At 45.8% G+C, this 72,089-nt stretch overlaps 2 protein-coding genes across 2 annotated transcripts; both read right to left on the bottom strand.

Annotated features, from left to right (window-relative positions):
• Window positions 1-23,333: 23,333 nt before the first annotated feature.
• Window positions 23,334-24,305, bottom strand: LOC142476648 (paraneoplastic antigen Ma2 homolog). Its single transcript, XM_075581861.1, has one exon. The coding sequence runs from the start codon at window positions 24,303-24,305 to the stop codon at window positions 23,334-23,336; it is 972 nt and encodes a 323-aa protein (XP_075437976.1).
• A 15,687-nt stretch (window positions 24,306-39,992) lies between these two features.
• METTL18 (methyltransferase 18, RPL3 N3(tau)-histidine) lies at window positions 39,993-41,234 on the bottom strand. The gene has a single exon (XM_075581860.1). It carries the CDS (start codon window positions 41,132-41,134, stop codon window positions 40,019-40,021), a length of 1,116 nt encoding a protein of 371 aa, XP_075437975.1. The 5' UTR covers window positions 41,135-41,234; the 3' UTR covers window positions 39,993-40,018.
• Window positions 41,235-72,089: the final 30,855 nt, after the last annotated feature.

The following is a 72,089-nucleotide window of genomic DNA, read 5'->3' on the forward strand; positions in this document are numbered from 1 at the left end:
TAAACACCTCTCACCCTTGCTCTGCATTTTGTTTGTCCCAATACACCAAAAACCCAGACAGTGGTAGCTGAATGAGAAATATTTATTAAGAGAGGTAAGGTGCAGTAAAGTGCAAGGAATCACCTGCTCCTCACATATTCAGTTTGGTCATATTAAAGTTTTCACAGCTTGTTTTAAGAATAATTTTGTTCTGTGTTTTTCATGCAGGCTGGCGATGGTCATGCCAGAACTTTATTATTGAGTATAATGCAGATTATTATTACATACCGTAGTTACATAGGCGATGAGGTTGAAAAAAGCCATACAGATATTCATTTTCGTTGTTTTTTTTGGCACTGCAATCTCTGGCGACTGTGGCGATTGTGACTCAGAGGATTAATGCTGTGGGGTTCCATTGAAAGGAATGGAACCCAACAGCGCTGTCACAGTTGTAAACTCCCCCAGGGCCATGTTTTTTTTTTTGAGCTTCGGTCGTGACAACAAAAACAGTTAGGCTAATTACATCTATATATCCATCTTGCTCAACTTATGTTAAATATAGATGACAGATACTTATTCTATATTTGTATTTACAGTATTTTGATCCAGAGGAATACAAACAAAAAAATCCAGTGAAACATCATTCAATGATGTCCTAGTAATAGTAATCAGATTTCTCCCTGAATCAATATCCTTCCCATGTTTACTTATTTGGTATATCCCTTTATACCTATCTTTACTAAAAAGATGTCCAACTTTCCTTTGAAGATAGCTATTGTATCTGCCATCACAGATAAAGAACCCTTACTGTAAAGAATAATTTCCTTTGTTGCTGGTGAAATCTTCTTTCCTCCAACATTAAGGAATGACCCAGTGTTGTTTGCATGAGAATTGTGGAAGAAATTCCCCAACACGAGTTGGTGGACATTGAAATGAAAGCAGTATACCATGGTCATCAGAACAGAATGTTTGGGGTTCATTTTGGCTATTGTCCCTGGTAACAGTTGTATTGTTGAGTCTTTTACTGAGGTTTGTGTCTTTCCATGTGAAATACTGTTAGTGAAGTGCTCTGTGTGGTGAATGTTCTATAGTTTTATCAACATCTGATCTCTAAAATACACTCTTGTCTGTAATTTTAATGAACTAGGCCGAATACAAGTATGTCTGAAAGACCTCTCCTTGATCTGAATTTGTGGGATTTTGTGGATTTATAGAATAGGTTGAGAAACTTAGTTCTATATTATGTGCTACGAATACACCTCTGTAGCATATGCTTGCTGTGTACTGTATATGATTATCAATATGACTTGATTCAATAGTGACAGCCTTGTAATTCCTTTTAAAGGCAAAGTGTGCAGTTAAAAAGGTTTCTTATCAATTAACAGTGCAAAAAAAATCTGACTACTTCTTGTCTATGGCTCTAAATGAAGATGTCCTTTGACGCGCTACTGTACTGCTTTTCTAACACCAGATTTACTTTTACTTAGACTTGTAGAGAACTCTGCCTGCAGGTTTCAGGAAGAGTGGACAACAGCATCTTATTGTATTTAAATGAAAACTTGTTAAAGTAAAAAAGAAAGAAAAAAACCAGACCTTTGTTAAAATGTGTAAACAAGTGTAGTGCCTAAAAATTAAATAAATAGGAACTTGTGGAAAGAGATGTTTTTTTTTCTAAATAAACCAGTATATTTAAAAAAGACCACTTAAATGTATCCCGGTCCTCCCTTTAGCTCTCCTCAACTCCGCTGCAGACGGTAGCTGGTAAGGTCGCCGCCATTTTGTTTGTGCGCTCGCATGCGCAGAAAAGGTTTGCACATGCAAAGATTCCAGCAGCCCCAGGGCTGTGGTCCAGGACACAGATCGCTCTACATTAATAAAGACATTGTGTACGGTGGAACAATCCATGAGGGACCCACCCAACGTAGAGGCAGAGGATTCGCAGTATCAGCATTGGATCCATGGATCCTAGTATTGTGGAATCATTGCACCCGGGTGTGGCCTCACCCGGTAGGTACCCAACGCATCAGTGCACCAATTCAAACACTATAGTGGGGCAGCGCTGTCACACACCATGGGTGGGGGAGCGGAGCATTAGAGGGTATGGCCATCCGTGGCCTGGTTGGTGGTGTATATATATATACTAGGTTATTTATGTTCAGTAAAACTGTTATCTTTCATAAGTGTGTGTTTTATTGTATGCGGGTCCTGTAGCAGGGTTATTCTACATCATAGAATCCTTTATCGGAGGCGCTACCGACCGAACATCGACTAAGGTATACCTCAATTTCCCAGTAGCGGAGACTCAGATCGCCTGCGCACCACAGGTATTGCCCCATATACACACACCGTAGCCACACATCTCTCATGAGGTGGGGAAAGTGTGCTACAATTGGAGGCGCTGCTGAGATATCAGACCTGGGGTGCCCTACTCGGTAGTCTAAATTTGTGAAACCCTTCAGACCGCCAGGTTCACACCCACCGGGCAACAGGTCCATGACTGGGCCCCAGAGTACTGTGTGTCCCGCTCCACGTGGTCGCGGTGGGAGGAGTATCCATAATTACCTCAATAACTGCTGTCCGTGACCACGCACACAACTTTCCGGGTCTGGCCAATGCCAGGATCTTAGGCCGCAAACTTGACGCAGGTTTCCGTTCTAGTGCCATACTATTGCCCACGGAACATGAGATATGCTTGGACACGGCCCCTCAGGCCCTAAACCCATCCGAGGTCCTGCACACTGGGCACCCACTGATATACCCTGAATTACCAACCTTCACTCCGAGACTCACCTCCAAGGTTCCCCATCAGGCTAGACTGCCTTCCTCACACTGAGGCGTCCAGCTCCCCCTACTGTCCTGGCGGATGGATGGCCGCAAGAACTCCAGTTCGAGCAGACCTACCTGTACCAGGGTCACTTTCACCTCAAGTGTGATAGCCAAGACACCTACCGTCAGCCGGAATCAGCGTAACCCTGCCCCACCTCCTAATCAGAGCCCAGTTTATAGCCACCTGTCTCCATGAACTTCCAACTTATTTATTTAATTTATTTATAAAATATTTTACCAGGAAGTTATACATTGAGAGTTACCTTTCATTATCAAGTATGTCCTGGGCACAGAGTTAAGACAAATAATACATGTTTACAAATACAGTTACATAATGAGCAGGGTATACATGATATACAAGACATTGCATGCACAGTTAAAGATAATTTGTATTATGGGCGTATGAAACAGTTACAGACCACATTAAAATGTGTGACAGCCTCAGATTTGAAAGAACTTAGACTGGTGGTGGATGTAAGAGTCTCTGGTAGGTTGTTCCAATTTTGGGGTGCACGGTAAGAGAAGGAGGAGCAGCCGGATACTTTGTTGAGCCTTGGGACCATGAACAGTCTTTTGGAGTCTGATCTCAGGTGATAGGTGCTGCATGTGGTAGGGGCGAGGAGCTTGTTCCGGTAGCTGGGTAGCTTGCCCATAAAGATTTTGAAGGCAAGACAGGAAAGGTGAACTTTGCGCCTAGACTCGAGTGATGACCAATCTAGTTCTTTGAGCATTTCGCAGTGATGTGTGTTATAGTTGCATTGGAGAACAAAACGACAAATTGAATTGTAGAGGGTGTCAAGTTTGCTAAGGTGGGTTTGAGGTGCCGAGCCATATACTATGTCTCCATAGTCAATAATTGGCATTAGCATCTGCTGTGCGATACGTTTTCTGACCAGGAGACTTAGGGAGGATTTGTTCCTGTAAAGTACCCCTAGTTTGGCATAGGTCTTGGTTGTCAGGGTATCAATGTGCATCCCGAATGTTAAGTGGGAATCATACCATATGCCCAGGTATTTAAAACTAGTAACAGGAGTTAGGGTGGTGTTAGTGTTGGTTCTAATCTGGAGCTCAGTCGCTGGAAGCTTTAAAAATTTAGTCTTGGTCCCAAATACCATTGTTACAGTCTTGTCAGTGTTTAAAAACAGTTTGTTTTGGGAAATCCAGTTTTCGAGTCTGAAAAAGTCAGACTGAAGTATGTGTTGAAGGTCAGAGAGGCTATGGCTGTGTGCATATAGGATTGTGTCATCTACATACATGTGTATTGAGGCTTCCTGACAAGCTGTGGGAAGATCATTGATGAACACTGAGAAGAGTAGGGGGCCTAGAACAGAGCCTTGTGGGACACCACAGGTGTTAGCCAGGGGGTTAGAGTTAGAGCCAGAGATGGACACATGTTGGGATCTACCTGATAGGTAGGACTGAAACCAGTTTAAAGCATGCTTCCCTATTCCAGAGCTCTGGAGTTTGTTGAGCAGGATAGCATGATCAACAGTATCAAAAGCCTTTGCAAAATCTAGGAATACTGCACCAGTGAGTCGACCCCGTTCCATTCCACACTGGATTTCATTGCAAACTTTTAGCAGGGTAGTTACGGTAGAGTGTTTGGGGCGAAAGCCAGATTAGAATTGGCTAGGGAAATTTGTCTTGTTATAGTAATCGCTTAATTGGGAGTGGACACATTTTTCCATGACTTTGGATAGGATTGGGAGAAGGGAGATTGGTCTGTATTTTGAGACAGTGTTTTTGTCCCCACTTTTAAAGATTGGGACAACTCTGGCAGCTTTCCAGGTCTTAGGGATATGGCCAGCAGACAGGATAGAGTTGAGTATGGAAGCAATTGGTTTGGCAATTGCTAGGACTCAAAGTCTTAGGAACCTAGATTGTAGGAAGTCAGGTCCACATTGGCTGCTTAGTTTTAATTTGAGAAGCGCTTGTGTAATCTCCTCTTCGGATACTGGGCCAAATTTAATAATTGTGGGCAATGTTGGGAGGGGGTGGGGCTATAGGGGTACTCCCAGGATGAGATTCAGGTGTGTGGTTTGGGTTGCGTTTTGCTAATAAGTTAGTAGCACACCTCACAAAGTAATCATTGAATGCATTTGCAATGTCGGTGGGGTTTGTCAGAGTAATATCGCCCTTACTGATATTACTTGGCTGTTGATGGTTAGAAGGCTGGAATATGTTGTTGATAACCTTCCAGAAGTTAGCTGGGTTTGATGTGTTCTCGAGGAGATTGTCAGAGTAATATTGTGCTTTTGCATGCCTTGTTTGCCTTGTGCACATGTTCCGCAGGCATATGTAGTGATTGAGATCCTTGGTAGTGCCAGTTATTTTGTGGCTTTTCCACAAGGCATCCCTGAACTGGTAGAGTGCTATAAGGTCAGGTGTAACCCATGGAAGGTGGGCACCCCGTACCCTTATTCTGCGTAGTGAAGCATGGGTATCACAGAGTTTTAAGAACTCGGATTGTAAATAGTCGAGCGCAGAATCAGAGTCAGGAATTAAATCGATTCTGTGCCAACGGCAGTTGGTAAGGGCAGTTGGTAAGGTCAGCCAGAAACTGTTGTGGGTTAAAATTTCTAAATGTTCTAGTGAGGAGAACTTTAGGGCTTGATTGGGCCGGTTTAATTTTCCTTACACAGTACACTATTGCATGGTCACTGAAAATGTCAGGAAGGATGCCAGAGGATTGGATTCTGCTGGGATTTGAGGAGAGAATCCAGTCAAGCAAGGAATGGTTGTGCGATTTCAGGTGTGTTCGTGTGAGTTGCGATAGGTTAAGCGACTTGATTTGTGTGTGGATTTTGTGGTTTTTAGGGTCAAGCCAATTGAAGTTGAAATCCCCAAGAACTAGCAGCTCACTCTTCTCATTCAGAGAGGAAATGGAGCCAAGAAACTGGGTGATATCAGTCAGAGATTGTAGAGGGGCTTTAGGGGGGCGGTAGATGCCAGCAATCAGGATGGGCTTAGAATAGGGGAGACAGATTCTGCCAACTAGGATTTCAAAAGAGGTTGGTCTTGGGGGGCAATTTAACAGTGTAAATTGTAAGGTGTCTGCAATATAAAATAACACCCCTCCTCCTCTCTTTGACCTATCTCTCCTAAAAATGGAGTATCCCTGAATGGCAATATGTGCATCAGGGGTTTTAGTGGTTAGCCATGTTTCTGTAAGAATAATGGCTTTTGTTTTATGCATAAGGCACCATGCTCTTAGTTCATCCAGTTTGGGCAGCAGACTCCGGATATTTATATGGGCGAGAGATAGCCCTTTTTGGAATTTGAAGGGGGTATTCTCAGGGTTATGGGACAGAGTTGAAGTGGGAGGACCTGGGTTAGGTTCAATATCACCTGCTAAAGAGAGTAATAGTATGAGTAGAAATTTGAGTAGTTGTTTGCAATTTGTTACTTTATGATGTTTGCCATTTGAGTGTGCAGTGGTTGGTGTGCTGGTTTTCAGGGTTCTCCACCAGCATTCAGTAGATAGTGCAAGGCTTTTGATTAATCCGGGGTGTATGGTGATGTTGGGGGTGGGCCAGGAGGGGGGAGTGTGTAGTGGATAGAGAGAATAACATTTCAATGAGGCCATGAGAGAACAAAGTGGAGGTGAAAAGCAGGTTCATTATGCCAGAGGTAGGTAATGCTGCATGGAGCTGTTGTGAGCCAAGTGTGTGCGTAGACTAAACAGCAGGGATCATAGTGTTGTCAGAATAACTCACCATTTGTTGCCATGTGTAGAAGAGTTTGCAGTAGGTCCTGTCCCCAGTCACCTCTAGGCAAACTATAGTCTAACTATATTTCTCCAAGAAACAACAAAGGGGTAGGGAGTGATCACAGGACCATACTAATTGAATAAAGTAATTGAATACGTGAATAAGCTAATCAAATGGTGGGTGCAAACTGTGAACTGAAAAGTGAATCAGAAAAAGGGGAAGGGGAAACACAAAATGGATGTGCCCCCTAAAAGAATTCACTCAAATGCACACCAACAAAGTGTAAAAGTTAACTTTTAATAAATTTACTTAAAACATATATTACCAAAGAATTGTGCACTGTGAGTTTAAAAATATATTAAATCAACGCTATCAAGCATCCGTGTCATCAATTGTAGGATTATGCTATCCCAGTTGACCACTTAATGTTGGTGGGTTATAGAGGACAGAGGATGCTGTGAGTCAGGGTATTAACCCCTCTGGAGCAACTGTGAGACCAGATGGTAAGTGTGTATATATATGTACAAGTCAGCGACCGGTAGATTAAATATCCAGCTATCCTTCTATGTTTGATATCACTACGCACTTCAATGAAAAATTAACAGTGTGTTAGAATGCGAGTGCTTAAGTGATAGAGCTGGCACGTGCAGTGATAATGATAGTAAATTCACAGCATAACGAAACTGGCAACCACAGCAATATTAGGGTGAGTTCACAGTGGAGTACTGTGAAAACACCTCACATGGAGTGCAGGAAATGCAGGCACACTGACTGTGAAGATAAATAAATAACTGACTACTGGGGTCTACACAGATAGAACCAGGAGACTGCAGACACTACATTAAAACAAAGGTAGAAAGAGGGGGGGGGGGGTGATAGACAGCACTCTGACACAATGACTCAGCAAGGTTGCAGGGACCCTAATTCCCATCAGAAGTACTAACAAACCAAAAAATAGTACCAGCACTCTCTGTCTCACAGCTACAGATATAAGCGAATACCAGTGTAGGGAATATGAATAATTTAATGACACTAATAATAAACTGAAAATATAGCAACAATAGCCAATACGCCAATGCAAGAATAAATATCACCATAGAGGAAATCAAAAATAAAGGGGGTAGAGGGGAAAGAAAGAGAAGGGGAAAAAAACACCCCCTTTATTTTTGATTTCCTCTATGGTGATATTTATTCTTGCATTGGCGTATTGGCTATTGTTGCTATATTTTCAGTTTATTATTAGTGTCGTTAAATTATTCATATTCCCTACACTGGTATTCGCTTATATCTGTAGCTGTGAGACAGAGAGTGCTGGTACTATTTTTTGGTTTGTTACTACATTAAAACAGCTCCAAGTAGGAGGCTGACAACATTGCGCGCCCAATGCACTCGCATTCTAACACACTGTTAATTTTTCATTGAAGTGCGTAGTGATATCAAACATAGCAGGATAGCTGGATATTTAATCTACCGGTCGCTGACTTGTACATATATATACACACTTACCATCTGGTCTCACCGTTGCTCCAGAGGGGTTAATACCCTGACTCACAGCATCCTCTGTCCTCTATATCCCACCAACATTAAGTGGTCAACTGGGATAGCATAATCCTACAATTGATGACACGGATGCTTGATAGCATTGATTTAATATATTTTTAAACTCACAGTACACAATTCTTTGGTAATATATGTTTTAAGTAAATTTATTAAAAGTTAACTTTTACACTTTGTTGGTGTGCATTTGAGTGAATTCTTTTAGGGGGCACATCCATTTTGTGTTTCCCCTTCCCCTTTTTCTGATTAACTATATTTCTCACTTAAAAGCTCACTTTAAATGCCTCACTATTTAATGCCAATGCAGTGCCTGCAAATGCAGGAGGGGTATTGGTTTTATACAGCTAAAGCAGTCACATGACCCTCCCCAATAAATCAGCTTGTTCCAGTTGGTCAATTAACAGCACAGAGTTAAGAGGAAAAAAAAAAAGAAAACACCTTTTGATATTCAAACATACCAAACTTATCAATGCTTAAGGCCGCTGAGTAAATCTTTTAAACAGGACTTGCACATTAGGAACATACCAAACTTATCAATGCTTAAGGCCACTGAGTAAATCTTTTAAACAGGACTTGCACATCAGGAACATACCTGTGAAGAGAATGCAATTATATCCATGTCATATCAGCTGATGTTATTGGTCTTGCATGAAGAAAGTAAGTATATTAACTATAGTCTAACTATATTTCTCACTTAAAAGCTCACTTTATAGGCCTTACTATCTAATGCCAATGCAGTGCCTGCAAATGCAGGAGGGGTCACTTAGCGTCACTCCTATCAAAATAGATAGAGACCCTCACAGCTTACAGTCACCAGTACCGGCGCCTACAAACCTTCTCAGGAATGAAAAGTTCAGTCCGCGCTCTGGCTCTTTAAACTTGGAGTGTTGGTCCCTCTCAGTTCTCTTGCTGCTTCTGTGTTTATGAGGTGTCTCCCCCACCTCCAAATGTGGTCTCCACCGGAACCCCGATGGTGATACCAATATCAGCAAAACAAGAAAAAACACAAAAGCGCACCAAGATGAGAGATAGATATTGTATTAGCAACAAATAATAAAATTAGTAACTTACATATAAAATTTCTTTAATAATCCCCGATTCTGGTGTCTATCACAGGAGTAGGGCATCACATAGGAAGTATGAAGGGTAATCTCAGTTCTGAGAGATCAGACCCGCGCGCTGGGGCTGTCTCTGTTCACTCTCCTGTCCTCCACGTGTGGTAGCGTGGTGCAGAGTGTAGCACACATGTGCAGGAACCGGGGCCTTCAATAGGTGTCCTTAGGATGCCTGTCCGTTTTTGATAGCATAGAAATGGTATGCTATCAAAAACGGACAGGCATCCTAAGGACACCTATTGAAGGCCCCGGTTCCTGCACATGGGTGCTACACTCTGCACCACGCTACCACACGTGGAGGACAGGAGAGTGAACAGAGACAGCCCCAGCGCGCTGGTCTGATCTCTCAGAACTGAGATTACCCTTCATACTTCCTATGTGATGCCCTACTCCTGTGATAGACACCAGAATCGGGGATTATTAAAGAAATTTTATATGTAAGTTACTAACCTTCTCAGGAGTACAACCCACACCATTGGGCGAAGCGACGTTCGATGATTGGCGGAATCACGCGGAACAGGTGCTGCCCGGGTGGATATGCTCAGATGCGATAAAGACACAACGGATCGTAGAATGCTTGCAGCCTCCGGCCATCAACATCGTGCGGTTGTATTGCGAAGGTCACACCGACGCGGACACTCAAGACCTGCTACATGCGTTGAATAGGACCTACACCAAGAAAGATAACCCCATTGTGCTGTTGGCCCACTTCCATGCCCTCAAGCAGAAGGAAAATGAAGACTTGTCTGAATTCCTTCACCGACTGCAACTAGCTCTGTGGACTCTGATCCAAAAAAGGATCATCAGGATAGTGAAATTGGACGACTACTGAACCAGGCAATTCCTGCGGGGAGCCTCCCTCCATCACCCTTTGGTGGCCCGAATCTGCTGCAATCTTTCCACTGAGAATTCTCCCAGCTACGAGGTCCTCATGGAACGGATACAGGATCAGGAGGTCATTCTTAAGTTCCAAACACCCATGAAGACTTGTGACTTGTCACGAGGAGAACGTGCCACGACCTCTTCAAAGGAGCCCAGAGCAGACTACCACAAGGAAAAGATCAAGGAACCCCATAGTATGGAGGAGGATTCTCAATCCAAGCCGCCCTCCTTTACGTCCAAACCGTCAGGGAGAACATCCCCTACGTACGAAGCTCGCACTGACCTCAGTGACGTCATTTGCTACGGCTGTCGAAAAGGCCACTTCTCCAAGAAATGCCCAGAGGAGGATATATAAAATAAAAAAGCCTCCAATTAGGATGAACTATTCGCAATCCATGATCTGCAAGGTACAGACAGCAGAAACCGCTTCCCCAACCTCCGAAACCCCTTCTGAGTCAAGCCCAAACAATGGAACCCCACCATTGGACGCTTACAGTCGGGTAGGACCCACTGACTTCATATGCGTCATTGTGGATGGTGTCTATTCATCGGCGTTGCTGGACACCGGCTCACAAGTGACCATTGTGCATCGGGGGTTCTACAATCAATATCTCCAACATCGACCCTTACAGTCGGCAGAGCACATAAAGGTGATGGGGCTCAGCATTGAGGATTACCCCATTGATGGGATAGTGAAGGTTCGGATGGAGATACCCAGTTGAATACCGGAAAATCGCATATTATGGAGGAGGCACTGATATGCCCCGAGCCTCACGAGCACTTCGGTAGTACTAGGAACCAACACCGACGTAGTGCGTGACGTGATTCGGGCCTACCGGCGAGCTACCCAGGGATCCTTTAACATTCCAAGCCCTCTTGCAGGAAGAGTGTACCAAAATTTCTGCCCAAGACAGGTATGAAGACCTCTTCAACTTACAAACCCGGGATAACAAAAATCCAGAGGGAGTGAAGCGTAATGTCGCATTGTGCTGCAACCCCGACCGGGATGAAGCTGACCACCTCTTCTCCCTGGAAAAATCAAAGTATTTATCCAAAATATCTCTCCCTACCCCATGGTCTTGCAGGGTACATGCAACTACACACGTGGATTTCTTGACAAGGCTTATTTATTTAGCCTTAAAAGATATACAGCACACAAAACAAAAATAGCTTTTCATCAGCATCCCTTTTAGAGTTCGGTTAAATCTTTCCACCAATCCGTCAGTGTGTGGATGGTAGACCGATATCCGAACAGACTTGACCTCTAGTAACTTTTCCTGCATCAGTTTAGCCATGAAATTTGTACCTTGGTCTGTCAACAAAACCTGGGGAAGTCCAACCCGTGAGAACAGTTCCAACAACTTGTTGGCTACTTGCTTCGCCGTTGCTGTTCTCAGGGGGAACGCCTCAGGATATCTTGTCGCATAATCAACTATTACAAGGATAAACCTGTGTCCTTTCGCAGAAGATTCAAGAGGTCCTACCAAGTCTACCCCAATCCTCTCAAAGGGAACTGACACCAAGGGTAGAGGAACAAAAGGGGCTGGTTTTTGTCATTTTGGACTAGTTAGCTGGCACTCCGGACATGCTGCACATAGCTTAGCAATATCACTATGCATCCCTGGCCAATAGAATCGGGATGAAATACGGTCCAATGTTTTATCCCTGCCCAGGTGACCACCCCAAAGGACAGTATGGGCTAGAGTGAACACAGATTTAACAAATGCCTTGAGAACCAATATCTGTCTGGTGACCTCCCCTGTTTGTGTCTGCCTATTCACCCTATATAGGATATCCTTTGATAGCTCAAAATGGGGGAATACTATCACCCCCTGTGCATCTAAAATCTGTTCATCAATTTTCACCACCTTGTCATACTGTCTAGCAAGGACTGGGTCTTCCCTTTGCTTCTGGCGAAAGTCAGGGAGGTACAGGTCTGGTAAATCTCCAGGGCCCATATCCCCCTCCCTTTGGCCATCCCCAGCCATCACTTGTGACCTCTGACTACTAGAATGGTCACCTTGAGACCCAGATTTCTGCAACCAGTCCTGTTTGTCCAAGCGTCTTTGCTTTTGAGTCTTTTGAACCCGGTGTCTACTGGGAAAAAGGTCTGCCGAGAAGGGGAACAGTTTGCCAGGGTTCTCCTGAGCCCTAGAAGGAGGCTCCTCGTGAAAGACTGGGGCCATTAGGTCCGAAAAGAAAGGCCAGTCCTGACCGAGCACAACGGGGGCAGGGAGCCAAGGAGTGACTCCTACTTCGAGGTAAGCCTCCTGACCTTTTACCTGTAGCCGGATTTTGGCCGTCGGATAGCGGTTTACATCGCCGTGTATACATTCTATGCTCCATGGGGAGTCAAAAGAACACACGTTGGGCGGTAACAGTTCCTGGAGGACCAGAGTTTTCCCAGAGCCCGAATCTACAAGGGCCTGGACGTTTTTTCCCCCAATCAGGGCTGGAAGTAGCCAGGGCTTGTAATTTTCCCCAGTAAAAGCCGAGGCGACGGTTCTGCTGAATGAACAATCCATCAGTGGACAGTTCACATACCGGTGGCCTTATTCTCCGCAGGTGGAACATGGAGAGGGTTCCCTCGCAGGAGGGGGCTGTGGATAGCGCTCCGCTGGACCGGTTACTGGAGACCAGGCATCTGGTGGGTCCTGTGGGCACCGTCCTCGGAAGTTCCTCTCATTTTGCGACGAGTCGACATCCGGAAGGAGATGAGGGTCTCTGTGGGGACCAGCATTTGGACTCTGTCCTTGCTGGAACGACTGCTCCTTCCGTTGGACTTGGCGGTTCCGTGACGGGCCGTAGGTTCCCCATTGATCCGACCTCCCTCTTTGGGCGTCCGCAAGTGCCGGTGGAGTCGGGTCCAGGACACTTGCCTGCTGCTCAGCCCCAAGGAAGTTCTCCACGAGTCGGACCGCCAAAGCTAGGGTTTCAGCAGCGTGGTGTTTTACCCACGAGTGTGCGGAAGGGGGTATTATTTGTAGAAATTGTTCCAAAACCACCTGCTCAAGAATTGCCTCCTTAGTGCACTCCTCCGGTTGTATCCAGCACGTACACAAGTCCAATAATTGCTTAGCGAGGATCTGGGGTCTCATCTTAGCGGTGTACTCCATGTTCCAGAACTGCTGCCGGTAGGTCTCTGGGGTCAGACCTAAGCGATCCAGTATGGCGGCTTTTACTTGTCGGTAGTCCATTGCCTGATCAGAAGGGAGGCCCTGATATGAGGCCTGGGCTTCTCCTATCAGGAGCGGGGCCAAAGCAGTTGCCCAGCGATCTGCAGCCCAGCCCTGAGCATCGGCGACTCTTTCAAATGTCAGTAAAAAAGCCTCTGGATCCTCGTTCGGAGCCATTTTCCTCAGGAGTATCGGGGGTCTGCTTGCCAGTTCTGCACTGGCAGACCCTTGGAATTGGGTCAGCAGCTTGGCAATCCGCTCATCCTGTGCTGCTTGTAGTCTTTCATCTCTCTCCGCTTGCAGCCGGGCCTGCGCCTGCATTAACTGCTGGTCCTGCATGTCCCTGCTGTCTGGTCTGCTCGCACAGAAAGTCTTTCAAAAATTCTTCCATTCTTGTGTGTGTGTGGCCCTTTAACTGCAGGAGCTTTTTGAAAAAAATCCATCCCACTTCTGACACCATATGTTGCAGGGTACATGCAACTACACACGTGGGTTTCTTGACAAGGCTTATTTATTTAGCCTTAAAAGATATACAGCACACAAAACAAAAATAGCTTTTCATCAGCAAACAAAAGAAAATGGCTTTTTCTTCAGCAAACCAAACAAAACAGTTTCTCTTTAGCAGACAGTCTATATATAAGGTAGCTACCCTTTTTCTATGCAGGGGACAGACAGTTCACAATTCAACTACTTTGCTACTCAGACCTTGTTTCAGTAATCTCTTTAGCAGCTTACTCCTCTCCTCAACAGCCAGCATCCATGTGTCTACAGCTTGGGTTTTAACACACCTTGATTAGGCAGCTGGGACCCAAATAATTGTCCTGAGGTTCCCAGCTGAAGTTAACCTAGTCAGTGCTGCACTGCAGACTAGACAAAGGTTTTCCAGGCATATAACTGTGGCTTTTATTTACCCTGTCACACATGGCCTTCGACCAAGGGCGAAAATTGGGGCGAATATACCCTGTTACTCCCATGGAGGATATGCCCCAAGTGAATTCAGCCACGGTGTCAGAGCCACAAGCTAGGCTGACGTTCAGCTTCGGAGATTCAGATCTACCGGCTGAATGGAAAAACCGACTCACGGCCAATTAGAAGAATGTCGAGCCGTATTCTCCACAAGTGAGATGGATGTGGTCTGCAGCCGAAATGCCATCCGTCTCAGTGACACCACCACCTTCCGAGAGCGTTCTCGTCGCATCGCCCCTTGGGATGTGGACGATGTAAGGGAAGTCTTACAAGAGATGGAGACAGCAGGGATTGTGACCGAACCCCGTAGTCTCAATGCCTCGCCCATCGTGGTGGTGAGGAAGAATGGGTCTATAAGATGTGTGTCGACTACCAGACACTGAACAATCGCACGGTACCCAATCAGTACACTCTTCCCCACATCGAAGAGATTCTCAACACCCTGATGGAGAGTCAATGGTTCAGTGTCTTGGACTTGCGATCCGGGTATTACCAGGTACCGATGAGTGCAGAAGACCAGGAGAAGACTGCCTTCATCTGTACCCTGGGTTTCTATCAATTTACGCGTATGCCCCAAGGCATATGTTGAGCTCCAGCCACATTCCAACGTCTCATGCAGAAAACCATTGGTGACATGAATGCTTGGTCTACCTGGACGATATTATTTTTGGTAAGACCTGAGAAGAACATGAAGAACAGCTGCTCAAAGTGCTGGACCGTCTGGGACGAGAAGGCCTGAAACTGTCACTCGACAAGTGCTGGTTCTTCCACACCTCAGTGACATACGTGGGACACATTGTGTTCGTGATGGGATCGCCACTGATCCAGCTAAAGTGGAAGCAGTGGTGAATTGGCCCCGACCTGAAAATGTCATGGAGCTACATTCTTTCCTCGGCTTCTGTGGCTATTATCGCCGTTTTGTGGAGGGGTATTAAAGCAAGGCCAACCCTCTCAACAATCTCCTTAAAATATACCCAGAGGATACAGGGCGAAAAGCCACCTCTGCCAGACAGCCATTCGATGACAAATGGACGGTCAAATGTGAGCGGGCCTTCCTGGGAGCACCTGTTCTCGCTTATGCCGACCCAGAACAGCCCTACATTCTTCATGTAGATGCAAGTCTCAACGGATTGGGTGCTGTCCTGCACCAGAAATACTTGGAGGGACTCGGACCAGTAGCCTACGTCAGCCGTAGTCTGACTCCCAGCGAGCAGAACTATCCGTACACAAGCTGGAGTTCCTTGCTCTCAAATGGGCAATCGTGGATAAACTCTATGATTACCTCTATGGCGTCACTTTTGAAGCAAGGACGGATAACAATTCGCTCACTTACATATTGACCACCGCCAAGTTGGATGCTACCGGCCATCGATGGTTGGCGTTCTTATCAAACTACAAATTTACCCTGAAATATAAACCGGGGCCACTGATATTGGAGCGGATGCCCTATCCCGAAGACCAGGTCTGAGCACCACTCTGGATGTTGACCTCTGGGAGGAGATCCCTGGAACAGGGATGCGAGCCATGTGCCATACCGTGGCGATCAAAGAAGATAGAGTGGCCATCTCAGAGTTAAGGGTCGCAGACTCCTTACGGTGCAACTCCAAAGCCATCCCCGCCACATATTGTGACCCTGAAGCAAAGAATATTACTCATGATAATATCATTAGATGGAAAGACATGGTAGAATACCAGATGCGGGACCCTGTGGCGGGCATTATTCGCCAGGTCGTGCAGAGGAACAAGCCTTAACTTCTGAAGCATGCCCCCAGCAACATGGTCACTATACTTATGCGTGAAGCAGACAAATTTGAAATGGATAACTGCCTACTCTATCAAGTGGTACAGTATCACAACCACCCGGATAGAAGAACATACAGCATATGGTTCTGAAAGCCTTGCATGATGAGCATGGATAAGATGTGGTGAGGGTTAGAGTGGAGTTATCTAGGTTTGAAGCATGTGGTCCCCTGGATCTAAACTGTGCTAAATTTCAACACAGTGGCTCTTCTGTTTCCCGAGACACAGTAATTGCTTCTAAAGGGGCTGCCATGGGGCCTTTAAACAGATTTCCGGTACCAGCATCAGCTTCATATGTAAGTATCTGAGAGAGCAGGGGTCCATAGAGCTGAAATTAACACTATTCATCTCCAAAGACTTGCTGCTTCCCACATAGGGTGGAGGGTGATATTTTCAGTCCCCTTTCTTTTTTTTTTGACAACCCTGCAGATGCAAGACACAGTAAATAGAAATCATGGGAGAACCCAACCCGGACCAATCTCACGCCACCCCACCTTCTATCAACCTCAAACCCCCATACCCATTGCACCCAGCTAACTCTACCTTGGCCTCTTATCCCCCGACATGGACCCAGCATGCTCCATTTCAGAACCAGCTCACCCCAGCTCACCCCACTTCAGAAAGGTGAATTTTTATGGCTCCCAGGGTAAGAAAGGAATACCAACAATTTGAAGGGTGCTAGTTTATCTAGATACGCTATATTATTTTCAGAAGCAGTACAAATACACTGCAGCAGAATTGGAAAATATTACGACATCTGAGGACTGTGGGCTCAAGTAATCAGTGACCGACACTGATAAAAACATAAAATTAAAGAAATAACCTTTTCAATTATTTGTTGGGGTGATACTCTGTAGTGAAGAACTAGAGTAGTTTGGGTGAGCAGTTTAATAAGCAATGGTCACAGGAGACCAGTACTTTTAACACCTTTACCGACCGGGATCAATTCACTAGGCAGGACAACATTGTTGAATAAAATGGGGTTTATTCGGGCAAGCCCGCAGACACACTAAAAATGCACAAATACATGGGAATACATATCAACTGGAGATCTGGGAGGAGACACTAGCCTCAACTAGGTGCAGGGCGCCTACTTCAGGAAGGTTACCCTGTCTGCACTGCATCCAGAAACACAGTACACTTTTCGGGAGAGCCACCACACTCTCCACAAAGGTTTCAGCGCCTTCCAATTCACAAAACTTGGTCTGAGAACTTGGACGTGAGAACTTGCTCCCAGCTCTTATCGTCTGTTTGGCCGGGCTGCTCCGGCACCTCTAAGCCGAGCACCCATCGGTCATGTCACTGGACTAAGCCTGGAGAAAGTAAAATCATTCCTCATAACTTGGCCACATCCTGAGAACTTGGCCGCAACTGTAGAACGTGTCCTCAGCTAGGCTAGGATTATCCAGTACCTCTGTGCTGAGTTCATTGCTATTCCGAGCAAAGCACTTTTTAAAAGCCCACCAGCGCTTAACCAGACCAAGCCCTAAGATGCTTTGGTTCTCTGATCAGGCAGAGCATGGGTTTGCACACAGCAGCAAATCACGAGTGACGGCTCGTCTGGCTGTAACCAAAAGTGCTCAGGTTGCCGGCAAGGTAGGAAACATGAACTGGCCAAAGAAAATAGTGTATCAAAGCTCTGTCTCAGTAACGGCTTTCCCTGGCCAGCCCATTACCACCCGCTGGGAAGGCTCCACAGAGTCTGGCTACAACAAAGTGTCTCACAAGTAGCACATCCATCCGTTTGATCCGCCATTGCCATGCAGGTACCTCGGCTAATCTTATTACCGGGGATGCCTCATTAGAGATGGATTACACATACAAATACATTTTATTACAAAATGAGAACTTAGGCTCTAAAACTTGGATTCTACAACTTTGTTTTAAAACATGCTCCACACTGGGTTTTAAAACTTGGGTTGTAGAACTTGCTGGCTGAACAATGATGTTACATAGGGTTATTTTACTACCAAAATAAACCATCTTTATACATAGACGCGAACGCGCAAAACATGCATGATTCACGGGTACTATTACAGTGCTACCGGTAGAACCGGTAGGGAGAGGGAGTGGCTCAGTGAGTAAAAGACACTGACTGGCACTGAGAGTTTGAAGCAGGGGAGCCTGGTTCAATTCCCGGTGTTGGCTCCTTGTGACCTTGGGCAAGTCACTTTATCTCCCTGTGCCTCAGGCACCAAAGAAAAAACATAGATTGTAAGCTCCACGGGGCAGGGACCTATGCCTGCAAAATGTCTCTGTAAAGCGCTACGTATAACTAGCAGCGCTATACAAAAACATGCAAAAAAGAAAAAAACACTTTATACACATTTTAACCCTTTTTGCCTCCCAACATCCACCCTAAAACTCCTGTTCCCAAAGTCCCGGTCCTGCAGCTATTTCCCAGAAGGGGTCTCAAACACACAGGACATGCCCAGCTTATAAGCTCAAAGGGGACAGCTAAGGAAACATGGTTTACAGGGGATACAGTAAAACTCTTTACCGGCCCTATGGGCTTACAGAGACAGACCAGTACACACAGTTTTAGGGGTAGCCAGTCGGGCATCACATTATGAAGGCCTGCCATCCCTACTGTGACAGTAATGTTGGTTGAATGCAATGCTGTACTGATGACACTGGTTTCATTCCTGTTTTGCAGGTTCTCACTTTAACAACGTTGTGTAACAAACTTATGCAGTGACACAGAGCATCAGTATTCTATCACTAAAGTAACTTCTGCGTTTTCTGCAAATCTTTGCTTTGTCGGTCCTGTGCACATGCACACTAAAACTACAGAATAACACTGCCCTTAAGTAACGCATGTATTTGTTCATTACTGTATACGATGAACTTCACAACAGAAAGCCAGGGCCAGTTGGTGAAAGATTTTTGGCGGGAAAATGTATTATTTATGTACGTGTACTAAAGTAATCAATATTTCTACAAAACATTCACTGATGTACACTATGTTTCTGTGCTTTACTTTAAATCTCTGGAAATTATGATATATATGAAGGTTATTTTTTTTTTATATATATATATATATATATATATATTGGGTGTTCCCCCACCTTATCGCAGATTATACTATAGGGCGGAGAACATATATTGTTACCATGTTTGCGGTGCGTTACCTGCTGGCTCACAGGAGGTCTGAGCTTCCGCCACGGGAAACCTGGGGCAATTATGATACTAATGAGTAACCACTTACTCGATGCAGCGCCTCCACCTGCGAGGGCTCCCACCAGAGGGGGATTGGTTCCTCGCAGGACAATCACAATAACCATGTACACGTATGTGAGATAACCAAAGAGCTTTTAGTTGAGAACACAATAAACACAGATATATCACACTTCATATAACACGCGTCCCTCTCTAGAGAAGACACTAATCACAGCTTATCACACCACTCTACCCCTGCGCCACGGCGGACGCCAACAATTTATGCGTCACGGCAGACGCCAATACCTTATGCGCCACGGCGGACGCTAACGCTTGTACAAAGAGACCCCTCCCCGTGTCCAGTAACCCCAACCCAATGTCTCGCACCCCCAAGTCATAAACCAGTGTGTGTGTGTGACTGCGCAGCCACTATGTCTGTTGATAGGCCTTGTTGGTGCACGTGAGGGTGTGGGTTACCTTGCTCGGACCTGCAACGGACTTCGCAAAGGATCCAGGCGAACTCCTGCACGATATCCGGATCCACCACAGGATGATCCATCAGGGGCGATCCCACCCTGATAATAGTCCAGCTCGCTCAGCAAGACACACCGTATTCTCTATCCCTTACTATTAAGTAGCTAATGGGGCAGATCCCTAACTTAGGGCCTGTCCCTACAATACTTCACTAAGATGACTCAGGGCTATCTGGGGCCTAGGGGAATTGCTGGCCTAGTGCAGAGAGTCACTGACTCCTGCACCCTACCTCCTTCCCCTAGCTGCTCCGGTCACCAACTCTAAACATGCTCTCTGGCACGAAATGTATCAATCTCCTCTCCAGGGAGATTCTTCAGCCCTATTGGCTCCCTGGCGTCACGTGAGGCGCTGCTGAGGCTCACGGGACTTGTAGTCCCCTTCAAGAGCCTCCCTAACGGCCTAGGGCTTCGCGGGCTTTTGTTAGCTCCCTTCTGCGCATGCGCGAGCTCCCTAGGGCTGCCTGACTGTTCCCTATTCTGCTCCGGCACTCGCGCAACTCTCACTGCCTCCAGTGCCTTTCCTGCGCATGCACGAGTGCTGTGGAATGGCGGCGCCCTACTCACCGGCCGCCGGGACCCTAGCAACGCGACCGCGGCCTTAGCAACGGCCCGATCGCGTCCCCGGCAACCGGCCATAAGCAGGGGAAGACGCGCGGCTCCCTGCTCCGGCCCCCACCCTTGGAAGCAGCAGTCGCAATCTTCGGCGGTGCACGTGACCATGCTGCGCAACCAGGTGAGATGGGTGACCTGGCTACATTCTCCCCCCGGTAAAATCCCCAACGTCCTCGCTTGGGACACAACTCGTTAACTATGTACAGAAATTATATAATAAAAAAATGTAACAACCACATACAATCTTACTTATCTCTAGATCAAATTGTACATTTCATTGAACATTACAATGACGGACTGCACTCGGCTGCGAGCCTGCTGCTGAGCCTCATAATGGGGTGCCCCTACTTGATCATAGGTTACCCGGTTTGGAGGGTACCTGACTCTTTGGCTCCGTCGGAGCTGTTCTTCCGCAACCCCCTCGGGGGAGTAATAAACACAGTCCTGAGGCTCAGCCTTCCCTTGAGGGGATAATTGGCCTACGGGGCCCTTTACCCGTAGCTCCTCCGGGAGATGCCCCTTCTGTGGGGAAGTCCCTTTGAGAGGGTCCCTCCATAGGATCTTCAGAAGTTTCAGAGTGGGTCTCGTTATTGACAGTCTCTTGACCCATCTCTGACGACTCGGACTCACCGTTGAGCGGTGTGGCCAGTTTCTCTGTCTCTGGGTGTCAGGCTGCGGCTGATGTAGGCTACAGGCCGAAGACCCTCAGGGTGTTTCTGGTGCAGGACGGCGCCCAGTCCATTGAGACTGGCATCCACATGCAGAACGTAAGGCTGTTCGGGATCAGCATACGCAAGCACCGGCGCTTTGGTCAGACACTTCTTCAATTTCAGGAAGGCTTGCTCACACTCAGACGTCCATTTATCACCAAAAGGTTGGCGGGCCGATACAGCCTTCCTGCCGGTCTCTGAGGGGTATATCTTCAATAGATTGTTCAGGGGTTTAGCCCTACTAGAGTACCCTTCCACGAAGCGACGGTAATATCCACAGAATCCCAGGAAGGATCGCAGCTCCATGACATTCTCGGGACGAGGCCAGTTCACTACTGCTTCTACCTTGGCGGGGTCGGTGGCGATCCCTTGGGCGGACACGATGTGTCCCACGTAGGTCACTGAGGTATGGCAAAACCGGCACTTGTCTAGGGACAATTTCAACCCTTCGTTCCCCAGATGGTCGATCACTTTAAGTAATCGCTCTTCGTGCTCTTCCAGAGTTTTTCCGAAGACGATGATGTCATCCAGGTATACAAGACACTCCCGCGGGCTCATGTCCCCGATAGTCTTTTCCATCAGCCGTTGGAAGGTAGCAGGCGCCCCACATATACCTTGGGGCATACGTGTAAATTTGTAGAATCCCAATGGGCAGACGAAAGCTGTTTTCTCCTGATCTTCCGTATTCATAGGTACCTGATAGTACCCGGATCGGAGATCGAGCACGCTGAACCACTGACTTCCATTCAGCGCATTCAGTATCTCTTCAATGCGCGGAAGGTTGTACTGATCCGGTATCGTACGATTGTTCAGAGTTCGATAGTCGACACACTGTCGTACGGATCCGTTCTTTTTACGCACCACCACTATGGGTGACGTGTAGGGCCCCCGAGACTCCGTCAAAATCCCGGCATCTTCCATATCATGAATGACGTTCCTTACATTGTCCACATCCCGCGGGGCGATGCGACGAGAGCGTTCTCGGAACGTTGTTGCATCACTCAGACGAATGGCATGTTTGGCGCTGCGACTGCACCCCACATCCACCTCACTCGTGGAGAACACCTGTCGTCGTTGATTCAACTGGGTTGCCAGCCGCTCCTTCCACTGGGTGGACAGCGTCGACTCACCGAAGTTAAAGTCCAGCTCGACTAACCGTTCATCCACGGCCACCGCCTTCACCTGCGGCGTGGTTTCTACAGGGCTGACTAGATATTTACAGCCTAACTTCTGGTCGGCATCAAATTCCATCGGGAAGGGGGAGAGATTCTGTACATACACTTGGGTTCGGAGTGGGATCTTAGTTGTCCACTCCCTCACTTCGGGTAGTATTCTATACCCTCTCTGGACCTCTTCTTCTTCAGGCGTATTCTCCAGGGAGAACAGCTGGTCGCTCCCATCTCGTGCAGGATAACAACACCAGACGGCCATCTTTTGCACTCCCCCTGGTAATATGGTCGTCAGTCCCCGTTGACAGTTGTAGAGATCCCCATGGCGTTCCAGGGCATACACCCGGTTGCACTCTTCTCGTAGGACCGGATCTAGGAGAGCGGTGGCTAGCGGCAGCTCGTTAGTCTCTTTCAGATACGCTCGGATCACCGCTTGTACTATGTCAGCGTTGGTGCCCAAGATGATCGGGTACTTGCACTGGTCTTGGGGCTCCGGACATACCAGGGCCGCCAAATGCATGGGGTGTCTCTTGCCGGTATTCAGCTGGAGTATTTCCATTTGAACCCTTACAATCCCATCAATGGGGTAGTCTTCATTACTTAGCCCCTGTACGGTCACGTGATCGGCCGCTCTCAGGGTGCAGTGTCGGAGGTGCTGTTCATAGAGTGGGCGGTATATGATGGTCACTTGCAACCCCGTGTCCATTAGAGCCGACGCATAGATCCCTTCTAGTAACACCGGTATGAAAGCTGCAGGGCCTACTTGGCTGTAACCTTCCCGGTTGGAGGCGTCATCCCCTGCGTCGGCATCCGCAGGTGCATCGGTGGTTCCCTGAGGGGTCTCCAACCTTTGAATGACTGGGGCCTAGCTGGGCCTAGGGGATTATGGGCCTAGTGCACTGGGTCCCTGACCCCTGCACACACAACCTCCCCCTGGTTCGGGGTGTTCTTGGCCTTTGCCCCAGCGGCCTTATCAGGGTCACGGTTAGAAGGCTCCTTAACCTTGGCGGGAGTATGCAACCGGGCGTAGGCCTCATGTTCTTTTATCTCATCCATTAACTCCTCCCAGGAAGGGGGATCCCCTCGCATCAGATAGCGCTTCATCATGATTACAATATGATGTTCAGGTAGAGCTCCTCTCAGAAATTGCTTACGGCAATATTCATCCACTTCGGCAGCCGTAATACTTTTCCTTTTTCGCATCTCCCAAAGACTGCTTGAATTCGCTGTAGGAAATCAGATAGCTCCTCTCCGTCTTTCTGGCAAAGATTGAAATACCGCTTCATCAATTGCCCTATGTCCTCGGTTCGCCCATATGCCCGCACAAGAGTCTCTAGCATTTGATGAGCGGTGACGTCCGCGTGCTGATCTTTAGCCATCTGTATGGTGGTGGATGCGGGAGGGCGTAGGCATTCCATTATGCGTTGTCGCTTCACCAGCTCAGAGCACGTCCAATCTCCTAGAACCTGAGACGTGTATTCTCTCCAGGCGTCGAACGCTTCTTCGCCTGTCGGGGTTGGCTTGGTTCCTGAAAAGATTTTTAGCTTGCGATACTGTTGCGAGGTCTGAGCTTCGGAGCGGGAGGGCCCCAATTCTAGGAGGGCCTGAGCTAGCATTCGGATTTCATCCCCAGGTTTAGAGGATGAGTGGGCCCTACTTAAGGGTGGACTATGGTCGGTGAGGGCGGGCCTATCGGCCCCGCAATGACTTTCAGAGGGTGAAGGCGATGTATGCATAGCAACCTCTTGTAAATTTGTGCGGGAGCTGCCGGGTTCGGATTTTATGGACAGTTCAGGATAGACAACAATACAGCAAGAACCGGTTGACGTTGTGAGCCACAAGCTGGACGGCCCCTGATCTTCAGTTATATCCTTCCCTACACTCACTAGCACGGAGCAATACTCCCGGTCTGTATCCTTACGTCGCTCTAACACTCTTATTTTGACAGCATCCCGGATATGTGGGTGCTGCCTCAAGGCCAGTTGTATGGAGGAGGACGGCGTATCAACAGGAACCCGGCTCACCGCGAGCGTGTGAAGCGGCGGCACTTGTAGCTCCACGGCCCAGTCGCACACTTCGGAGCGAGACGGGGACGGTAATGGGGGTGACATTTTGAGAAAAAAAATGGAACAGGGCACCCCAGGTCTAAGATCTCAGCAGCGCCTCCAAATGTAATGGGTGTTCCCCCACCTTATCGCAGATTATACTATAGGGCGGAGAACATATATTGTTACCATGTTTGCAGTGCGTTACCTGCTGGCTCACAGGAGGTCTGAGCTTCCGCCACGGGAAACCTGGGGCAATTATGATACTAATGAGTAACCACTTACTCGATGCAGCGCCTCCACCTGCGAGGGCTCCCACCAGAGGGGGATTGGTTCCTCGCAGGACAATCACAATAACCATGTACACGTATGTGAGATAACCAAAGAGCTTTTAGTTGAGAACACAATAAACACAGATATATCACACTTCATATAACACGCGTCCCTCTCTAGAGAAGACACTAATCACAGCTTATCACACCACTCTACCCCTGCGCCACGGCGGACGCCAACAATTTATGCGTCACGGCAGACGCCAATACCTTATGCGCCACGGCGGACGCTAACGCTTGTACAAAGAGACCCCTCCCCGTGTCCAGTAACCCCAACCCAATGTCTCGCACCCCCAAGTCATAAACCAGTGTGTGTGTGTGACTGCGCAGCCACTATGTCTGTTGATAGGCCTTGTTGGTGCACGTGAGGGTGTGGGTTACCTTGCTCGGACCTGCAACGGACTTCGCAAAGGATCCAGGCGAACTCCTGCACGATATCCGGATCCACCACAGGATGATCCATCAGGGGCGATCCCACCCTGATAATAGTCCAGCTCGCTCAGCAAGACACACCGTATTCTCTATCCCTTACTATTAAGTAGCTAATGGGGCAGATCCCTAACTTAGGGCCTGTCCCTACAATACTTCAATAAGATGACTCAGGGCTATCTGGGGCCTAGGGGAATTGCTGGCCTAGTGCAGAGAGTCACTGACTCCTGCACCCTACCTCCTTCCCCTAGCTGCTCCGGTCACCAACTCTAAACATGCTCTCTGGCACGAAATGTATCAATCTCCTCTCCAGGGAGATTCTTCAGCCCTATTGGCTCCCTGGCGTCACGTGGGGCACTGCTGAGGCTCATAGGACTTGTAGTCCCCTTCAAGAGCCTCCCTAACGGCCTAGGGCTTCGCGGGCTTTTGTTAGCTCCCTTCTGCGCATGCGCGAGCTCCCTAGGGCTGCCTGACTGTTCCCTATTCTGCTCTGGCACTCACGCAACTCTCACTGCCTCCAGTGCCTATCCTGCGCATGCGCAAGTGCTGTGGAATGGCGGCGCCCTACTCACCGGCCGCCGGGACCCTAGCAACGCAACCGCGGCCTTAGCAACGGCCCGATCTCGTCCCCGGCAACCAGCCATAAGCAGGGGAAGACGCGCGGCTCCCTGCTCCGGCCCCCACCCTTGGAAGCAGCCGTCGCAATCTTCGGCGGTGCACGTGACCATGCTGCGCAACCAGGTGAGATGGGTGACCTGGCTACATCTATATATATATATATGTACACCTATCCTTAATAAAAAATAACTGCAGAAGCCTCAAAACACCACAGGTCGGCTGCAGTCACAAAGCTGCAATGTGCAATGAAATGACAAGCAGTTCACTTATTAACCTGTGATAATGGGAACAGTAAGTCTTGCTACATCTGTATGTAGTTTTTCATAGGAGCAAAGTACTTGTGATACCAGCGATCTCAATAAATGTATATTACTTATAGTAATTAAGAAATACAATAAAAACATTTAAAGAAGAGAGAATTAAAGCTGCAGTTCAGTCAATATCCTGCATGTGTGTTTTTTTTAATAAATCAGTTCTGTAGTAAGAAAAAATACTTTTAGCATTTTCTGTTTTAAAAAAAACAACTTGAAAGACCAATTTTCTTGTATTCTATTTTAACAACCATTTGCTAAGGCACTGCCCCTTCATGTCCTGTCACAAGCCCTGGCACATCCCTTTGTCAGCCGTGCCCTCCTTCTAGCACATGTCAGTGCAGGAGTGCTCATGAATATTCATGAGCTTCCACTGAGTGACAGAATCAGAAGAAAAACATATGCCACCAAATTTCACCGATCAATACATGGAGAACGAATTGACTTGCATCTATGCAGTTCTTTAGGTAAGTAGAGATTGCCCACATGAAACTATTGAAGTAAACAAATTAATTAAAAAAAAAAAAAAAGACAACTGCAGCTTTAACACAATCCAGCAAAATAATTCAAATCATTATTTTTTTTTAACTGTTTCAAGTAATGGGATTCTCATGCTTAACAAGAAAAGAGTTGGTAATTAGAATTTAAAAACACAATAATTACAATATTTCATTCACGTATCTCTGTAAAAAAGACAATTGACTCAAAGGGAAGTTTGAAGCCATAGCAATGTGCTACCGCGCACTACAATATATTTTAGTGGGCAAGGTGGGACAGGAAAGACTTGGAACCAATACACAGGATTTATATAAAAACTGCCTCCATATAAATTGCCTCTTTTATTAAAAAATAAAGTTCTTTGTGAGCGGCTGGCCCATATGTAGTCCTTGCAATCTTTTAGAATGAGAGCATAATAGTTGCAAAATACATTCTCTCTCAGATTAGAAATATTTGCCCATGATGATGAAAAAAGCAGACTTGCATATTTTATGAAGCTAAAAAGAATACTGTACATTTTGTGACCCAGTCATATTTTCCTCTCTTCGTGAAGATTTATTTATTTATAAAATATTTTACCAGGAAGTTATACATTGAGAGTTACCTCTCGTTTTCAAGTATGTCCTGGGCACAGAGTTAAGACAAATAATACATGTTTACAAATACAGTTACATAATGAGCAGGGTATACATTATATACAAGACATTGCATGCACAGTTAAAGATAATTTATGTTATGAGCGTATGAAACAGTTACAGACCAGATTAAAATGTGTGACAGCCTTAGATTTGAAAGAATTTAGACTGGTGGTGGATGTAAGAGTCTCTGGTAGGTTGTTCCAGTTTTGGGGTGCACGATAAGAGAGGGAGGAACGGCCGGATACTTTGTTGAGCCTTGGGACCATGAACAGTCTTTTGGAGTCTGATCTCAGGTGATAGGTGCTGCATGTGGTAGGGGTGAGGAGCTTGTTCAGGTAGCTGGGTAGCTTTCCCATAAAGAATTTGAAGGCAAGACAGGAAAGGTGACTGAGCCTACACTCGAGTGATGACCAATCTAGTTCTTTGAGCATTTCGCAGTGATGTGTGTTATAGTTGCATTGGAGAACAAAACGACAAATTGAATTGTAGAGGGTGTCAAGTTTGCTAAGGTGGGTTTGAGGTGCTGAGCCATATACTATGTCTCCATAGTCAATAATTGGCATTAGCATCTGCTGTGCGATACGTTTTCTGACCAGGAGACTTAGGGAGGATTTGTTCCTGTAAAGTACCCCTAGTTTGGCATAGGTCTTGGTTGTCAGGGTATCAATGTGCATCCCGAATGTTAAGTGGGAGTCAAACCATATGCCCAGGTATTTAAAACTAGTTAACAGGAGTTAGGGTGGTGTTAGTGTTGGTTCTAATCTGGCTGCTGCCTGTGGGAGAATGTGCCCTCTGTGGCGCGTAGTCACCCGCTACTGCTTGTAAAAATCTGGGTTCCCGTGCGACAGCAGCGAGAAGGGTGGGGCAGAACCAGAGATTCCACCTGTACCTGTGCATTCCTATTGGAGCAACTGGTCTGAATCTCTGTTGTGGTGCTGGCAGAGTTAAGGCATGATCCAGTCTGTGGCATCAAAGAAAATGTGTTAAAAAAAGGTTAAGTCAACTAATTTTAGTAACATCTTTAAGGGCTAATTGTTGTCTTTTATACCTAAATCTGACACCTATAAGTATTTTCATTATTTTTTTCAAAGATAGGAGTCAGACTGGGGGGAGATGGGAAAATTATTCTGGCTACTGTACTTTCTTTTGTCTAATGTTACTGTGTGTTCAATAAGTGCTTGCTCAGCCAAAATCCCCCCTCCCCTTAACTTTACCGGCTCTATGATAAAAACTAGATAGAATGAGGGTAAAGAAAACACTTGCTTGACAACCACTTCATCATTCAAAGGCCCCTAAGAAATTCAACTGGCAGACTATGTGGGATTGAAAGCCTTTGAGAGTCTCTGAAGCAGATCTAACCTTAGATAAAACCCTCCAGATATGCAGGGCATCGGAAACAGTAAAAGCACAAGCGAAGGAGCTGAATTGAACAGAATGTGTAATCCATGTCCTAAGTACAAAAGAGGACAATCAGAAATACTCATGAAAAAATTCAGACTAACATGCAGTATAAGGAAATACTCTGCTACTGTAGATACAGATGTAGTTAGACTTACTGTCTTCAGCGGCACAGCCTCAAAAGTTAAAGTTTGCAGTGCCAGGGACAGTGTCTGACCAAGTCATGCTCCGGCGGGTCAATGCTTCTGAATGGGAACCCCCATAGCATTAATCCTCCAGTATTGTGACCGCGGGACACAGGAGATAGAGTTTGTCTGTGGAATCACATCTCTGATATCTGGGGCCAAAAGGTACTATCATGGAACAAGTGCAATGGCAGACCTATAAAGTCCACATAGACCACTGGGACTTATTTTAGAGAATTCAAAGGGAATTGTAAGTGTATAACATGGAAGTCCAGACATACTGAAATTACAGTACCTGAAACAGATAATGAAGAAAAGGGCATGCAACAAGAGGACAACTTGGATTTAGCTAAAAGGCCAACATTGAGAATATAAGCAAGGGACGTGAAACCACATGCAAGATTAATTGAGACTTATGTTTACAAGATACAAAACAGTTTCAAAACAAAAGAAACTATGGTCAAAACTTTAGAGTCAAATACAGTGTATATGTGCTGCAGAAGTTTGTTTTTATATGCATAGATTTTTGTGTTGATAGATATTTTGCTGTGCTCCACAAGATTGCTAAGGCTTGTTATTAAAATGTATCGCTCTCATTCACAAGCTTTACTGCTTTATAAAGCCAGAAAGATCATTACACATAACTGCATTTTATTTTGCATAAACGTGACATAACAATTTACACATAATCCAGATGCGCCGGGCAGCTAAATAAGGGAAACCTGTGAATAGAGAGGTTGGATAATTAAATGTGCTTAGATGATCTCAGGCAGAAAATGCTGAAAAGTGAATTATGGTGGTGAGCATGGTTTGTAATTTCTTGCATTAAATATGCTTTGTGAATTTTATGTTTAAACCTCGTATAGATAAACCTTTAAAGTGTAAACCATATGGCATACTGTAGATATGGCATAATAAGCAGAAATAAAATTAAAACCAACCCTACAATAACATTTTACTGTGAAGCTCTAAAATAAATTACGAAAGATGTTGCGATTATAGAAAATGTAGTACAAATGTCAGAGTTCTTTTTTCAGATTTGAAATGTTGACTATTGGTTGAGTAATGGGTGCACAATGTCAATATATTACAACACTACTTAAAAAATATGGTCCAGGCACGACAAAATAATATTATCACAAGCTTATCTGGTTAATTTTGTTCCATGTATCTCATCAGCAAAATCAAATTTGTTGTCCTGTCAAGTTACAAGAAGCAGAACATCTGGTCTCATCATCAGCAAGCAGAAAGAAAGATCCCCTACAGTATGTACTGCTCAGAAGTGTATGAGCTAGAACAACAGTGCGCAAACTGGGGGGCTAGATTTTCTGGGGGATGGGGAGGCGGCAGTTTTAGAGGTCCTGCATTCTCCCCCCCAGGCATTTAAATTAAATGCCGGGGAATTGAGCGAGGCCTCTATAATACACTTTTCTTCCAGCGATGCGTCGTCCTGGTAACCAGGCATCAATATGGTGGCCCACACTCTGCACCCTGATGGCAGGGGTCCTCCTCTTCTCTATCTGCCATTACCAAACCCTTCCTATTCCTCCCACTTTCTTTTCCCTCCTTTGAGGCTCACACTATCCAGATGTTTTCTCCGCTCTCTGTTCATGTGGCGCTCATCTATTGCCCACCTACCTCTACTCAACCCGCTTCTGTCTTTCTCTATCCCTTTGAACCCTGGATCTCCTTTCTCTCCTTGGACTCCCCCTGTTCTTCTCCTTAATAATAATAATAATAATAGCATGTTCTTGTATAGTGCTGCTAATTGTACGCAGCGCTTTACCGAGACATTTTGCAGGCACAGGTCCCTGTAGAGCTTACAATCTATGTTTTGGTGCCTGAGGCACAGTGAGATAAAGTGACTTGCCCAAGGTCACAAGGAGCCGACACAGGGAATTGAACCAGGCTCCCCTGCAGCAATCTCAGTGTCAGTCAGTGTCTTTACTCACTGAGCCACTCCTTGTGGTCTTCAACTGCTATAGTGATGACCCCTCTACCTTACGCTTCCCGTTTTTTCTCTCTAACCTCTTCTTTTGGCTTTCAACAGTGGACTGCAGCCAGCACCCAAAAGGATTGCCACCATTTCCCCCTTCCCTCTCTCTGATCATCTCATCTCATTTTCTCTCTCTCCGTTCTCCAAATCGTTCTGCAGAGACCTGTGCTCTATATACCTACCAGCTTTTGATACCACTTTGCGCTCCTCCCTCAGCTCTGCTCTAAGACCCTGATAACATGGTCAAGAACTACAACTCAGCCCTATCCTCCACTCTTGATCTACATGCCCCTCTTTCTCTCTGCTGTTCTCGCCCTTCTAATCCCAGATCCTGGCTAAATTGCCAAGCACGCATACTGCGTTTCTGTAATCGTTCCTCTGGACGCTTCTGCAGGAAATCTGACACTCTCACAGAATTCCATCACTACAAATTTAATTTATCCTGTTTCAATCAGGCCATCTCCCAGGCTAAACAAACACATTTTTCTTCACTAATTAACATGCACAAGTCTGCACAAGTCTAACCCATGTTGACTTCCTTTTCTGACGCCCTATTCAACCATCCTCTGCTGTCTGTTTTTTTTCCTCCATCTCACCTCAGGACTTTGCTAACTATTTCAAGGAAAAGGTGGAATCCATACGTCAGGTCATCCCTTTGTATCCGCCTCACATCCTGCACTTCTTCCTAAATCTCTCATGCAAGGATGTATCGTTTCTGATCTCTTCTCTCTCTTCCCTCTTGACCCCATTCCCTCCCATCTCCTAAAACAACTTGCTCCTAATCACTACACTCACACACATTTTTAACTCCGGTACCTTTCCCTCCTCCTTCAAAACAAACATGCAACTGTTATACCATTACACAGAAACAGCAAGCTTGATCCTACCTGTCCTAACTATCGTCTTGTCTCCCTCCTGCTATCGCCTCTAAACTCCTTGAACACCTTGTATTCTCTCGTTTGCTACATTTTCTCACCACTTATTTCTCTCCTAGACCCTCTACAATCTGGCTACCACACTGCTCACTGCACTGAAACAGCTAGTATCTCAATAAAATAACTAATGACCTCAATGCTGCAAAAGACAGAGGTCATTACACTTTGCTCATATTACTGGATCTCACTGTAGCATTTGATACTGTGGACCACCTTCTTCTCCTTTCTGATACTCTTGGTATCCGTAACAAAGGACAAAAGAGAGATGCACCCGCTCAACCTAGTGTGACCACTTGGGTCACTAGTACAGACTGGTGCAAAAGGGCAGGGAAGGTAATCAAAACACAAAGAACCCTGTATGACGTAAGAACTGTACATACAGATAAGGCCCTATAGATGCACTCAAAATCTGAGGAGGGAGAACACCCTGAAAAAATAAGCAACACAACAGAAGAAATCTGGACCAAACCTGAGATTTAATGTATAAATATGCTTTATTATTGATAATAAAATGGTTGGTACAGGAACATATAGTGAATGAGGTGAACTGAATGCAAAAAAGTGCAAGTAGGCAAAGTGCCTGAAGTGTATCCAAAAATGGAACAATGAACGTAAGCACTATAAATCCAGAAAGCACTGAACCTATGCCTATGGTATAAGGCAATAGGGGCTAACTCTGGTGTGTGACGTCACTAGAACGCTATATATAATATATACACTCACATGGGGCACTAAAGTGTGTATAGGCACATAATCACTGTCAATCATGCATCAATGATGTTCTATATAAGTAACATAACAGTGGCAATGATAAATCAGTAGTGTAAATGTAGCACAAAAACACACAAGTGTAAGACTGCTGACATAAACCAATGTGATGGTGAAAGAGCAATAAGAGGCGTGAAACCCCACCAAAACTGACCCTGTTAGTGAGTAACTACACACAGGGACAGAAAAGTGGGAAAGGGAGTTCCCTTCAGCTGCACACTCCATGAGACACTCATCCAGGCTGCTTTAACGGATCGTGTACCCAAGGCCAGTACAGATAAGTGATTCAGGGTCCTCTTTCCCTCTTTTCTGTCCTCTTCCACCCCCTCTCCCCCCGTGTGTTGTAGGGGTATGTTATTGAGGGTCAGACCTTTTGGACTACACGATCCTGTTGCATTTCTCTCCCCCCACAGGGCTAGCATATATTGGTGTGCAGGGTACTGCCTTTCCCACTGTATATATTATATATAGCGTTCTAGTGACGTCACACACCAGAGTTAGCCCCTATTGCCTTATACCATAGGCATAGGTTCAGTGCTTTCTGGATTTATAGTGCTTACGTTCATTGTTCCAATTTTGTATACACTTCAGGCACTTTGCCTACTAGCACTTTTTTGCATTCAGTTCACCTCATTCACTATATGTTCCGGTACCAACCATTTTATTATCAATAATAAAGCATATTTATACATTAAATCTCAGGTTTGGTCCAGATTTCTTCTGTTGTGTTGCTTATTTTTCAGGGTGTTCTCCCTCCTCAGATTTTGAGTGCATCTATAGGGCCTTATCTGTATGTACAGTGTCTTACGTCATACAGTGTTCTTTGTGTTTTGATATCCGTAACAAAGCTGGATCTCCTCTTACCTCTCCCATCGTACTTTCAGTCTCTCTTTTGTTAACACCTCCTCCTCTATCGATCTCGCTGTGGGGGTATCCCAGGTCTCTATTGGGTTCAAATATCACCTCTAAGATGACACACAAATTAACTTTCAACCCCTGACCATACACCTGCTTTACAAACCACAGTTTCTGAATGTCTCTCCGCTATATCATCCTGGATGGCCCTTCAGACTCAAATTTAACTTGTCAAAAACAGAGCTCCTCATACTTCCTCCCAAACCTGGCCTTGTACATTACTGTTGGAAGCACTATCATACTCCCAGTAGCACAAGCACGCTGGCTAGGGGTCACACTCGACTCCTCCCACATTCAAAAGGTAGCTAAAACCAGTCGTTTTTTTCCTCCAAAAAAATTACAAAGATATGCCCTTTTCTCTGTTGCTCTACTGCTAAAACTCTTACACAGGCCCTCCTTCTCTACCATATCGACTACTGCAACCTGCTGCTGCCCTCTCTTCCTGCCTCTTATCTGTCTCCCCTACAATCTATACTTAACACTGCTGCCAAAATCACTCTACTCTTTCCAAAATCTGTCTCCGCGTCTCCCCTGCTGAAATCCCTCTCCTGGCTTCCTATAAAATCCCATATCACAGTCAATTCTCCTCCTTCCTTTTAAGGCTTTATACTCTTCTGACCCTCCTTACGTCTCAGCCCTAATTTCTCGTTATACACCATCCCGACTCCTGCATTCTGCTCAAGGATGCCTTCTCTCTACCACATTTGGGTCGAAAGCCCTCCCTCCTTAAACCTTTCTTACTAACTGCCCCACACCTTTGGAATACCCTTCCCCTCAATTTCCGACTAGCACCCTTTCTATCCACATTTAAGACCCATCTTAAACCCCACCTTCTTAACGAAGCATATGAGTAGCTACAATGCTTATACTATATACCTTATACATCGACCTTGGCCCATTACAGACGCACTTACCAGAACACCTTCCTACTGTCTCAGTACGTTCTTCCCTACTTACCAATTAGATTGTAAGATCTTCGGGGTAGGGACTCCTTTTCCTAAATGTTACTTTTATATCTGAAGCACTTCTTCCCATTATGTGTTATTTGTATTATTTGTTATTTATATGATTAGGTTACCTGTATTACTGCTGTAAAGCGTTATGTACATTAATGGCGCTAAATAAATAAAGATATACATACATACATACATACACCCCATCTAATTTAATACAGACCAACCTTAAAACTAACCTCTCAAAAGTAGCATCCAAATAGCCTGTACTCAGGGCTTCTGTCCCACACCATCCAGTCGCTCCTACCAACAATTGTGGCCAAGCACTGCCATCTACTGCGCTGATTCCCTCACCGGGTTAAATACTTACATTCTATGTTTACAATTTAAAAATTTTTTTTTTTTTTTAACGTAAATTTGTTAATGTTATTTTGGTTAATGCCCACATTTGGCTAATAGGGATATTGGGCATTTGTAAAGGGGGGGGTATGTTTCTTTGCGTTAGTGCGGGTGGGTGGGAGATGGGGTTAATGCCTTCAATACCTTAGATGAGGGGTGCGCAAAGTGGGGGGCATGAGATTCGCTGTCGAGGGGGCGTGGGTTTACAGAGGCCCTGTGTGCTTCCCGAAGGCATTTAAATGAATGCCGGGGGAGCTTAAAGGGCTCTGTAAACTTCTCCTTACCTTGGTTCAGATGCTTCTCGTGACGTGTTGCCATGGCAACACGGTGTCATGACGCCGGGACCAAGGTAAGCAGGGGGTGGGGGGAGAGGGAAAAACGACAGGGGGCGCAGGGAAAAAATATTGTGATCCCTTGCTTTAGAGGTTAGCCATGAAGGGAATTAAGCTTGTGTTCATTATTATTTTTTACACAGGTTTGGAGCAGGGGGTCTTCAGAGAGAATTTCAGGTTCAAGGACCCATTTCCTCGAGGTTCAAACCTCCGTAGTGGGTGCCAGTATCTCAGCACTGTTTTAATGTCCTGGTCACGTTGACCGCGATGCAAAAGATTTAAACTTCCAGGAGATACCAGCACCCTCTTCGGGTTTACCTCAGTAAACATGGGGTCCCTGGACTTGAAATTAATGGGGGGTTTCTGTGCCGGAAAACTCCTGCTTCAAACCAGTTAAAAAAATAATAAACAATGTGAGTGCGTGCTGCTCATCTGAAAGGTGAGCAATGGTACTCTCTCTCCCCAGATCAAGACTCATCAAGAGAAATATATACGCTGCTGGGTTCCATTTAAAAGCATGGACCCCCACAGCATTATCCCTTCAGGGCAGCAAGACACTGCTCGTGGCCGTGATTGGGCTACATCAACATCATAACAAAAATTCTCAAGTACTGATTTTCATTCATTTGCAAATTATGCTTAAAGAACTAAAATGAATGCAAATGTACAATATAACTGTAGTTAGTTATCCGTGTATACCGTTTATTATGTATTTGTGGGTCTTACTAGTGTTTCTGTGTGATTCCTTGTATGCCTGGGCCGGTAACAATGGCTATCATACCATGAGTCACAGGCTAGCCTCTGTGTGGTGCCAAGTGCAGTGAAAATGATGAGCTGGGGAAGGACACGCCTGCCTGCTGGGAGAGAACACACTCCAAAAACGGAGTGTAAGGTATGGAGCTGGAATCCCCGTCAGCTCAGTTCCAATTTACCACGCTCCAAAGCCCCGTCCGTCCCTTCGGGCTGTCCTTATGCACTGGCATAGCCCACCGCCCTGATTGGTTAGGTCTTCTCTTTTGTAACTTTAAATAAACACCTATTCAGGGTCTTGATGGGACCTTGCTGCCTTTGGGCAACATAGGATTAACACCATGTTATTTGAAGCCAACGCAAGGCAATGCTACCTTAACATGGCATTAAGCCTATGCTATATATGCCTTTGCATATATTTAGTTATGTGGATACCCCTTAAACGCAGGGAAAATAATGTTTGTTAATTATTTAGGTAACATCACATTATTTGGGACAAAAGGGGCAGAGAGAAGCACTTCAACCAATAAATGACAGCTGCCCAACCATACTTAATCAATGAGGCGGTGCTCCCAGGAGTAATACTTCATGGACTACAAAAAAGATAAAAGTCCCAAAAGACAGGATTTGTACGGTAGAAACTCCAATTGCGGGGCACTCAAGGTTTGTAAGCAAAAATGTATCAAAATGTATTATTAAATATACAATGATCAGACAAACAAAAAATAAAATACTTAAAAAAAAAACATATGTACCGTGTCCAAGTCACTTATATGTAAGTTTGTGACAAGTTAATTGCTGTAAAAATCACAAGGTATTAATTCTAAATGTGGTATCGCCAACAGAACATGTGACCAAGTGTGAAACACACACACACAAAAGGTAGTACTTTTAAATCAAAGTAATCCATGGGTTCAAGGAGGGGTGTCAAACTCCTCTTCCAAACTAATGGATGCCTGCCGGCAATTGACTTAAAGAGCTAAAACCATAAAGTCAAAACATGCATGAATGTGTTTGATGTTACACATAATAACCCCTGGTGGAAACATACTAAATCAAGTAGCTGGTACAAAGTATATACATAATATCAAGTAGTTCTCCACGGGAATTTATCCTGAGTGAAGTGTAGTAATCCTCACACTAAATCTCACAAATGCCTAAATATACACGCTCCAAGTCCCAGACAGTGTAGCCTAAAATTCAAAGGGAATAGTAGTGGAGCAGAAATGCAGTCCTGTAAAAGCATCAAATGGCAAGCAGGTTAAATGAGTCTCATGCTGAAGCAGATAGCAATAATATGTCGAGGCAAGTATACAGACCACCCAGTAGTATGCCTTCAGTAGGAGCGGCTGCCGTGTCTCACACTAAATCTCATCACATTATTTGCCTTTTTAACAGACCTAAGTCTAAGTGCAGTCCAAGACCTCGTTCAGACAGGATACGATGTGCGCGTGCTTACGCACGTTCACCACTCTTTCGCTTTGGTGAGTGGGAGTTTTCAAACTGAAAACGACACCCGGCGGCGAAGTACAGCGTTGACGCCGCTGCACTTGAAGGAGAGAACTGAAGTTGTCATTTCAAGCGGCAGCCGCGTCACGTGTACTTTAGTCAGCCAATCACAAAACACAGTTTTTTTGTTTTTTTTTAAAGTCCCGCCTCCAATCGTGTCATTCTGTCTGCTGGGGATGAGCACACATCGCCCAGCAGACAGAGGCACGGACACGCAGTACTGTAGTATTCTGTCTGAACTCAGCCAAAGACATTTGTTCGCAAGGCCACTGGCGGCTGCTAGCCACTTCGCCACCACACACTAAGTTAAGTGCCTTACCCTAACACCACCTATCTCAAGTCCTTACCCTAAACCCCCCTACCTAAAGCCCTTACCCTAAAACCCTCTACCCCAACCACTAAAACCCTTACATTAACCACCAACCCTAAACAGTAAGAATACTTACTTTAGAAGCAGCGGGGATTCCAGCGACGGATTGGCTGCGGTGGGGCCGTCTGTGGTGAAGCAGCGACAGCCAAATGTCCCATTCCACCTTTGTAGATCTGGCTCTTTGAGGATTATTCATTAAAACTCTCATAATGCTGATCTTGCCACTCTTACTAGGAAAGACCCAAGTCAAGGTTTCCTCTATGGATGCATTGACGGGTTGGGAGACAGGTGTGGCAACAATTGTTTTGAGTATTTAAAGCAGCATTATAGTACTTAATACTAGTTCATTCTGCATGTGCATTTTCAGTGTGGCAGAAATTCTGCTTTGTTCTTATTGAAAAATTGCAAACTATATACAGTACAGTTGTAACTTGGAAAACATGAACAAGAAGCCCCGGAGTCATCAAAGTGCAATGCGAATCGGCAATATTGGCCATTGACTTTAAAGGCAAATATTGACAATTCGGGAAGGATATAGCAGAGTTTACTTCTTGATCTTATACAGATGAGGTGTTCAAATCATTATGCTGGTACTAATACTAATATTATGGTTATTGACCTGCTACTTCATATGTGCAACGTTTTCCTGGTTCTTCATTGCAGTCGCACTTCGTTCTTTTCTCAAAATAGAGAGCATGTTTGTTTGTTTTATTTTAATAATGCTTTAATAAATAATTTGTAATACCTTACAGTATATTCCACACATTACTTTATTAATCGGCAAAGCAGAAGAACGTCAAATTAATTTAATTAAGATAGTGAATTTTGGGCCATTTATGCTAGTAATACATGGCTTTTTTGTAATTATTGATATTGCCTACTGTTGGATTTCTCATTACTAAACCAGCCACTGTTTGGCAAAATACTTGTGAAAGGAACATCTGTGAAAGATAGGATACCAAAGTGAAATAGATTTCAGCTTGAACTTTACACTGAGGTTGTAACCTTATGTTTTACCTACTCAGTCCCTACAGTATGTGTGAACATGGTTCTGAAAGTTAACAAAGAAAAGGAAAAGAGAAATCCAATTAGCAGTGACATCCAGTTTTGTGCAGCATTTCTATTTCTTTAAATTAGCTGTTGCTTTAAAATAAAAGTAAAAAAGGCAGGCTGTCTGCAACAGCTATTCAAAAGAACTCTATACTAAGCATTCAATGTTGTAGACCAACTCAAAATAAATATAAAATTGTAGCCCAACTGAAAAAAAAAACATTTGACTGTGCAATTTTGCTATTCCCTGAAATCTCACAAAATAATTCGTACAAATTAAAAATGTTCTGCAGAACTGCACAGGCATCTTTCCTTACCTGGTTAAAAATGGCAGCTGCTATTAATTTTAATGTAATTTTCAAATAACACATCTAATACTGACCATGAATTATCAAAGCCTGAGCGGCACAATTGCGGCCGAATCGGAGATACCAAACATTAAAGTCAATGGCAGGTGTTGCCGATTTGGACACAAAGCAGATCGCTCTTTGATGACTTCCAGCCATTGTATTAAAAAGTTATGTCCCCACTACTGATTTAAGGGAAGTGAAAATAGTGTACCATACCCTTCATATAGACTTCCACTTCCCATTCAATTGAAGCAATTGACTAAACGAGTGTATGGGAGAGAATGAGAGCAAAAACGCACAGTACTAGATAACAAATGATAAAATAAAGGAAGAGCTTAATTTGAAGATAACCAACAATTTTGCCAAATTGTGCAGGATTAAAAATGAAACTTGAGACAATGCAAACACAAATCTTCTGAACAGTCAATATGGTTTATCTTAGAAGACAAAGACTTTTGACCAAACAAGTTATACATAATTGAGGGGTCAATACCATGCATGTAGCTGTGATGCAAGTGTTATCAACCAGGTGTTTTTTTTGTACCTTTAGTCAACTTTCCTTATCAGAGAGTCCAATAAAGATAAGGGGAGTTCTAGTAGCACAAGTGTTGCTGAACTCACAGTGACACAAGAGGGATTTAAACCCCTCCAAGACCTGCGTTCACCATGTTTACAAACTAACTTTAAAAAAAGAGATGTTACATTTTTTTATTTTTTTTTAACTAACGACTCGCCACAATGCAACTAATTAAACGTGTTACTTTGGTCGTATGATGCATTGCACCTTTAAATTCCTTGGTTTGATACTAGTTCCACTCCAAGATTTATATGGGTTTCCATTAGAAGTCTACTAATCATACTGGATGGGAAACAAAATGCACAGAGAATTCACTTCTCGTTTCAGTCATGGATTTCTACTTGTGATACAGGATGTATTTTTTTTTTCCTCTCTCAATTTTGCCAATAATGAAAATATGAAAAAAAAGTTGATGCAATAGCTTTTATAATATGTATTTATTGAAAACCAAATTAAATACACTTTTTTAGTCTCCTAAAGTATTGTTTTTGAATGACAAATGAATAAGGAATCTTTGAAGTCCTTCATCATAGACCTTAATAGTTTTAGTGCTGAACACTTTTCTCTCACAAACAAATGTCTCAAACAGATGCACACCCCCGCCAACACCAAAATAATGAGACTTGCTGGCCACATATACAATCCCATTTTTTGCCAATAAATGTTGAAATGTATCATGCAATGTGTTGTAGTAGGTAGGATTATATACCGTTTCTGATGTAAGAATAATATCATAGCTCACAGGAGGTATTTCATTTTGCATTAACTGTCTAAACTGTGACCATTCCCCCGAGAAGAAACGACATTTGGATATGAGCCCAGGTTTCACGTCTGACTTTTTATGCCTTTTTCGACCAGGTTCTTCTTCAATGGACTCAGAATGATCACTATCACAGTTCACTAGTGTATTAGGCATCGTTATCTCTTCTATTACAGTGCGATTGTAGTCTTGGAAATGCACTTCTTTTGCATTTCGTTTAAGAGCTACTATTCCTAACAGACCAGCACCACAGCCTAGATCCAAGACTCTTTTCCCGTCAAAATGTACATCCTCATCTTCAAAATATTTGATGAGGTCAAAAGTGCATTCCCAAATTTTCATTCCTCCTTCGTAAACACCAGAAATGAGATCAGAGTTGGAAGTAATACTTTTGCTCACTGTGTTTTCACTAGAAGAATCTTTACTTGATAATGTCATTTCCACAACAGACACATTTACAAACTGCAGGTCTGAAACGCTTTCAAAAACTTTATTTTCCAGTACTCTGCTGACATCTTCTGGAATATTGTGTTCTGTGGCAAATGAACGGCATGCAGTTTTTCCTTCAGCTTGACAATCATTGCTTATGTTGCCACTGTTTAATTTATTGTTTTTCCCAAATGATGTCATTAATCTTGTTTCTTTGACTTCACTTGAGGTCTCTGGCTGCAGTTTGTTGTCTTCTAATGGCAATTTACTGTTCTTTGGATTTTCCCTTTTGTTTATGAAGTCTGGAGAACCAGTGTGAGATACTATACTTAATTCAGATTCAGCAAGATTGCTTTCTGTCTCTGCTATATTGAAATTAAATTGGAATGACATCTTTGATGTAAAAAGCTCGAGTTCAGAATATTAAAAAAAACAAAAAACTGTAGAAATGTGATTTCATTAATTATGTCTTTATGTACACGAGTCAACTGCAGCTGCCCTGCAAAAAAAAAAAAAAATGCTATTACATTTTCACAATAGATTTGCATTTCATGAAAAAAATTAAAACAAGAATTGTCTTTATCCTAGATCACAATTAATGCACATAAAACATAAATGGTGCAGAGGCAGAAGGGACATTGCAGCCGTGGGTAGCGGCTACTCCCTGTTCCCTCCAGTCAGCTTCTTAAGGCTTGTATTATAGCAGGCGGTTGTGTGTGTCGGAGATGCATATTTGCTTATTAATAAGTATTAATAAGTTGCTTCCTTGAATGCCGACTCATTCACTAATCCAGTAGAGGTATAGTAGATATTGTCTAATGCAGTATAAGTAAAGGCTCAGCAATAAATGACCAAAGTAGATTTGCAGCATTATAGAACTTTATTTCTATATTTCAAGCAGAGATACAAGCAGGATGGAAACTGCTACATGTACACTCTCTCTCCAAGTCACTGACCAACAACTACATGCATACACTGTATACAGACTGACCACTCAATACTGATTAACCACTCGTCTTAATGGCTAAAAAGTCTAAACTTGTCTTTCTGGTATTTTCTATTCTGCACTATATATATATATATACATATTAAACTGCATGCTGAATCAATGCACTCTTATCCACAGTGTGTGCACATGGGGAGCGCTTTTTGGGCCTGTAGGCCAAATGCTGACGAACGTGACTAGGAGGTGTGGCCATGACATCACAAGGGTAGGCCACACTGTGATTGGCTCACAGTATCCGAGGCACAGCAGTCACTTGAAAATACAGATTTCTTTGTATCTCCACACAGCTGCCGCACCAACGCCGACTACCGTATGCACGCGCGACAGCATTGGATACACTGTCATAGGGAGACAGGTATTTTTCATTGCCGACGGACGGGCTTAGTATAATACAAGCCTAATGCTGGTGAGCTGGTGAATAATGTCTCACTCCAGGAACCAGTGATTAACACAGGTGTGGAGTAGACCGGAACTTATCATTGGGTAGCTCAGGGAGTGAGATGCTACAATCCATACCAGTAACAACTCTAATGGGGAGGAGAGTGGGCTGCTGGCATGGCCAGTGGTGGGGATCGTAGGTGATGCATGGGGCAGCCTGTTCCCAACCAATGATTTTAAAGGACTATAGTAGATACTATGTTAAATACAGAGGGAATACAGTGTATGAGTGTAATCCCCTAGGACTAGTATTTCAGCTAATGGGTTAACGACCTTAAAGGGTTTAACTTTGTGGGCACACGCAGGATAACGCCCTTCTCTCGTCACATGGTGCAGAGTGACTTGGCAGGAAAGAAGCCACTCCCGCTTTATGCAGTGACCAGTGAAATCACAATCGGGTATAAATAGCCTGGTAGAATGTTCTAGAAAGCGATTCCTCGGAGTGGCAGTTAGAGGGCCTCACTGTGAAGTTGTGTAAATATGTTTCAGTGTATAAATAACTATATTAGTATTGTCCTGTCCCTGTTTGTTGTTTTGTAGTTAGGGAAAGTGCCCTAACCAACAAGCGCCCGTAGTAATGGATTTAAATATCTCTCAAGATTCATCAAGAGAAAGCATATATCCCATTGGGGTTCTCCAAGTAGGGAGCATAGTTGGATCGGCCAAACTGGGAGGTCCGCAGATAACTCAGACATAGTGTGCCAAAATGAGGTACACAGTATTCAGCACCGGGACACTGATCCCAATAAGAGAGCTGGGCTAATCCCAGAAGGGGCCTAGTGGAAATGGAGTATAACGTACAGTATACTGTTGATGGGCAATATAGCTAACACGAGAATTAACAAGCCTAAGTACCTCCTTAGCGTGAGAAGAGTGAGAGTAACCTAGGGAACAAGCATTGATGTACAAACCCTGTAATGTCACCAGTTTGTGTGTGACAGATATATACGGAGTTAATAATAGGACAGTTTGTGAGATAAATATTATTGTAAATTATTCCACATGGGAAATATACTCAGTTAGAAAAGGATCATACATAATATAATAGCACCCAATCTCTCTCCTGCAAGGTACATGAGGGACGTTTGTGAGTTGTCCCGCACGACACACAGATTATAGCAAATATGCTAGATATATACCACCATAATGCTGAGAACTCCTTGTCACGGGAGACTAGGTACTTTTTACACCATTAATATATTACCGGGATCATTCATTAGACAAAATGAGAAAGTAAAAACAAATTGCGTTTATTTTGGTAAACCCAAGTACAACAAGAAATACACAAGAAACAATTAAAAATACACTTACTGGGGGGGGGGGGGATGGGAAATCTAGGCTTTCCTAGGTGCAGGGCGCCTGCTTGGATGCCGGTTCTTCTGGTCCTCTTTTCGGTTTCAGTTCCCAATCGCGACCACTACATTCAATTCTGAGAACTTGGTCCTCGCGTCTTACTTAGTCTCTGCGAGGCAAACTTTTCAGGCTTGAAAACGAAGCCGGTTGCTCAACAAATTTGAGAAAAATAGAAGCCCGCCCTAGATTCATCGACTCAAGTTATTGTCTGCGCACACTGGCTCTCTTGGTCAGCACCTTACATACACTCCGTTGGGCTATCTCCAGAAAAGAGGGGGAAGGAGCAGAGTGGGAATTCCTCCCCACCAGCCAATAGAAAGAGGAGCTTGTCCCTCAGCTGACGTCAGAGGAGTAGGCATGCCAAGCAAGCTTGAAAAGCCGGGTGAGCATGAAATATGATTTTAGCCAAGGGGAGAAGACTCTATGGCTGCATCCTCCCTGGCTAACTCAATGCACGTGCTGGGCTGGCTCCAAGTCTGGCAACTAAAAAAAGGTGTCCCCACCCGTTGCCCCTTGTAGTCCGGACCTGGCAATTCACTTTTTCTCGCCCACAAAACGTTTTCACACCTCTGGACATCCTCTCCCATTTGAACTACAGACTCTATGCAGACTTGCTGCCACCCTAGCTGGATGCCCGGGCAGACTGTATAGAGCCTTATAATAAATGAATCAAACAATGGAGAACATATTTTAATACATGGGGGACCTTGGGGAGACTCATGACTGAGTACTACTGAGTATATAGGACTGAGATATCAGTGCTCGAAAACTAGGAGTCTGGGGGACGCTGGACAGCCCCGGTGTAATTCTACTCGTGTACTGGCAAATCATGCCTGCTCGCCAGGAAGAATTAAGGTACTACCGGTAGCTCTGGTCCCCAAACTCCTGTAAACAAAATAATTGCAATCTTACCCAAATATCCCACCTAAAACTTGCACACAGCAAGCTTCATGAGTCTGGGGTAAGGGGAACATGGAAAGTGGAAAAGCAGGGGTCACTTTAACTTTTCATATAAAGATAACTGGCCCCTGGCTTATAGTGCTAGGTAGCTGCCATGGACCCACAAGACCCAAGGGTGTAACCTTTATTATGAAGCCTGGTTACCCTTACCCATTACATTCCTCACTCTAACTTCCTTACATACATACATACATAGTACTTATACAATACTATTGCAATACAGTTGCAATTTAACTTCCTTTGATGTACAATAATAGCAACCGACATTAACTATCACTTCAGCCTGTTCCATTACTTGCTTGATAATTACACGCAATGATCTTCATACAAAACATGTATGATAAGATATTGTCTTAGCCTACACCATCCTAAATACAGTATTACATTTAAAGTTATTATCTACAATTTTAAATTTCTTTCCATTTGCCATGCACATAAATATATATAAATCCATACTCACTAGAGCGCATTACTAAGCTAGATACTTTGATCTCATTATTCGTTCCTTACTTACAGTATGTGGTGGCACGTTCCCTGTTTCTCCACTGAGGTGAATACACACATATATATATATATATATATATTGTGAAAGAAACCAGGGGATGGTAATAAATTCCGTATATAGGGCTCCCAGGATACTGAACGGTTTATATCCTGTTTAGGCTGGAAAGTGCAGCCTCAGAATGCATGCACTCCATCCCACAGTTTGGCAAGTGCTGAAACTGAGGGGTGAGGGATCCAGACCAGAGTTTGTCTGCTGCCTGATTTCTGTCACCTGTCCTGCTAGATGGAAATAAGGTATGTAAGGCTGATTTCCTGGTTCCTCTCCCCTCTCCCCAAGAGACTGGAGGCAGGAAGGCTGCTGGAAGCAGAGAGGGGAAAAGCCTCTCTCTAAACAGGTTAAGTCATTTTGTACCTTTATCAAATTGCAAAGTTCCTTATTTTTGTTTGTTGGAAGCGGATAAGCCGCCCCAATCCCAGTCAGAGTAAACCTCAGTTAAGTTATTGCTCAGGTGAGCAGGCTTTTGTTTTGCTTGTGTTTCTTTTGTATGCAGTGTGGCAGTCTCAGTGCCTGGGACTGAATAAACCAGGCAGTAGCCTGTTTAAAGGAACAGCACGTTACACCTCGTCATTTAACCTACCCTAAAAGACCGTGTTCTAACAGTCCTGGACAGACGGCGGAGCCCCGGAGTAAGCCGTTTGTCACATATGGTGGAGAATGCGGGCAGAACACTAAAAGGTCTGTGGGTAAAAGAACTTTAAAAAAAAAAAAAAAAAAAGTTTTTTTCCCCCCCTTTTTCTCCCTCCCGAACAAGATGGATGACGTGGTGAGTGCGTTGGTACGCAATGTCGCTGCCCAGAAAGAGACGAATGAAACCCAGCAACAGGCGAATGCAGCCCTGCTAAGCGCGAATGCAAACCAGCAACAGACAAATGCAAACCAGCAACAGACAAATGCAGCCCTGCAAGAGGCGAATGCAACCCAGCAACAGCTGCTAACAGCCCTGCAAGAGGCGAATGCAACCCAGCAAGAGACAAACCGCTTGCTGAGAGAGGAGCAACAACAGTTCGCCCAGGGCTTACAGCAGGAACTCGAGATCCTGAGAGACCATCATTAAGACTCCACTGGCAGACGCAGCCCCAGGCCCGAAAATGACCAGGGCAAGCCACTACCTTCAGAAGATGGGGCCCTCGGATGATGTTGAACGCACTTTTTTCTCACTTTTGAATGCACGGCACAGAGAGAGGGTTGGCCAGAAGCTGAGTGGGCCAGTCTAATTGCACCCTTCTTAAGCAGCGAACCCCAGAAGGCTTACTTTGATCTAGAGCCAGACGAAGCTAACGTCTATGCAAAATTGAAGTTCGTGATCCTCGCCCGCCTCGGCATAACCACGGCTGTTCGCGCCCAAGGGTTCCACGCATGGTCCTTCACGTTGGATAAAGCCACCCGAAGCCAGATGTATGACCTCATCCACCTCGCTCGGAAGTGGCTACAACCTGAGATCAACTCAGCAAGCCACATCGTGGAACGGTTGGTCATGGGCCAGTTCTTGAGGAAACTTCCCTCTGCCCTACGCTGTTGGGTCAGTCGGAGTGACCCCCACTATGCAGATGAGCTGGTGGCCCTCGTAGAAAGGTACAATGCAGCAGAAGAGCACCCGCAACCCGTAGTCATGGAGCATCCCCACTACCCAAGGTTCCAGGACTCTCCCAGAGACGGTAAAAGGGTACCAGGGTTAAGGGGGGCTGAAGAGCGACGACCACCTTCACACAGCACCAGCAACAGTGGCTCGCATACTAAGGGCAACAGCCAACATGGGGAGCCGAAAAAGGGCTCTAAGTGGGACACAGACTATGTACCTAAATGTGTAAATTGTTATGAGAGGGGCCACACCGCGAAAGTCTGCCCACTAAATGATGAACCAATGCAATGCAACAGCGTTGAACCTTATTCGTTGGGGTCCCAATGTATGGGCCCTAGCCCAGAGGACCCCTTGAATAACAATCTCTGGTCATTTGTAAAGGTAAATGGTAAGAGGGTTCGGGCACTTCTTGACTCTGGGAGTATGGTTACACTAATGTCCGAATACCTGTTGCCCATTGGGAAAAAACAGGTAAACAGTTCACAAAGAGTGGCAATTTGTTGTATACATGGGGATAATCATGAATATTCCACTGTTGATGTTCTTATTGAAACAGAGTTTGGTTCTTTAGATTTCAAAGTGGGTATAGTACCCAAACTGGCACATGATGTGTTAATAGGGACCGACTTTCCCCATTTTCTAAAAATGTGGTCCTCCTCTCAGAATAGCGCCCAGAGTTCAATAGCGGACCATAAAGAAGTAACAGAAGAAACAAATCCTTTCCCTTTTTCAGAAATGGAGGTTGACGAAGGCCCATATAAAAAGTGGAAAGAGGAAGAGTGCTGTAAAATTCCCTTTCCCATGGCTACCTTGGTAGGGAATACCCCAAATCAAGATGTTGAACAGGCGCTTACCACCCCAGAACAGGGTACGACCTTCGCTGACCTAGAGGTCAGTCCTGGGAGTTTTAAGAAGGCCCAGTGGGAAGACCCCACATTAGCCGAAGCAAGGGGGAATATACGGGACCAGAATAGTACCCCTGGCCAACCAGATAGGTCACTTGTCTACCCCTACTTCGAGTTAGAAAATGAACTAGTATATCGGGTTGATAGGAGGAAATCCATTATAACTAAACAATTGTTGGTACCACGGACATTCTGTAATGTAGTATTAAACCTCGCACATAGTCACCCATTGGGGGGACACCTAGGGGTGGAAAAGACAAAAGAAAAGGTTCTCCGAAGCTTCTATTGGCCTCGGGTTCTGGCAGAAATGACAAATTATTGCTCCTCATGCCCAGAATGTCAGATCACCGCCCCGTTCAAAGCGTATCGTAGCCCATTGGTACCCCTTCCCATAATAGATGTACCATTTGACTGGATTGCTATGGATCTAGTAGGACCCCTAATAAAGTCTGCTAGGGGACATCAGCATATATTGGTAATATTAGATTCTGCCACCCGATATCCGGAGGCAGTTCCCCTACGTAGCACCTCTGCTAAAAACATAGCACCTCTGCTAGAAACAATAGCCATTATGGGCTTATATATTTTCTGGGTTCGCCGCAACCCTGTAATATGAGACAATATTGCCATCTCAATGTGGGAGAATCATAGTGGGTTGTTCATTCTATACCAACGACAAACAACCACTGACTGTTAGTCACACCACTATACTACTTACTAAGGCAATTGTAATCCCACTGTTAAGTTTTAGTGGTTATCACATGTATACTACCACCGCAGGAGAAGACAAGGATATCCTCTGATAATATATACCAATATAGTAATTTGGATTGATATATCCCTCTCCCCTCCCCATCACTCTTCTGTGGGGAATTTTATTCACTTATTTTAACCCTTTAGTGTATAAATAATAATGTATTAAAACGTTTTTGTTTTTTTCGTCGCTTTTAGCTCCTGGCTAAGGGATCTCATCTTTTGGCTTTAAGGAACATACATAAGTACTAGGTTCTGAGTGCAAATAGAGGGGTGCTTCTGAACCCATTCTTCTGAATTCTCTCTGTGATATATTGTTTTCTTGGTGATAATATGCTAAATGCAATCTGAACTAAAAAGAAGGTCCCTCCTCTTCTGTAAGCATCATCATATAAATTGCAATGGCCATCCTGAAAAGAAAGAATTAAGTGTGTGTACAGTATGTATATACATACACATACTTTTTTGGGGTCGGATAAAAACAGTGTAATTGTGGGAACATTTACCTCTGCTGCATCTGCAAATGTATTTGGTAACATTTATTTTTAGATTTACTTTAATGTTTGCATTGGACTTTCAGAGTTTTTCTGAAAAGACTCACTGATGTTTTATAGTTGTCTGCAACAAAAAATGCTTTTGATTGGTTGTTTGTAATATGTTTGGAGCAGGATTAGTGCTGAACCGCGTTTTGGTTTGTTTGTTGGTGGATAAAGAGTTTATGCTGCTCTTGTTAAATATATTTTATTTTCCATTTATAATGGTCTTCTGTCAGTTTATTTTTGTCTATTTCTTTGTTGGAGTTTAAATGTCTCACAAAGCTGTTTGATTTAGCCTCTTGGGTACAAATTCATTGAAGACCTCCACACAACGGAATACAGGATACTGGCACTTAATGATGTACTTGCCATAAGGATTCATTGTTACAGCTTGCTTACTATAATAAAGCACATTTATTAATAATTTAGGTCAGATTCACTCTTATCTGATTTAAGTATGCTTTGTGCCTTTATATACTTCCTAATGCTGGAGACAAAACCTGGGTGATGTACTGTGCTGTGTTCTCCCAGAAGTTTCCATTACTTGCCTCTGTAGGAGACAGGCTATTATTGGGCTTAATGGACAATTTGGTCAGACCAAGTATTTGCAATCCTTATGCCTTAATGTTCACTCCTGTTGCATAAATTATAATACTAGAGGAATAATTTATTCTGTTCTGAGTAAGAGGCAAGGAACACTTTAATGCATTACGAGAGAGAAGCCATTGTCTGTAGTCATTACAAAAAATACATTAACTATTATTGCTCATTAACAGCCATAAAAGTGAATAGCCATTAATGAGCGATAATGCCTATCATACTTTATTGAATAGGCCCTACGGCTCTAAATAACAAGGTCAATAATTAATTAATGCCAATATACAGGTTCACTGCCTCCCGTAATTGATTGCCTTTCTGTTTCTAAGTTTCGGAGAAAAAAAAGGAAAAAAAAAAAAATGTCCAACGTGACAATGATGGGAAATTTCAACAGGATTCAATATTTTCTCTCGGACTGAATGAAAGCCCACAGCTTCAACAGTTAGAAACATAAATTGCATTTAAAATAAAGTATCAACAGCATGTCTAGTAACATACTTCTCTGTCAAATCAATTTTCAATTTCACAGAAATAGTGCAGGGGAATGATTTTTTGTGGGTTTTCTTCACCCAATGGTTCCCAGCCTTTTTTACATTGTGTACCCCCTGCTGAAAAATATCTATTCTGTGAAGCCCCAATTAATACATTGTATAGCCTACTCATCACACTACTGCTATCAAAACTGTTTGACCAACCGAGGCAGTATAGTCATGAGCTCATGGGGGTAAAACATACTTAATAAAGACTAAAACTGCACATCAATGTGTGCAGACTGCATATGTGGTACATTATAGGCTAAAGCAGTAAAATTCAGGGCATTATTGAAAACCCTGCTCTCTGATTGGTTAAAATTCCGGGCATTATCCAATCAGTAATGCCCGGAATTTAAGCAGCTTGCAAAGTGCAGTTTTCAATCTGTTTATTTCCAGCCAATCAGCTTTCAGAACAGTTGAGACAGGGCAGGGGATTCATTAGAATTAAGTAACAGCTCTGAGACAGGGCAGGGGATTGGTCTAAAAGTATCAGCCACGGGTTGACTCCTCCCCCTCCCGAGCTGATTCAGTTGAATTGGGGGGGGGGGGAGGAGGGGAGGAGATGGTGTCTGCAAATAAGCAAGTGGCTGCCTGCAGTTTGTTTGTGGCTGCAGTGTGTGTGTGTGTGTGTGTGTGTGTGTGTGTGTGTGTGTGTGTGTGTGTGTGTGTGTGTGTGTGTGTGTGTGTGTGTGTGTGTGTGTGTGTGTGTGTGTGTGTGTGTGTGTCTGTGTGTCAGTAGTAGTGTGTGTGCTGTTGTGTTGTATATCTGTGTAGAGGTGCTGTGTGTGTATAGAGCTCCAGTGTGTGTGTCAGTGTCAGCAACAGTGTTTATGGGTGTAGCATGTGTGTAGCAGCAGTTTGTGTGTGTGTGTAGAGGTGCTGTGTATAGAGGTGCAGTGTTGTGTGTGTGTGTGTATGTTGTGTGTGTAGAGGTGCTGTGTTGTGTGTGTGTGTGAGGGGGGGGGGTGTAGAGGTGCTGTGTGGTGCTGTGTGTAGAGGTGGGGGTGGAGAGTGCAAAGTTTAGTAAGTGGCTGCATTTTTTATTGTGGCTGCAGTGTGTGTGTTGTGCTGTTGCATGTGTAGCAGCAGTGTGTGTATAGAGCTCCAGTGTGTGTGTGTGTGTGTGTGTGTGTGTGTGTGTGTGTGTGTGTGTGTCAGTAGCAGTGTTTATGGGTGTAGCATTTGTGTAGCAGCAGAGTTTGTGTGTGTAGAGCTGCTGTGTTGTGTGTGTAGAAGTGCTGTGTTGTGTGTCTAGAGCTCCAGTGTGTGTGTGTGTGGTGCTTGTGTGTGTAGAGCTGCTGTGTTGTGTGTGTTGTGTGTTGTGCACAGAGGGGGCAGCAATGTGTGGATATAGATATCTGCAATGTAAGCGTATATAGAGGTGGTTTCATGTATTTACCATTTTATTTTAATTAAAAAAAATCTATTTAAATATACAAAAGTGTCTATTATTTATGAAATAAGACTACATTTAGCCTATAATAGTAACAATCCCCTCAGAACAGGGCATTACTGGCCAATAATGCCCTGGCTGGGTTAAAGTCCCTCGGCTTCGCCTCGGGCCTTCAACTCTTCCAGCCAGGGCATTCTTGGCCAGTAATGCCCTGTTCTGAGGGGATTATTACTTAAGTATAGTAGTCATTTATGGCGGGGGCTTCCAAAGTCAGGCCCCACAATGTCTTGCCGCTGTGCATGCAAAGCATTGTGGGGAGCGACTTCGGAAGCACCTGCTATAATTGACATATATAACACCAATGCCAAGGTGCAGTTTGGGAACTTAGTAAATGCACAGTCCTCACATGGGTACAGCAACCAACTCTACTGGCTGGGATTCGCCATTTCATTTTTTGGAGCGAACCCCTTGGAGATACGTCACAAACCCCCGTTTGGGAATCACTTTCTTTAACACTTTGTGTGCTCTTCTGCCATCCTTGGAAGGTTAACAACCATTATCACTGATTTTCTTACGAATCATAACTCAACATAACATAACTGCAACATAGAAACCACTGCAGCATTTTAACTTTAAACTTTTTGGCTGAAGTTTTAAATGCTCTTAAACATAACTCTTATTAAAAGTAGTACCACACAGTGGCTTAAAAAATAAATAAAACAAACAACTAAGTGTAATTGTTAATTTAATATTTAATCACCCTTAAGGTCAGTTTGACTTATTCGTACCTTGTAAAATGGTGACACAGGATTCATACATATCTTCTACCTATGTTTATGTGTGGCTAATGGTGGAATCATAATTATCCTGCAAACAGCAAAAAGAGCATTTTACCTGTAGCTTTAAAAACTGACAAATAGTATTAGCACCAAACGTCATTCAATATTATCAAGGGGATAAAAAAAAAAGAAGAAGAAGAAAACAAAGCATTTACCATGAGCATGTTAAAAAAAAAAAAAAGCACCTTACTGTAAACTTGTCAGATTCCTTTAAAGCTGCAGTTCAGTCTATATCCTGCATGTGTGTTTTTTTTTAATAAATCAGTTCTGTAGTAAGAAATAATACTTTTAGCATTTTCTGTTTTTAAAAAAACAACTTTGAAAGACCAATTTTCTTGTATTCTATTTTAACAAGCATTTGCTAAGGCACTGCCCCTTCATGTGCTGTCACAAACCCAGGCACACCCCTTTGTCAGCACTGCCCTCCCTCTCTAAACGTGCACTAGCATCTGGTCACATGATCTTCCTCATAGTACATTCCAGGAAGCTGGAGAAAAGGGATCAGCCATGCATAGCAGCTCGGATAGGCGATTTCAAACTTATTACAGTGTTTATTCCATTCATTGCACGTGTATATAATGTAAAATTGTAATAATTCCATTTATAGCAAACGTGTATATGTGAATATTATTTAGATGTATATGTATGTTACTGAAATGTGTAGGTAAATACACACAATACACTTCCACTGCATATATATATATATATATATATATATATATATATATATATATATATATATATATATATATATTATATATGTATGTATATGTGAAGTTATGTGAGTAAAAAAGTGACAAAAACCCTCCATAGCAAGGCAAATAGCAAATGGAAATATTACTGTATGCTCATTTGTATGTATATATATATTTATATACACACACACTTCAAATACGGATAGTGATTCACGTAAATGATATATATATTCACTTTCTGGGAGTATAAGAGTGACTGTCCTGTTGTTCCTTTTTTTGTATCCATCATTGAATGGTATGCACCCTCTCTTTACGTTTATTTTATACTAGCTGAGAGACCCGACGTTGCCCGGGATGTAATATTCCCGCTCCTCTCTCTCTCCTCACCCCTCCCCCTCTCTCTGTTTGTCCCCCATTCACATCAATCCAGTTCCCCCCCTCCCTCCTTTACAGCTTCATGCAGTGTGTGTGCGTCAGTCAGTGTGTGTGCGCGCGCGTCAGTGAGTCTGACGCAGAAACACAAACACACACACAGACTGACTGACGCACACACACACACAGTCAGTGTGTGCGTGTGTGTGTGCCTCAGTCAGTCAGTGTGTGCGTGCGGCAGTCAGTCAGTCAGTCAGTGTGTGTGTGTGGGTGTGGGGGTGTGCGCGCGCGCGCGTCAGTAAGTGTGTGTGTGTGTCAGTCAGTGTGTGTGTGTGCGCGTGCGTGCGCGCATGCGTGTGTGTGCGTCAGTCAGTCAGTGTGTGTGTGTGTGCGTCAGTGTGTGTGTGTGTGTGTCAGTGTGTGTGTGTGTGTCAGTGTGTCTGTGTGTCTGTGTGTCTGTGTGTGTACCATTCATTGTGTGTGTGCGCGCGCGCGTCAGTCTGTGGGTGTGGGGGTGTGGGGGTGTGCGCGCGTGCGTCAGTCAGTGTGTGTGTGTGTGTCAGTCAGTGTGTGTGTGTGTGTCAGTGTGTGTGTGTGTCAGTGTGTGTGTGTGTGTGTGTGTGTGTGTGTCAGTGTGTGTGTCAGTGTGTGTGTTTGTTTGTGTCAGTGTGTGTGTGTGTGTCAGTGTGTGTGTGTGTGTGTGTGTGCAGCAGTCAGTGTGTGTGTGTGCAGCAGTCAGTGGGTGTGTGTGCAGCAGTCAGTGTGTGTGTGTGTGTGTGTGTGTGTGTGTGTGTGCGCGCGTCAGTCTGTGTGTGTGTGCGTGCGTGTGGCTGTGAGGGGTTGTGTGCGTGCGTCAGTATGTATGTGTGTGTGTCAGTCAGTGCGTCAATCAGTCAGTGTGTGTGTGTGTGTGTGTGTGTGCGTGCGTCAGTCAGGGTGTGTGCGTGCATCAGTCAGGGTGTGTGTGCGTGCGGCTGTCAGTGTGTGTACGTGCGGCTGTCAGGGTTTGTGTGCGTGCGCCAGTCAGGGTTTGTGTGCGTGCGCCAGTCAGGGTTTGTGTGCGTGCGCCAGTCAGGGTTTGTGTGCGTGCGCCAGTCAGGGTGTGTGTGCGTGCGTCAGTCAGGGTGTGTGCGTGCGTCAGTCAGGGTGTGTGCGTGCGTCAGTCAGGGTGTGTGCGTGCGTAACTCAGGGTCTGTGCGTGCGTCACTCAGGGTGTGTGCGTGCGTCACTCAGGGTGTGTGCGTGCGTCAGTCAGGGTGTGTGCGTGCGTCAGTCAGGGTGCGTGCGTCAGTCAGGGTGTGTGCGTGCGTCAGTCAGGGTGTGTGAGTGCGTCAGTCAGGGTGTGTGCGTGCGTCAAAGGGCAGGCGTGGGGGGGGGTGAAGGGCAGGGGTAGGGGGGGTGAAGGGCAGGGGTAGGGGGGGGTGAAGGGCAGGGGTAGGGGTGGGTGAAGGGTAGGGGTGGGTGAAGGTCAGGGTTAGGGGGGGTGAAGAGCAGGGGTAGTAGGGGGGGGTGAAGGGCAGGGGTAGAGGGGGGTGAAGGGCAGGGGTAGGGGGGGTGAAGGGCAGGGGTAGGGGGGGTGAAGGGCAGGGGTAGGGGGGGTGAAGGACAGGGGTAGGGGGGGGGGTGAAAGTGAGGCACAAATTGTTGGCAGGAGTAAAATGTCCCTACACACACACACACACACACAACGGGAGTGAGAGGTGGTGGAGAGTGGGACTGGCGCAGATCCGAGGCTGCTTGGCCCCCCAGCGGCTGGGGAGTTGGCGGCCGGGGGGGTAAGGGAGCGGGCGGGGGGGGTAAGGGAGCGGGCGGGGGGGTAAGGGAGCGGGCGGGGGGGGAAGGGAGCGGCGAGGGGGTAAGGGAGCTTTGGCGGCTGGGGTAGGAGGGCCGCGCTTACCCCCTTTGTGAGTGTTTGTATGATATAGATATATATGCACACGCACGCATATACATGCGCACGCGCACACATACACGTGCACACGCACACATACATGCACACACGTATACATGCGCACACGCACACATACACACATACATGCGCTCACGCACACATACATGCGCACACGCACACATACATGCGCACACGCACACAAACATGCGCACACGCACACAAACATGCACACACGTACACATAAACATGCACACACGTATACATGCGCACATAAACATGCGCAAACGCACATATATACACACACAAACATGCACACACGTATACATGCGTACACGCACACATAAACATGCGCACACGCACACATATGCACACGCACACAAACATGCACACACGCACACAATCATGCGCACACGCACACATAAACATGCGCACACGCACACATATACACTGTGTGTGCGCATGTTTATGTGCGTATATATTTATGGTATTGCTTGACCTGAGGAAGAGGAAAACTCTTGAAAGCTTGTCCCATGACACAAATTGTTGGTACAAATAAAAAAAAGGTATCAATAAATACTGAAGAACATATATATATATTTATATATATATATATATTATATATACTGTATGTATATATGTATATGCAGTGGTTGACAAATCACCAAAAAATCTACTCGCCACCTAGTACCAAACGTGTGCTGCTTGGGCCAATATTTACTCGCCCGGGGGTTAAATCCACTCGCCCGGGGCGAGCAAATGTATAGGTTTGTCGAACACTGTGTATATGTATGTATGGATATATAGCGAAGGTCAGCAGCCTGCAGCGGAGGGAGAGAAGGACGGCATCCTGCAGCGAAGCTCAACAGCGGCAGAGGACAGTAGCCGGCGGTGGAGGGAGAGAAGGACGACATCCTGCAGCGAAGCTCGGCAGCGGCAGAGGACAGCAGTGGTGGCGGAGGGAGAAGAGGACCATGTGAATGGGACAGGAGGGCGGTAGGGAGGAGTTACGCTGTAGCAGCGGCAGACACTGGAAGTCAGAGAATACTTCTGTCAGACCGCTTGTGTGTGTGTGTGTGTGTGTGTACACACACACACACACACACAAGCGGTCTGACAGAAGTATTCTGACTTCCAGTGTACACACACACACACCTCTATCTAGACAAATCACCCAAAAATCTACTCGCCCCAGTCCCACCTTTTAAAAAAAGAAATGGAATAAAATTCCTAGTAAGAACTAATAACATTTGTTTTTGACATAACCGTTTATTTATTGTATTACATTTATACTTTACTTCAACTTGTCCTTGTTACTGTACATAGTTCCTTACTAATCTAATAAAAAAAGCCAGATATAAATGAGTGAGGGAGAGGGTGGGCGGGAGAGGGTGAGTGGGTGGGTGGGCGGGAGAGGGTGAGTGGGTTAGAGGGTGAGTGGGTGGGTGGGTGGGCGGTAGAGGGTGAGTGGGTTAGAGGGTGAGTGGGTGGGCGGGAGAGGGTGAGTGGGTGGGTGTTAGGGTGGGTGAGTGGGTGGGTGTTAGGGTGGGTGGGTGGGCGGGAGTGGGTGGGTGGGCGGGAGAGGGGGAGTGGGTGGGGGGGAGAGGGGGAGTGGGTGGGTGGGCGGGAGAGGGGGAGTGGGTGGGTGGGCGGGAGAGGGGGAGTGGGTGGGTGGGTGACTGGGTACTTGTGGTGACACACTAATATACACACACACACACACACACACACACACACACACACACACTAACACACACACACACACACACATATATATATATACACACACACACATATATATATATATACACACACACACACACATATATACACACACACACACACACACATATATACACACACACATATACACACACACACACACAAACACACACACACACATACATACATATATATACACACACACATATATACACACACACATATATACACACACATACACACACACACACACACACACACACACACACACACACACACACACACACACACACACACACACACATATATACACACACACACACATATATACACACACACACACACATATATATATATATATATATACACACACATATATATATATATATTGTGACAGAAACCAGGGGATGGTAATAAATTCCGTATATAGGGCTCCCAGGATACTAGACAGTTTCTATCCTGTTTGGCCTGGGAGTGCAGCCTTATAATACATACACTCCATCCCACAGTTTGGCAAGCGCTGGAACTGAGGGATGAGAGATCCAGACCAGAGTTTGTCTGCTGCCTGATTTCTGTCTCCTGTCATGCTAATTAGGAATCAGGTATGAAAGACTGATTTCCTGTTTGCTCTGGTCTCCCCACAAGAGCCAGGAGGCTGGAAGGCTGCTGAACTACAGAGGGGAGAAGCCTCTTCCCCAAACAGGTTCAATCTTTCTGTTCATTTGTGTAAGACTGCAAAAGTACCATGTTTTGATGTTGGAAGTGGAAAAGCCACTTCCAACCCTGAGTCAGGGATATCTAAGTTAAGTTATCGCTCAGGTGAGCAGCTTTTGTTTTGATCTGTTTTCTGTTGTATGCACTGTGGCAGTCTCAGTGCCTGGGACTGAATAAACCAGGCATAGCCTGTTTAAAGGAACAGTACGTGACGCCTCATCATTTAACCTACCCTAAAAGACCGTGTTCTAAACAGTCCCGGACAAACGACGGAGCCCCGGAGTAAGCCGTTTGTCACATATGGTGGAGAATGCGGGCAGAGCACTAGGGGGTCTGCGGGTTGAAGAACTTTGAAAAAAAAAAAAAAAGTTTTTTTCATCCTCTGCAAACAAGATGGAAGACGTGGTGGGTGCGCTGGTACGCAATGTCGCTGCCCAGAAAGACGCGAATGAAACCCAGCAACAGCTGTTAATAGCCCAGCAAGAAACTAATGCAAACCAGCAGCAGACGAATGCAGCCCATCAACAGCTGCTAATAGCCCAGCAAGAGATTAATGCCAACCAGCAACAGGCGAATGCCAACCAGCAACAGGCGAATGCAAACCAGCAACAGACGAATGAAGCCCTGCAAAACGCGAATGCAAACCAGCAAGAGACAAACCGCTTGCTGAGAGAGGAGCAACAGCGGTTCGCTCAGGGCTTACAGCAGGAACTCGAGATCCTGAGGGGGACTATCAGTAACCTTCCACTGGCAGCGGCAGCCCCAGTTCCGAAAATGACCAGGGCAAGCCACTACCTTCAGAAGATGGGACCCTCGGATGATGTGGAAGCCTATCTTCTCACGTTTGAACGCACGGCACAGAGAGAGGGATGGCCAGAAGCTGAGTGGGCTGGTCTAATCGCACCCTTCCTAAGCGGCGAACCCCAGAAGGCTTACTTTGATCTAGAGCCAGCCGAAGCTAACGTCTATGCAAAATTGAAGTTCGAGATCCTCGCCCGCCTCGGCGTAACCACGGCTGTTCGCGCCCAAAGGTTTCACGCATGGTCCTTCACGATGGATAAAGCCACCCGAAGCCAGATGTATGACCTCATCCACCTCGCCCGGAAGTGGCTACAACCCGAGATCAACTCAGCCAGCCACATCGTGGAACGGTTGGTCATGGACCAGTTCTTGAGGAAACTTCCCTCTGCCTTACGCCGTTGGGTCAGTCGGAGTGACCCCCACAATGCGGATGAGCTTGTGGCCCTCGTAGAAAGGTACAATGCAGCAGAAGAGCACCCGCAACCCACAGTCGTGGAGCAACCCCACTACCCGAGGTTCCAGGACTCTTCCAGAGACGGTAAAAGGGTACCGGGGTTAAGGGGCGCTGAAGAGCGGCGACCACCTTCACGCAGCACCAGCAACAGTGGTTCGCACACTAAGGGCAATAGCCAACATGGGGAGCCGGGAAAAGGCTCTAAGTGGGACACAGACTATGTACCTAAATGTGTAAATTGTCATGAGAGGGGCCACACAGCAAAAATCTGCCCACTAAATTATGAGCCCATGCAATGCAACAGCGTGGAACCTTATTCGCTGTTGTCCCAATGTATGGGCCCTAGCCCAGAGAACCCCTTGAATAACCATCTGTGGGCATTTGTAAAGGTTAATGGTAAGAGGGTTCGGGCACTTCTTGACTCTGGGAGCATGGTCACACTAGTGTCCGAATACCTCTTGCCCATTAAGAAGAAACAGGGAAACAGTTCACAAAGAGTGGCAATTTGTTGTATACATGGGGATAATCATGAATATTCCACTGTTGATGTTTTTTTTGAAACAGAGTTTGGTTCTTTAGATTTCAAGGTGGGTATTGTACCCAAACTGGCACATGATGTGTTAATAGGGACCGACTTTCCCCATTTTCTAAAAATGTGGTCCTCCGCTCAGAATAGCGCCCAGAGTTCAATAGCGGACCATAACGAAGTATTAGAAGAAACAAATCCTTTCCCTTTTTCAGAAATGGAGGTTGACGAGGGCCCAAATAAGAAGGGGGAAAAGGAGGAGTGCTGTAAAATTCCCTTCCCCATCACTACTTTGGTAGGGAATACCCCAAATCAAGATGTTGAGCAGACACTTACCACCCCAGAACCAGATAAGACCCTCGCTGACCTAGAGGTCAGTCCTGGGAGTTTTAAGAAGGCCCAGTGGGAGGACCCCACATTAGCGGTAGCAAGGGGAAATATACGGGACCAGAATAGTACTCCTGGCCAACCAGATAGGTCACTTGTTTACCCCTACTTCGAGGTAGAGAACGACCTAGTATATCGGGTTGATAAAAGGAAATCAGTTACAACTAAACAATTGTTGGTACCACGGACATTCCGTAACGTAGTATTACACCTCGCACATAGTCATCCATTGGGGGGACACCTAGGGGTGGAAAAGACAAAAGAAAAGGTTCTCCGAAGCTTCTATTGGCCTGGGGTTCTGGCAGATATTACGAATTATTGTTCCTCATGCCCAGAATGTCAGATCACCGCCCCGTTCAAGGCGTACCGCAGCCCATTGGTACCCCTTCCCATAATAGAGGTACCATTTGACCGGATTGCTATGGATCTAGTAGGACCCCTAATAAAGTCTGCTAGGGGACATCAGCATATATTGGTAATATTAGATTATGCCACCCGATATCCGGAGGCAGTTCCCCTACGTAGCACCTCAGCTAAAAACATAGCAAAAGAGTTAGTAGTTCTGTTTTCCCGGGTCGGGATTCCTAAAGAGATTCTATCTGACCAGGGAACACCATTTATGTCCCAAGTAACGAAAGAGCTATGTAAACTCCTAAAAATCAAGCATCTCAGAACCTCAGTCTATCATCCACAAACAGATGGTTTAGTGGAAAGGTTCAATAAAACCTTAAAGAGCATGTTACGGCGGGCGGTTGATAAAGATGGGAAAAACTGGGATTGTTTGTTACCGTACCTGTTATTTGCCATTAGGGAAGTTCCCCAATCATCCACAGGCTTCTCCCCGTTTGAACTATTGTATGGCCGACACCCAAGGGGCTTACTGGATATAGCCAAAGAGACTTGGGAACACGAGGTTACCCCTTACAGAAGTGTAATAGAGCATGTTGCCCAGATGCAGGACCGCATTGCTGCAGTCCTACCCATAGTGAGGGAACACATGGAGAAAGCTCAAGAAGCACAGAGGAATACATATAATAAGGGTGCTAGGGTCAGAATTTTTTCTCCAGGTGATAGGGTACTAGTTCTGGTTCCCACCGTGGAGAGTAAATTCCTTGCTAAATGGCATGGGCCATATGAGGTCTTGGAAAGAGTGGGAGAAGTAAATTATAAGGTAAGACAGCCAGGTAGGAGGAAACCTGAGCAAATTTACCATATAAACCTACTCAAGCCCTGGAAAGATAGAGAAGTCTTGTTAACCCTAGTACCCCCAGGTCCGTCAGAGAATCAAGAAACTGACCCAGAGGTTAGCATAGCTGAAACACTGTCTGTTCATCAGAAACGAGAGGTTCAGAATTTAGTGAAAAGAAACAAAGAAGTCTTCTCTACACAGCCAGGTAGAACTAGCGTAATTGAACATGACATAGTCTCTGAACCGGGGGTCCGAGTTAACCTTAAACCGTACCGAATCCCAGAGGCCAAAAGAAAGGCTATAAGTTTAGAGGTTAAAAAAATGCTAAAACTAGGTGTAATTGAGGAATCCCAAAGTGGGTGGAACAGCCCTATAGTCTTAGTCCCAAAGCCAGATGGTACAACAAGGTTTTGTAATGACTACCGGAAACTAAACGCGGTGTCAAAATTTGATACTTATCCTATGCCCAGGGTAGATGAACTTGTAGAGAGACTGGGCAAAGCCCGATATCTCACAACCCTAGACCTAACAAAAGGGTACTGGCAGGTTCCCCTCACAGAAAGGGCAAAAGAAAAGACAGCCTTCTCAACCCCAGACGGCCTCTTTCAGTATAAGGTGTTGCCTTTTGGCTTACATGGAGCTCCCGCCACATTCCAAAGAATGATGGATAAAATTTTAAAACCACATGCTCGGTATGCTGCCGCCTACCTGGATGATGTGGTAATCCATAGTGAAGATTGGCAATCCCACCTTCCAAAGGTCCAAGCTGTGCTTGACGCAGTCCGGTCTGCTGGACTAACTGCTAACCCCGCTAAATGCACTATTGGTCTGGAGGAGGCCAAGTATCTGGGATATTCTATTGGCAGAGGTTTACTCAAACCCCAAACACTCAAAGTGGAGGCGATACAAAATTGGCCAAGGCCAGTTACAAAAAAACAAGTAAGGACCTTTTTGGGCTTAATTGGGTACTATAGAAGGTTTATTCCCAATTTTGCAACTAAGGCAACCCCACTAACTGACCTCACAAAAGCAAGAGGACCGCTAATGGTAAAGTGGTCCCCCGAAACCGAACAGGCCTTTAGAAGCCTGAAAGAAGCTCTCTGTGCCCAACCAGTGTTGGTCACACCTGACTTCTCCAAAGAGTTCGTAGTCCAAACCGACGCATCTGAGGTAGGGCTGGGGGCGGTACTCTCCCAGGAGTCTCAAGGTGAGGAGCACCCCATCCTTTATTTAAGTAGGAAACTAAATCCCCAGGAGAAAAATTACTCCATAGTAGAGAAAGAGTGTCTCGCAATAAAGTGGGCTGTAGAGACGCTCAAATACTACCTGTTGGGGAGAAAGTTCCGGTTGGTCACAGATCATGCACCCCTTACCTGGATGTGTCAAAACAGGGAAAAGAATGCTAGAGTGACCAGGTGGTTCCTAAGCCTACAACCCTTTACATTTTCTGTGGAACACAGGTCAGGGCACAAACATGGCAATGCTGACGGGTTGTCAAGGATGCACTCCCTAATATCCATGGTCGCTCATCCCTCGAGGTCTGAGCTGGGGGGGAGGATATGTGACAGAAACCAGGGGATGGTAATAAATTCCGTATATAGGGCTCCCAGGATAATAGACAGTTTCTATCCTGTTTGGCCTGGGAGTGCAGCCTTATAATACATACACTCCATCCCACAGTTTGGCAAGCGCTGGAACTGAGGGATGAGAGATCCAGACCAGAGTTTGTCTGCTGCCTGATTTCTGTCTCCTGTCATGCTAATTAGGAATCAGGTATGAAAGACTGATTTCCTGTTTGCTCTGGTCTCCCCACAAGAGCCAGGAGGCTGGAAGGCTGCTGAACTACAGAGGGGAGAAGCCTCTTCCCCAAACAGGTTCAATCTTTCTGTTCATTTGTGTAAGACTGCAAAAGTACCATGTTTTGATGTTGGAAGTGGAAAAGCCACTTCCAACCCTGAGTCAGGGATATCTAAGTTAAGTTATCGCTCAGGTGAGCAGCTTTTGTTTTGATCTGTTTTCTGTTGTATGCACTGTGGCAGTCTCAGTGCCTGGGACTGAATAAACCAGGCATAGCCTGTTTAAAGGAACAGTACGTGACGCCTCATCATTTAACCTACCCTAAAAGACCGTGTTCTAAACAGTCCCGGACAAACGACGGAGCCCCGGAGTAAGCCGTTTGTCACAATATATATACACACACACATATATATATATATATATACACACACACACACACACACACATATATATATACACACACACACACACACACACACACACACACACACACATATACACACACACACACACATATACACAAACACACACATATATACACAAACACACACATTTATATACACACACACACAATCACCACGTTGCTGCCACCACTGCTCCGGGACACAACCCCCCTGCATCTCCCGCGCAGGGAGGCATGCACAGGGATCGGAGCAGAAGGGAGACACATCTCCCGCTCCCCCCTCCCTTCCCCACCCCCCACGGGGGCAGCGCAACCCCCCTGCATCTCCCGTGCGGGCAGGGAGGCATGCACAGGGATCGGAGCAGAAGGGGGCACATCTCCCGCTCCCCCCTCCCTTCCCCACCCCCCACAAGGCAGCGCAACCCCCCTGCATCTCCCGTGCGGGCAGGGAGGCAGGCACAGGGATCGGAGCAGGACACATCTCCCGCTCCCCCCTCCCCCCCCCCACAAGGCAGCGCAACCCCCCTGCATCTCCCGTGCGGGCAGGGAGGCAGGCACAGGGATCGGAGCAGGACACATCTCCCGCTCCCCCCTCCCTTCCCCACCCCCCACGGGGGCAGTGCAACCCCCCTGCATCTCCCGTGCGGGCAGGGGGGCAGGCACAGGGATCGGAGCAGAAGGGAGACACATCTCCCGCTCCCCCCTCCCTTCCCCACCCCTCACGGGGGCAGCGCAACCCCCCTGCATCTCCCGCGCACGCGGGCAGGGAGGCAGGCACAGGGATCGGAGCAGGAGGGAGACACATCTCCCGCTCCCCCCTCCCCACTGGCGGCACAAGCCCCCTCCATCTCGCGCAGGCTGACAGCCACAGGGATCGGGCAGAAGGGGGCACCACACAGCGGCAGATCGGGAGCGAGCACACGTCACTGGGAGACTCATGAATATTCATGAGTCTTCCACTGACTGCCGGAGGCAAATTATAAACAAATGCCAGCTTTTAATATGTCACAAAAATTTCGCCGATTAATACATGGAGAACGGATTGACTGACAGCTATACAGTTCTTTAGGTAAATAGAGATTGCCCACATGAAGCTATTAAAGTAAAAAAATAAATAAAAAAAAACTGCAGCTTTAAAAGGTATCAATCAGTGACAGTATATTAATTAACCTATTAAAATATGTCAATGTCTTTAGATCACTTTTGTACTAAGATCTGTAACTTTAAACATGCAATCCCTGATAGTTGTCCTAACAACATTCTGTAAAGAATTTAACAATCTAAATGTATTCATTAAACCAGTTTTTTTTTTTTAACCTTTTCTTGGTAAAGGAAACCTATAATTATGTTGTGAAATTCTGAGAAACCCAAACCCTCTCCAATAATGTGTCTGAGATCAGATGCATTGTAAGGAACCCCACCCCTCTCTAATAACTTGTCTGAGATCAGATGCATTGTAAGGCTACGCTTATAGTGACGGTGACGTCAGGCTGCGGTCACTGAAAAATCAAATTGTAATATATTATTATTTTTTTCCCATTCAATATGTGCATCAATACAATCTGCACAGTGACAAGTGATTAGCTAAGCTGCAGATCGATCTGTTCTCCTGTAATCAAATCGCTTGCTCTTGGCGATTTAATTTAGTTGTTGCACAGGATTTTGGGCAATGTAGTTCCTAGAATATGATTGACTAGGCAGTTACTAGATACAATTGGTGCACTAGTAGAGAAAGGGTGGGGCTCAACAGCCAGAGCCTATCAGAAGGGGAAGGGGGTTGTCACTTTGGAAATGCTTTCTACATTAGAAACATTAAAAAAAAAGTATTTTCTCATAGCACAGTACCGATTTAAAAAAAAAAAAACACATGTACTTGAAGCCAACAATTTTAACAGAAGAGTAAAAAGGGGGGCACTGTCTGTGCAAACTCTTGTTTAGTATAAGGCTAAGTCCCCGCTGGCGCTGAGCGCGCTCATGCTTGGAGAGCGCTCCAAGCATGAGCGCCGGGTGTCCGGCTTGTACGCGTGGGGGAGGGGGGTGGGCATTGCGGGTAGTTCAGCGCGCAGGTAAGTATAGATTTTTTGTTTACCTACGCACCATTCGCGGCTGAGCGTGGGTGCACGCGCACGAGCGCCACGCGCACCGCGTGAGGGGGGACTTACATATATTTATATATGTAAGTCTCATCCGCAAGCGCCGCCAGCTCAGCACTAACGGGGACTTGGCCTAACATACAAACAAAGCAAGTAAAAAAATATATATCAAACCCCTCCCAAATCTGCTCTTTAATGCTTACAAATCAATTTGAAAAAACTTAGATATCAGATTTTAAAACAGAAATCCCAACTGGGATTTTTTCAATTGATTTTTGAAATAATTGAAACCAGAGGGCCATACAGTGCTGAACGTAGCTCTATGCTTGGCTATTGTTTGTCAGTGCCTGGGACCACTGCAGTTCCAGAGATAATTAATATAGTAATAGCCATGCTCCCTTCTGGGGAATCAATAATGCTGTTCAACTCTCATGGGACATGCAGACCAACAGGAACCTGCAATGGCGTGATGATTTTTAACACACACACACACACACACACACACACACACACACACACACACACACACACACACACACACACACACACACACACACACACACACACACACACACACACACACACACACACACACACACACACACACACACAAAAGAGCAGGACAGGCTCAAGGGGCAAGACATTAACATGTTTGCAGTATATAAATATGAAATGTAATGCTTGCATTTCCCTTTCTATTTTATTAAGTAATTTTTAGACAGGGGCAACGGGGGGGAGAGAGACGGGGCAACGGGGGGGAGAGAGAGACGGGGCAACGGGGGGAGAGACGGGGCAACGGGGGGAGCGACGGGGCAACGGGGGGAGAGAGAGACGGGGCAACGGGGGGAGAGACGGGGCAACGGGGGGAGAGAGACGGGGCAACGGGGAGAGAGACGGGGCAACGGGGGGGAGAGAGAGACGGGGCAACGGGGGGAGAGACGGGGCAACGGGGGGAGAGAGAGACGGGGCAACGGGGGGAGAGAGACGGGGCAACGGGGGGAGAGAGACGGGGCAACGGGGGGAGAGACAGGGCAACGAGGGGAGAGACGGGGCAATGGGGTGGAGAGAGAGACGGGCCGTTTTCCTTACACACTCCTGATTCCAATCGCTGGAGACCCATCCATCTGCTATCGTACAATGTATGTACCCTGGGTCCACATGTGAGTTGCCATTTGTTTTTGCTAGTGTTGATACTGTGTTAATACACTGACTCTCTGCACAATTTAGTTTCTCTGTGTTTCTTGCATCCACGTGTGAGTACCTGACATTCTGCCTGATACCTTACACTCAAGTCACACCATTAAAAATACAACCACAAAGGATTTTCTTTTGGGATACAATGCTTGTTTACCTTTATTGAAAATGTTAGTGTACATTTTTGTGGTACTACATCTCTCAAGCCATTGCCTATTGTACACAGAATTGCACTATTTGTTTTTCTCTTGTTTTATGCACCTTCTGTGCTCACCCCACTCTCCATCATCATCACTACTAAGAATAAAAGAGAAAGGATCATCGTGGGTTGAAGCAGCAGTTTATCGGTTATACAGATGTAGCCAGGTCACCTCTGGCTCCCCGGGCCCTCCCCAGCATCTCTGCCAGGGTGGGGGCTGCTGCGGGGGTGACTCTGTCACCAGGGGCTCTCAGCGGTGTCGGAGGCAGGGCGCCACCATCTTTATTGTGTCCGCGCATGCGCGGAGACTCACGCATGCGCAGAAGAGACACGGCGGCCATCCTGCATTTGGCGATAGGCTCGCGCATGCGCAGATGCGATGGCCATTACACTGAAGAAGTGGCAGCAGAGGCGCTTCGTAGCGCAGGGCCAGCCCCAGTTTGCGCATGCGCAGTTAGGGCGATGGCGGCGGCCATTACATGCATGCGCAGGGACAGGGAGACTCGCGCATGCGCAGTACACATCGCACACGTGGCCCCAATGATAAAGAGGGCCATGGAGGAATACAGACCCAGAATGCTTAGAGGCAGGTAGGCCACCTGACGCAAGGGAGCCAATAGGGCTTGGAGAGATACATTTTGGTGCGCACAGACAGGAAGAAGTTAGTTGGAGCTGGGACACAGACAGGGGAGGGTGGATATGTGTAGAGAGCAAGTGGCTCATACACTAGGCCAGACATCCCCCTTAGGCCCCAACTCACCTCAGCTTGTGGTTGTTGCAGGGACTCCCTTAGATAGGGACAGGGTCCTGTAGAACCTAGAAAAGTGAGGATCCAGCCAGGAAAGTAAATATCCTGGACATTGCTGTGAAGGTGAAACATCCTCTGCAGTAACAGAGGCAGAGACATTCTTAAGGTGGATCACTCTATGCGGGAGCCACCCACCGTTGAGGCAGAGGCATCTTGGATCATCTCCTGGAGCAAGGGATTCCAAGTCAAGCCTCTGCGTGCCCGGGTGTGGGACACATCCGGCAGGTACAGTCAAGTCACCAAGTGCACATCCATACCGGTTTACACAGGCATTGATCACGCCTATAGTTGTGGGACTCTGGGTACCCGGTGTTGGGTGGGAATAAGGTGTGGGCTTATGGCCCGGTGAGACGATGTGTAGTTGTGCCTATTAGTGTCATAGAAGGACACTGTCATATTGTTTATGTATGTTGTATTGTGTTATCTGCTCCTATAGTAAACTGTTTATATATACTCCGGTGTATGTGGTTACTATATGCGGGTCCTGTGTCTGGGGTCGTTCTACCCTTAGAATCCTACACAGGTGGAGGCGCTGTTTATCTAAGATTGTTCCAGAGGATACACCCCAGGCTCTCCCTGGCAGAGGTTCAGGCCTCCTGTAAACTGGGGGGGGAGGGGGAGGGGTAATTTTTGTTCACTCACACAAACTACAGTATCAGGCTGTCAGAAAAAGCCAGTCAAGCTATTAGACCATATATCTCAACGGAGCTGGCTAAATTACCAAGACAGTACTTAGAAAACCATTCTGCTGTATTTTCAATGCAGACATGATGTATCCCTGCTTCTCTGTAACATCAATAATGTGAGATTTTACTAGATTTTATTTTTATTTACAGCAAGCATGTCAAACTCAAAGGCTAACACGGGACAACTAAACAAGGTTTAAGTTTATGTGGCCGCAAAAAACAAAAACTTCAATTTTCATAGAAACTTAGGTTTATTTAGAAAAGTACAGTATAAAAAAAAAAAGAACGATAAAATTAATGTTTTTTTCCTGACACTTGGCATCTCCGATTCTCTCTCTCCCTCTCCGACTCTCCCTCTCCGACTCTCCCACTCTCCCTCTCTCTGACTGACTCCCTCCCTCTCTCTGACTGACTCCCTCTCTCTGACTGTCTGACTGACTCTCCCTCTCTGACTGACTCTCCCTCTCTGACTGACTCTCCCTCTCTGACTGACTCTCCCTCTCTGACTGACTCTCCCTCTCTGACTGACTCTCCCTCTCTGACTGACTCTCCCTCTCTGACTGACTCTCCCTCTCTGACTGACTCTCCCTCTCTGACTGACTCTCCCTCTCTGACTGACTCTCCCTCTCTGACTGACTCTCCCTCTCTGACTGACTCTCCCTCTCTGACTGACTCTCCCTCTCTGACTGACTGACTGACTCACTCTCTCTCTGACTGACTGACTCACTCTCTCTCTGACTGACTGACTCACTCTCTCTCTCTGACTGACTGACTCACTCTCTCTCTGACTGACTGACTCACTCTCTCTCTGACTGACTGACTCACTCTCTCTCTGACTGACTGACTCACTCTCTCTCTGACTGACTGACTCACTCTCTCTCTGACTGACTGACTCACTCTCTCTCTGACTGACTGACTCACTCCCTCTCTGACTGACTGACTCACTCTCTCTCTGACTGACTCACTCACTCTCTCTCTGACTGACTCACTCTCTCTCTGACTGACTCACTCTCTCTCTGACTGACTGACTCACTCTCTCTCTGACTGACTGACTCACTCTCTCTCTGACTGACTGACTCACTCTCTCTCTGACTGACTGACTCACTCTCTCTCTGACTGACTGACTCACTCTCTCTCTGACTTACTGACTCACTCTCTCTCTGACTGACTGACTCTCTCTCTCTCTCTGACTGACTGACTCACTCTCTCTCTGACTGACTGACTCACTCTCTCTCTGACTCACTCTCTCTCTGACTCTCTCTCTCTCTCTGACTGACTCTCTCTCTGACTGACTCTCACTCTCTCTCTGACTGACTCTCACTCTCTCTCTGACTGACTCTCACTCTCTCTCTGACTGACTCTCACTCTCTCTCTGACTGACTCTCACTCTCTCTCTGACTGACTCTCACTCTCTCTCTGACTGACTCTCACTCTCTCTCTCTGACTGACTCTCACTCTCTCTCTGACTGACTCTCACTCTCTCTCTGACTGACTCTCACTCTCTCTCTGACTGACTCTCTCTCTCTCTCTGACTGACTCTCTCTCTGACTGACTGACTCTCTCTCTGACTGACTCTCTCTCTGACTGACTCTCTCTCTGACTGACTCTCTCTCTGACTGACTCTCTCTCTGACTGACTCTCTCTCTGACTGACTCTCTCTCTCTGACTGACTCTCTCTCTCTCTGACTGACTCTCTCCCTCTGACTGACTCTCTCCCTCTCTGACTGACTCTCTCCCTCTCTGACTGACTCTCCTCTCTCTCCTCTCCCTGCTCTCTCTCCTGACTCTCTCTCCCTGACTCTGCTCTCTCTCCTCCCTCTCCCTGACTCTCTCTCCCTCTCCCTGACTCTCTCTTCCTCTCCTCCCTCTCCCTCACCTCTTCCTCTCCTGACTCTCTCTCCCTCTCCTGACTCTCTCTCCTTCTCCCTGACTCTCTATCCCTCTCCCTGACTCTCTATCCCTCTCACTGACTCTCTATCCCTCTCACTGACTCTCTATCCCTGACTCTCTCCCTTTGACTCTCTCCCTCTGACTCTCTGATTCTCTCCCTCTGACTCTCTGATTCTCTCCCTCTGACTCTCTGATTCTCTCCCTCTGACTCTCTGATTCTCTCCCTCTGACTCTCTGATTCTCTCCCTCTCTCTCTGTCTGACTCTTTCTCTCTCAGACACACACTCTCTCTCTCAGACACACACTCTCTCTCTCAGACACACACTCTCTCTCTCTCAGACACACTCTCTCTCTCAGACACACTCTCTCTCTCTCTCAGACACACTCTCTCTCTCTCTCAGACACACTCTCTCTCTCAGACACACTCTCTCTCTCTCTCTCTCAGACACACTCTCTCTCTCTCTCAGACACACTCTCTCTCTCTCTCTCTCAGACACACTCTCTCAGACACACTTCTCTCAGACACACTCTCTCTCTCAGACACACTCTCTCTCTCAGACACACTCTCTCTCTCTCAGACACACTCTCTCTCTCTCAGACACACTCTCTCTCTCTCAGACACACTCTCTTCTCTCTCAGACACACTCTCTCTCTCTCAGACACACTCTCTCTCTCTCTCTCAGACACACTCTCTCTCTCTCTCTCAGACACACTCTCTCTCTCTCTCTCAGACACACTCTCTCTCTCTCTCTCAGACACACTCTCTCTCTCTCTCTCAGACACACTCTCTCTCTCTCTCAGACACACTCTCTCTCTCTCTCTCTCTCTCAGACACACTCTCTCTCTCTCTTTCAGACACTCTCTCTCTCTCTCAGACACACTCTCTCTCTCTCTCAGACACACTCTCTCTCTCTCTCTCAGACACACTCTCTCTCTCTCTGACACACTCTCTCTCTCTCTGACACACTCTCTCTCTCTCTCAGACACACTCTCTCTCTCTCTCAGACACACTCTCTCTCTCTCTCAGACACACTCTCTCTCTCAGACACACTCTCTCTCTCAGACACACTCTCTCTCTCTCTCAGACACACTCTCTCTCTCTCAGACACACTCTCTCTCTCAGACACACACTCTCTCTCTCTCTCAGACACACACTCTCTCTCTCAGACACACTCTCTCTCTCTCTCTCTCAGACACACTCTCTCTCTCTCTCTCAGACACACTCTCTCTCTCTCTCTCTCTCTCTCTGTCACACTCTCTCTCTCTCTCTGTCAACACTCTCTCTCTCTCTCTGTCACACTCTCTCTCTCTCTCTGTCACACTCTCTCTCTCTCTCTGTCACACTCTCTCTCTCTCTCAGACACACTCTCTCTCTCTCTCAGACACACTCTCTCTCTCTCTCAGACACACTCTCTCTCTCTCTCAGACACACTCTCTCTCTCAGACACACTCTCTCTCTCTCTCTCTCTCTCTCTCTCTCAGACACACTCTCTCTCTCTCTATCTCAGACACACTCTCTCTCTCTCTCTCAGACACACTCTCTCTCTCTCTGACACTCTCTCTCTCTCAGACACTCTCTCTCTCTCTCTCTCTCTCTCTCTCTCTGACACCTCTCTCTCTCTGACACACACTCTCTCTCAGACACACTCTCTCTCAGACACACTCTCTCTCAGACACACTCTCTCTCCAGACACACTCTCTCTCTCAGACACACTCTCTCTCTCTCTCAGACACACTCTCTCTCCAGACACTCTCTCTCTCAGACACTCTCTCAGACACACTCTCTCTCAGACACACTCTCTCTCTCAGACACACTCTCTCTCTCAGACACACTCTCTCTCTCAGACACACTCTCTCTCTCAGACACACTCTCTCTCTCAGACACACTCTCTCTCTCAGACACCTCTCTCTCAGACACACTCTCTCTCTCAGACACTCTCTCTCTCAGACACACTCTCTCTCAGACACACTCTCTCTCAGACACACTCTCTCTCTCAGACCACTCTCTCTCTCAGACACACTCTCTCTCTCTTCACACACTCTCTCACACTCTCTCAGACACACTCTCTCTCT

The sequence above is a fragment of the Ascaphus truei genome, unplaced genomic scaffold, assembly GCF_040206685.1.
Source record: "Ascaphus truei isolate aAscTru1 unplaced genomic scaffold, aAscTru1.hap1 HAP1_SCAFFOLD_1636, whole genome shotgun sequence".
Taxonomy (NCBI): Eukaryota; Metazoa; Chordata; class Amphibia; order Anura; family Ascaphidae; genus Ascaphus; species Ascaphus truei.

Excerpts from the sequence above, each read along its gene's own strand:
- LOC142476648 (XM_075581861.1), bottom strand. The coding sequence starts at position 24,305 with ATGTCACCCCCATTACCGTCCCCGTCTCGCTCCGAAGTGTGCGACTGG.
- METTL18 (XM_075581860.1), bottom strand. The coding sequence starts at position 41,134 with ATGTCATTCCAATTTAATTTCAATATAGCAGAGACAGAAAGCAATCTT.